The 61,870-nt window shown below is 39.4% G+C and overlaps 2 protein-coding genes and 1 pseudogene across 2 annotated transcripts; 1 reads left to right on the top strand and 2 right to left on the bottom strand.

Moving 5' to 3' along the window:
- The first annotated feature begins 21,283 nt into the window (after positions 1 to 21,283).
- On the top strand, positions 21,284 to 22,005 carry LOC140930339 (uncharacterized; annotated as a pseudogene).
- A 2,724-nt stretch (positions 22,006 to 24,729) lies between these two features.
- On the bottom strand, positions 24,730 to 34,821 carry LOC140930349 (spermine synthase-like). The gene is made up of 9 exons (XM_073380035.1): positions 34,622 to 34,821; positions 34,441 to 34,537; positions 33,876 to 34,018; positions 32,837 to 32,928; positions 30,904 to 31,058; positions 30,237 to 30,326; positions 27,852 to 27,963; positions 26,323 to 26,402; positions 24,730 to 24,879 (listed from the first exon to the last, which is right to left on the bottom strand). Exons 1-9 carry the CDS (start codon positions 34,786 to 34,788, stop codon positions 24,730 to 24,732), a joined length of 1,086 nt encoding a protein of 361 aa, XP_073236136.1. The 5' UTR covers positions 34,789 to 34,821.
- An 8,369-nt stretch (positions 34,822 to 43,190) lies between these two features.
- On the bottom strand, positions 43,191 to 54,513 carry LOC140938817 (spermine synthase-like). Its single transcript, XM_073388349.1, has 10 exons — positions 54,192 to 54,513; positions 54,013 to 54,109; positions 53,459 to 53,601; positions 52,248 to 52,339; positions 51,219 to 51,376; positions 49,857 to 49,943; positions 48,616 to 48,727; positions 46,491 to 46,570; positions 44,754 to 44,872; positions 43,191 to 43,952 (listed from the first exon to the last, which is right to left on the bottom strand). The coding sequence occupies exons 1-10, from the start codon at positions 54,446 to 54,448 to the stop codon at positions 43,922 to 43,924; spliced, it is 1,176 nt and encodes a 391-aa protein (XP_073244450.1). The 5' UTR covers positions 54,449 to 54,513; the 3' UTR covers positions 43,191 to 43,921.
- Between the last annotated feature and the right edge of the window lie 7,357 nt (positions 54,514 to 61,870).

Raw genomic sequence — 61,870 nt, forward strand, 5'->3', positions numbered from 1 at the left:
TAATTAAATTAACTGTTTCTAAGCTAAATTAAGTGCTTTTTAAATCGATAGTACTTGTAAATAGTGTTTTGAATGAATAGTTTTTTCTTTTTTTCCAGCGAATTAATTGTAAATAGGATTTTAATAGTTAGCATTGTTTTCAATTTTATTATTATTATTATTATAATTATTATGATTATGATTATGATTATTATTATTATTTCTCAGGGAAAGGTCCTGAGGATGAGTTTGAGAAGATGGTATCGATCCCTTAAAAAACCACCTAGCCCACCAACGGTTGACCGCACCACCGGGCTCTATGCCCCCTAATCTGTGGGTTGTTAAGCTTAAGAAAATATGGGCTGTGATTTAAACGCGATGTAATTTTCCCAGTCTTTTAAGTCTATTTAGCTGATTTGGATATACTCTGTAGCGGTCCGTTCTCCCACCACATCAAATTTAATACTTTGAACTGTTTATATTCACAAAATTTCCACCAGGGTGGTCTATGTAAATGGTAAGAACCCCCCTGCGTTTATTGTCTTATGGATGTTGGTCCGGCCGGTAGTCTTACCCGAAGTAGGGTACCTGTGGCTTAACCAATAGAGTTACACTAGATCCTCGGTATAACGAAGGGTCGAGGGACTGGCAAGTTTGTTCGCTACAACGAAGTTTCGTCACATCGAGGTCCTTTGCCATATATTTTACTCTTACTGGGGTAAAGAAAACCGTTCGTTATACCGAGGACTTCGTTAGAGGTTCCACGTAATCGGGTAGCGAAAAGCAAAAACGGTTGCCTGGATTGCCGCGATTGCCTGGATTAGTCGTCATTCCAATCCTCATGAATCGTTTTGCAAACGAATTCTGTCCAAGAATGAGAAAATGGGTGAATTAGAACACATTTCTAAAATCTTTTCTTTCAAATTCTTGTGCTCTGTTTGTGTAATCCGCTTTCGAGTACCCAGAAAATGCAAGCGAAATAATGGCAATGGTTGCAGAAAATTCTAACTTATTCCTCAGTTACTTTTATGTAATCAGACCAATGGTGCTTTTATCCTAAGTTCACTTGTGATGAACAACGTTTGGGCGAGAATACGGGGAAGTAAAATTATGGAGGAGACGTGCGGCTCCAGTCTTCCCACCCGCTAAGGCTTGAACTCGTCCTCATTTTAAGTATAAGGGTTTCCTCTAGTAAACGTGACTTGAACATACATAACCCAAATAATATTACTTCACTGCCTCACAATGATCACGTAACACGACAGGCCAGGGTGAAATATGTCAAATATCGATCCTTCTTTTGGCAAAAGGTAAAATCTGATAACAAAGAATTATTTTTGGCGATACACGAAATGATCTTTTAGTACAAAAAAGCACATTCATTCAAACGTTGTCCTGCCCAATCAAGTGCATCTTCTGTAAGGACATAAACCGTTGGTATTTGCAAAGAGGGTGTTTGGGGAAGTAAAGACCAGTGATTTTTCTTGAAACTTGTATCGAAATTTTGGAAAACTAAGGAGACCCTACAACGCATTAGCCGTTTTGAATTTGCACGTGTGGAACTGGGTCGGTGCTATTGTCGAATAGCAGTATCAGACTGTTTGGGGACGCTCTGTCTTCTTTGATTGGTTCCTGCGTGGTTGCGCCGAAAACTGGGACAAAATCCCCCCCCCCTCCCCCCAAACGTTCCTACAGTGAAATTCGGCTCCCTCAAAATGACACATGCCTTTTCACGTTCCGTGTTGCATGTTGTTTCAAGAAACGCTCAGTGTTCCTCGAAAAGAATCAAGTTCTGCTTCTAGCAAGAATTGACGCAAAAAAGATACAATAATTTGTATCGGGTTAGAAGAAAAATTACAGGGGCTATATCGCTACGTAACCTCACAAAATCCCGGAAAACCTTTCAGGAAAAGTTGTCAGCTAAGGCAGGGCCTTAGAAGAGTATGTTTATTTTAAGCTAAATCACGAGATAGTTTCATATTACATATTGTCTTTTTGTTAAACTCTGCAATGCTTTAAGTTACTGAGGAAGTGAAAAGTGAGACTAAACCGTAATAATATCAACAGGAACAGTGTGTTTCCGGTGCGAGTATTTTGAAAGTGCACAAGTACTGATAGCTGGTTTTGCCAACGCGTTGCATTCTTTGAAACGTTTACTCTTACGCCCATGTTGGCAGCGGTGTGCAAACGGATGCAACAACTCTCAACAATATCGGGATTTGTAGTGCACCGCGGGAAGGATACAACCCATAAGACTTTGGAGACCATGTGGGCCCCAACGATGTTGGAAGAGCTGAGCCCGGGGGGGGGGGGGGAACTTTAGGAATTTCGGGGTGGGATGTGCCGCTGGGACCCTGGAACCCTTAACCTATACCAGAGCTAGTTCAGCTGAATTTTGCTGCCCTATATACTAGAGTAAACTCCCCAAATCCCACCTATCCTAGAGTAGCTGTTTCCCTAGTCTAGATAAAATCTTCAACCAACTGATCAGTTTCCTGACAAATGATACCCTATTCTAGATGCAAACTCTCTGATTTATATACCCTATCCCAGAGTACCCTTCACAGCGGCACATACCTATATAGCCCATATATGGCAGTACCCCCCCCCCCCCCCCGCCGGGACCTGAACAAACAGATCCAACATTATTGCGCTACGCTTCGACGATCACTGAACAAAAGAAATGTTGGGAGTTGTTGGCTCAAACGGTTTGATCGGTTTCAAACTTTGCGCAACAACTCCCAACAACACTGAACAACATACAATGGCCAATAATGTTGCGTTCGTTTGCAAGGGGCTTTACTCTCGCAACAATTGGAGGGACTGGAAGCAAATCTGGCCGCAGTTGTTCAAACGCTGGATAGCGATAGCCACTGGATAAATGACTATCCACTCGATAAGTATCTGGTGGGTAGAGACGGATTTATCCGGTGGATAGTGTTATCCACCTTTTGAACATCCGGGGTTTCAACATGGCTGATACCCGTACAATACTGATTACCAAGGCCGGGCACTTGTTCAGTCACAAGAAGTTCCCACAAGGTGGCGGGTTAAAAAAGAACGTGCAGTGAGTTAAGAGGATGGAAAAAACTTACTGAGTGTAAATATAAGTGACATACAATAAAACTAATCAAAACATTCTCACGCAATACAACCAAGTTTTCCTGTCTTAATTTAAATCCGTTATTGATCTCTTCAATCATTGGTGGAGGCAAAATTGGGTTTGATAAAGAGGTAATGAAGAATGTGGAATGAGCAAATATCACAAACTACCAATAGGGTTTCAGTAGTGGCTAGCCCTTTTTGAGCGTTTTAAGTTTCAGGTGTTTAGATCGTTATCTTACATAAAAATTCCAGTATTGACTGAAAATGTATAGAATTTGACGGTGGCTTTTCTGCCGTGATGATATTTTATTAGGGCTTAGTGCTATATTTAGAAAAGCTATCTAAAACTAAATTTATGCCACGCTGGATGTAGCACATTTGAAAAACAATATAGAGATTTACATAAAAACTGAAAATCAAGGGAAAAGTGGTAAGATAAAGCTAATCTGCAACACATTTTAATTGAACTCTTCATTTGACAAGTGAAGGATTATCGCAGTTATGCACGCAACTCAAGTAACTGCGAAAAGATTAAAAAAAAAAGAAAAAATGGTTTGAACGTGATTTCAATCGATGACTTCTGCGATACCGGTGCAGTGCTATTACCTGACTAACCTATCAAGCCAACTGCATCCTAGTGTGCATGTATTTGTGAAAATTTGGCCAAGTTGTGTCCACTCGCCGACTTCCTTCACCTGTTGGTTTTAACAATGTCTCCACTGTTTAGAGTGGCCCAAATGGAACGGAAATTTCCACAAGAAATTTACCGCGCGAAGTAAATATATTAGCCCCAAAAGTTAGCCACGTGGGCAGAACTTACTCGTCCTTCAGCCAACAACCAAACCAGAGAGAAAAAAATCTGTCTAGAGCTATGTTTAAAATGATGAATGTCTTATTGCGACATCGAAATTACAATCACGTACTTTCAAGTAAAGAAAAAAAACTGAAAATTCCACAACATGGAAAATTGATTTTAAATTAAGCCAGTATTAAAAAATACTGCAGCGGAAATAACTTTACCACCCACATCCACACTAAGACAGATTCCATCTTGTCTACACTAAAACTAGCTGCAAAAAGGGCATTCAAATGAACTACAATCATGTAGTTCCAAGTAAACAGAGATAAGAAACACAAAAGGTACTCTTAGCAATAACAAAATACCTTAAAATAAACTAATTTAAATCTGTATTGTCCATTAAGGGATGGAACTACATAACTTAGTTTCGCAACTCTTGCTTGCAACTTCGACAGAAACATTTGGAACGACATATTACAGAACCTTTACGGTTGGAGTTAAACTACTGTTAGATACTGAATAGAGTTGATGATTGCACATCACAAACAAATATGTCTCCCGAGCATTATTTTTGAAGTTGCAAGCGGCAGGGATCAACTTTGAAAAACTGTTAGGTTAAACAGTTTTCAAAAACCCTACTTTCAATCCATTTCAGTCTTCTTCAGTTTTGCCCATCCGTGGCAACTGTTGTTTCTGTTGTGTCATTTTAACTTTCCTTTAATGTATAAAGCGGTTATCAAATTGATCATTCTATGGTTACTAAAACTTTAAAGGAGAAAGGTCTCCGCTGTGTTTATGACCCCATCATGTCTCGTACAAAAAAACACCGTGCTGACAATAGCGGTCAGTGTCATTAACATTACGCCGACACGTCTACCTACGAAATGTATTGACCTGCGCGAGCAAAAACGCGCAACAATCTGGTTACTTTGTTGGTGTAACAGTTATTACATACTGAAATTATGATTACGCGCCTTTAGTACAATCACACATCGCACACAGAAATGAATGCCAACTTTAGGATATAATCAGGGGCACTCAAAGACTTGCATCTGCAAAATAACTGTTTGAGGGGCAAATATTGCCTAGAAAACTCTAAAGGTCAAGGAAGGCTGAAAATTTCTGAATAACCGTTCATTTGTCGAGATTTGTCTACAGTTTCGAGAGAGGTTGTCGGAAAAAGTGCACGCGACAATCTCGAAAATAAAAATACTACATCCGAAGTAACAATTATTAACTGCCAATTAATGATAAACAGCCACACCAAGAGAGCTTCTCTCTTGTCCACACTAGCTTTTGTATGTCAGGAAAAGATAAAACACTCACGCACGCTGAATCCTGCCAGCCACACTAAGGCCGGTTCACACTTCCTTGATACGCGCAAGAGGAATAATTTGACACAACAACACGTATACATGGCAGAAAAATAAATAGAGAATAGGTTTGACATATAACAAAATTAAAACAATAGGAGCCAAGTCCTAGCATAACAAAATCTTGTGCCTAGATCTCTTCGTCAAAAGCAGGTCTGGGCACGAGATTAAGCATAAAAAAATCCAGTGAGAACCGGCTTGACATATGCACAAGAAAAACTCTTAGCATAAGGCTCAAGCAAGAACCAGCGTAAGATAAATACTCATGATCGCTGACAATAGTGAACCAGGCTTTTAAAACTATTCAGTTCTATTGACCTTAACTAAGCTATACAACAACAACATTTTATTCAATTATCAAATAATTATCTAACAGATTTGCATTCAGATTGTGTTTTGGTTTGTCAACTGTAGTCATGCATTCTTTACTGTTCCTTTTTTACTTTCTCCAAACTTCATAAAAAGTCCAGCTAATAAAGATCCGCGTCAAGGAAGAAAACAAATCATAGCAAAAAAGGCAAAGAGAAAAGAAAAGGAAGGGTAGCTTTGTGATTGGCTAATAAATTCCGTGCTATGTTTTTTGACCAATGAGAAGTAGAACCAAAGTGAGATTTTGGAAACATGGCTTTTCCCGCCTTTTTGGCCGTTACACAATTGGCTAATTGGATTGGCTAGACCCATTTTGATTAATAGAGAGGAGAAGTCGTTGCGTCACGTTGCCATCGTAGCAAAACTTTTGGATGACAACAAACCGAAAACGTCTCTTTTAAGTTTACTTTTGAAAAAAGTAAAATTCGCACGGTTTCAAACTTCATCGATGTCATTTAATTTCATTTTTATTTGTCGAATAATGTTGGCGAAATTTTATGGGGTTGAATCTAAAAGGAACGTATCTAAGTTTAGAAAAAGAAAAAATAATCTGTGTTGTGTTCTCCTACTCCATAAAGAGGGCGCGTGAAATTAGGATATAAATGTTCATATCGCAGTCGTGCAACGACGGTAAACAAATGTAGAAAAAAGCATGATGCACTTATGTTTTTCTAATATATACCTATTGCTTTTTTGCTGTTCTCGTTGCTGACGACACACTTCTCCTCTCTATTGAATAAACCTTCGATGCAAAGAAAAAGAAAAAGTTGTTTGTTTTACTACGAGTCAAAGTTTCCAAAGGATACCTTTCCTCGAACGATGGAATAAAAGTAAATTCCCTTTTAAACTCAACTGGGAAGCAAAGGTTCCTGAGGTTGTCTTCATGTTGTTCTATCTCCTTTTTGCACAGAGAACCATTTGTACCCTGAAAAAAGCACTACGTTACTCACGGTTCAATGTATACTGCCGTTAACTCAGATTTCCTCCAGAGTTACGAAAGGAGCAGACAAGCCCATGGGAAGCAACGAGGCAAGAGTTACACCGATTTCAGCTATGCAGCACCTACAGTAGGCCTGTCCTCGTGTGAACCGCGCTAGGGATTGTAGTTTAAATAAATACTCCTACAAACCGTTCAACTTCTGAAAGCTTAATAGTTCCAGATTATATATGGTAGCCTCCCACGCAGGCGTTTTTAGGGGAGCTGACTTCTTTAAAAAATCTAAAATGTGAACGCGTTTCCGAAAGGTGTTTTTTTGCGAAAGTATATGTATCTGTAAGTTTTAAGTCCACGCAAGCTATCATAAATCGAAGAAACCGAAGGAGATCGCAATGAGTTCTTGAAAATTTGGACTAAAAAATTGTATCTCAGATTTTTGTCAAGTGCGTTTGTTCTTTTGTTATAAGCAGATGAAGTTAGGGATAACAATTTAAGTGTACGCTCAATTTGGCCCAATTTTCATTGAGAAGAAGACAGGATTTTTCTTGAAGCAACTTATTAACATACAAAATTTTTTTTGCTTCATAAGATTCTGCAAAAATAATTTTTTGGCTGGAATTTTTTCTTAAAAAGCGAGTTCTCAATGTGTTCTATCTAATCGTCTAAAAGTTGCAAGTTTCGAAAAAAAAAATTATTAGATCAAACCTTTCAAAAATGGGATGACAGTCAGTTACAAAGTTAACCCCACAATTATAGTAAACCTGCTCTAGTTGTAATACCCTCCTGCTCGTTTTTTGAACAGTACATAACGCTATCGATAGCGTAGGATAAAACACTATCCAGTGGATATTGTACGTAGTTTACAACAAAAAGTTTTTTTTCCAAATTTTTTTCTCTGGCGAATATTAAGAGTGAACGGACTATCCACTACGCACGATCTGCCTCAACAAGAAAGCATTCACCCTGCAAGTAGAGGATCCTTTTGTCTTCTTCTTGACTAGTGTCTATTTTTCTGATTTTACACCACTAAACAATGACGTTGATCAATCAACGGACATACCATGCTGAACAGACAAAGAGTCAAACAAATAATTATCTTAAACTTCCGTGAATAATGTGCAAAAAATTCAACAATGCGCAATGCGTGAAGATCTGACAGTAACGTCTGTACAGATGTCCAGCTTTCTCCAGGATCTATTAATATAACGTTTACGTGTTTGGCCTGTTTACTGAGTTTTCGGAGTGACATGTCAAGATCAACGAACAGTTGGTGTCGTTAAAGAGAAACATTAATATTGTACTTACACAGACAATTAAAATTTGCAATGACGCAGCTCTGTAATTCCACTTTCAGTTTCCGTAAACACGAAATAATGGATCATTCAGCAGTCTTCAGAAAATCGCCGAAAATATCTATCTTCCTCTAAAACACGTCCGTTTGAAACGATTTTCACCAAAAAGCGTGCAGTAATCTGACAAACGTAAAATTCGTTGTTGGTAATAATATATAATCCATCATTTGCCTCAATTTTCGAATTCAGTCTTGTTTCAGCACTTTTTGCTTTATAATGTAACATCCAGGAACAAAACTGCGAATATAGTACTGACATGGCTTCATGGATATACTTAGTCTACTTACTAAGGTGTACTAATGTTTCGTATTAGGGGCTCAAGATTTTTAAGTGATTTATCTGATGAATTTTAAAGACCTTGGCCCCATGTAGGAAACTTAACTTTTATAGTTCTGCCATTACAAGAGACTCCTAGGCCGGTGAATTAGTTTGTTGAGAGCCAGCATCACTGGCATCTCGGTTTGCAGCCTCGTTAACCGGCTAGAAACCGATCATGCACTGCTCTGACTTTCCTTCATGTATGTTTACTCAGTATTAAAATAAACCTTTTTTCCAGTTAAGCAATTTCAACAAAATCAGCACTCCAAAGAAAATGAACCCAAAAAGAAACAAAACCGGCACCCATCAGTCATAACGTAATGTAACATTCACTGTCCGGGAATCCGCGCATGTAAGATACGATTTTTATCATGCAATAGTTGTACTAACTTTTCCGCACTTAGTTACGGTCAGTAAACGGGGAAGTAAGGCGTTCATTTGATGGCATGTTTATGTCCTCCTTTTATAACTGCAGAACCTTGAATCAAACCGCACACCAAAGTAAGAATGACGTTGAATTGAAAATAAACGAAATCAAGTAATATGGAGAACAGCTAGCCTGACAGCAAAATCCGTAAGAGTCGTTTTTGAAACTCGAACGCAGGGAGTTTCTCCTTACGCCAAACACCCGCGTTCCTAAAATTCAACGTGGATGATTTATCCGGTGAAGGTTTCAGTATTTTTCCACAGCGATGCCATTTATTTTTTGTTACAGTTGGTATGTTGGACAATGAAGGAAATCATCAAAAACAGACTGAAAATGGCACTTTACACACAAGTATACACTATTGTACAGTAGTTGCGATGACGCAGCTTGATTCCACTTAAGTTTAAGTAATCTCGGAGATTTACACTCAGGGGAATCCGAAAATGACGTTAGAAACTTACAAATATCATGAGGTCCTCTGAGTCTTTAGTACAGTTTAAAACTCGTGCAAGCGCGAAAAGCATACAAGCGAGAATCCAGATGTTCATCGTCGCTTAGTTGCAATGTGGAAAGTAGTAGATACAATGTGCGTTTTGTGGTATGTATATGTGTGTATCAGTCATGTTGGGGGCCCGGGGTTGGGGGCTGAAGCCCGGAGAAGGAGTTATTCTTGAATAAGCTGACATTTAGATTTAAGATTACACAGTTTGAGTTATACCAGTTACACCTGTAATATCAAGTTTACTTTAATAAGGAAACGATTTGGTCATATATTTTTTGAAAGATCGATACTTGACAGCATAAATGACATGGCAGTATGACGGTTCTGGAAAACCTATTTTAAGATATGAAACTGCCCACCATAAAAACGGCCGGAAAAAGCCACTGACGGAATTCTGTTCATGTCCGGCAACCTTGATTTTGACCTTGCTGTTTCAAAAGTCAATTCTTAAAACCCATATTTGTCGATTTCAGGAAAATAGTGGCATAATTTTGTACAACAGCAAACAAAGCCAAAAATTCTAAGAACTGACCAACAACACGACAGCGGAAGTCGGGTGTAGGCTTCTACTGTTAACAGTTGTAGTCACACGGAAATCGAGAGAAGCTAAAAGCACTCAGGAGAATCTGGAAACCAGACTCGTTCATTTTTGACTGAAAAGCCAACTGGTGATGCAGTAATTCTCTTAAGAACGTAAACTAAAAGGGGTCATTGCAATTTTACATCAAATACACTGAAGGAAGTGAGCCAGTTAGTATTGAACTCACGTAATGACGTAGCACAGTTCCTCCGATTTTAAGAGTTGTTTCAGTATTCCTTTTAAGAGGATGGAGTGACGTTAGATAACACGTTCCCTCGATACCAGGTGTTAACAGATGTTCTCTCTCACCGGTTTTTTCTCTTTCGATTCACCATTTTCACATAGATCATAATGCACTTTGTTTTTCCCCCCAAATTTTTCATAACAATTGTCTTTAATTTCTCTTAGGACGCCTGTAATAACAGGAGAAATTGAAAAGAATTGTTATGCAAAAGTTGGTGGGGGGGGGGGAGGAGGGGGGGGGGAAACAAGGTGCACTACTATGGTTCATGTGAAAATGGTGAATAAGAAGAGGAGTGTAGCAGATCTAGATATTTTTATCTTCTCTCATGGTAGATTTTGTGATGTAGCATATAATGCTCACAAACTTTACTGAATTTTTGCTTCTCATTAGTTTACCAAGGATAGGCAGATAGGATTATAACTTAGAAGACTATGTGCATGCAACAACAACAACAACAATAACAACAACAAAACAGTTTTACAGATAGTTTGCAGTTTAATGGTGAGTATCTTGCATTACAGTCAGATTTTTTGAATACAAAGGCCATTCACAGTACCGGGGAGAATTTTTTTAAAAGAAAGACCGGGCAAGAAATGAAAAGGCAGGTTAACTTTATCCAATTTAAATTAAAATTAATTCAAATTTGAATTATGCTTTCATTATTAAATTAAATTATGACATGCTACATCACAAAATCTTCTTCCCAAATGTCAGAAATGTTTCTATGAACAAAGATTAATATCTTCAAAAGATATTTTAAACTATTGAATACGCCACAATGAGTCAATATTGTCAAACTGAGCTCCTCCTAGTCTCTAGAGCGCATTAGATTAATTTAAATGTTATTTTGCACCTTACAAATAATAAGTTATTATTATTTAGAGGCTGATAGTTTTTGTGGAAATGAAATTTTTTTTTAATTAACTGTTTCTAAGCTAAATTAAGTGCTTTTTAAATTGACAGGAATTGTGAATAGTGTTTTGAATGAATAGTTTTTTCTTTTTTTCAAGCGAATTAATTGTAAATAGGATTTTAATAGTTAGCATTGTTTTCAATTTCATTATTATTATTATTTCTGAAGGAAAGGTTCTGAGGACGAGGTTGAGAAGGTGGTATCGATCCCTTAAAAAACCACCTAGCCCGCGAAAGGTTGACCGCACCACCGGGCTCTATGCCCCCTAATCTTTCTGAACAGTAACGTGGGTTGTTATACATCAACAAAAGTCGGCGGTGAAAGTTCTTCGAGCCGATCTTTGTTCCTTTCGAGGCCACTCAAGAGCTTTGTAACCATGGCAACCATTTCCAGATGCAAAGGCACTTACTTTTCCATTTTTTTGAGCCGGTGGGTACCTACCATTTACATGGGATAACCGGAAAACCAAATCATATTAGCGCCATTCCGTTTGGGAAGCTTAAGAAAATATGGGCTATGATTTAAAGGCGATGTAATTTTCCCAGTCTTTTTAGTCTATTTAGCTGATTTGGATATTGTTTGTAGCGGGTCGTTATTCCACCACATCAAATTTAATAGTTTGAGCTGTTTTACATCTACAAAATTTCGACCATGGTGGTCTATGTAAAAGGTGAGAACCCCCTTTGTTTAGTCTTATGGATGTTGGTTCGACCGGAAGTCTTACGCGAAGTAGGGTACCTGTGGCTTAACCAACTGAGTTACACTAGAACCTCTGTATAACGAAGGGTCGAGGGACTGGCAAATTTAGTCGCTCAAACAAAGTTTCGTTACACCGAGGTCCTTTCCCGTATATTTTACTCTTACTGGGGTAAAGAATATTGTTCGTTGTACGGAGGACTTCGTTAGAGGTTCCACTGTAATCGGGTGGCGAAAAACAAAAACGGTTGCGTGATTGCCTGGATTGGTCGTCATTCCAATCCTCGTGAATCGTTTTGCAAACGAATTCTATCCAAGAATGAGAAAATGGGTGGATTAGAACACATTTTTAAAAGCTCTCCTTTCAAATTCTTATGCTCTCTTTGTGTAATCCGCTTTTGATTGAGATATCTGTGATACCTTACGAGTGCCGAGAAAATGTATGCGAAATGATGGCAGTGGTAACAGAAAATTCCAACGTATTCCTCAGTTACTTTATATAATCAGACCAATGGTACTTTTATCTTAACTTCACCTGCGATGAACAACTTCTGGGCGAGAATACGGTGAAGTGAAATTGTGGAGACGTGTCGGCTCCAGTGTTTCTCCCCTTCCCCTCCCTCACTAAGGCTTAAACTCGTCCTCATTTTAAGTGTAAGGGTTTCCTCTAGCAAACGTGACTTGAACATGCATAACCCAAATAATAGTACTTCACTGCCTCACAATGATCACGTAAAATACCAGGCCAGGGTGAAATATGTCAAATATTGATCCTTCTTTTGGCAAAAGGTAAAATCTGATAACAAAGAATTATTTTTGGCGATGGGCACGAAATGATCTTTTAGTAAAAAAAAAGCATTCATTCAAACGTTGTCGTGCCCAATCAAGTGCATCTTCTGTAAGGACATAAACCGTTGGTATTTGCAAAGGGGGTGTTCGGGGAAGTAAAGACCAGTGATTTTTCTTGGAACTTGTGTCGAAATTTTGGAAAACTAAGGAGACCCTACAACCCATTGGCCGTTTCGAAGTTGCACGTGTGGGACTGGGTCGGTGCTGTTATCGAATAGCAGTATGGGACTGTTTGAGGACGCTGTGTCTTTTTTTGATTGGTTCCTGCGTGGTTGCGCCGCCACCCCCCCCCCCCCCCCCCACAAAAAAACGGTCTTACAGTGAAATTCGACTCCCTCAAAATGACACATGCCTTTTCACGTTCCTTGTTGCATGTTGTTTCAAGAAACGATCAGTGTCCCTCCAAAAAGAATCAATTTCTGCTTCTGGCAAGAATTGACGCAAAAAAATGCAATAATTTGTGTTGGGTTAAAAGAAAAATTACAGGGGCCATATCGCTACGTAACTTCACGAAATCCCGGAAAACCTTCCAGGAAAAATTGTCAACTGGGCAGGGCCTTAGAAGAGTATGTTTATTTTAAGCTAAAATACGAGATAGTTTCAAATTACATATTGTCTTTTTGTTAAACTCTGCAATGCTTTAAGTTACTGAGGAAGTGAAAAGTGAGACTAAACCGTAATAATATCAACAGGAAGGAATAGTCAGAAGTGTGTTTCCGGTACGAGTATTTTGAACGCGCAAAACCACTGATAGCTGGTTTTGCCAACGCGTTGCATTCTTTGAAACGTTTACTCTTACGCCCATGTTGGCAGCGGTGTGCAAACGGATGCAACAACTCCCAACAATATTTGGACCTGTAGTGCACCGTGGGAAGGATACAACCCATAAGACTTTGGAGACGATGTGCGCCCCAGCAATGTTGGAAGAGCTGAGCAAACAGATCCAACATTATTGCGCTACGCTTCGGCGATCACGGAACAAAAGAAATGTTGGGAGTTGTTGGCTCAAACGTTTGATCGGTTTCAAACTTTGCGCAACAAGTCCCAACAACACGCAACAACATGCAATGGCCAATAATGTTGCGTTCGTTTGCAAGGGGCTTTACTCTCGCAACAATTGGAGGGACTGGAAGCAAATCTGGCCGCAGTTGTTCAAACGCTGGATAGCGCTAGCCACCAGATAAATCATTATCCACTGGATAAGTACCTGGTGGGTAGAGCCCGATTTGTTCGGTAGATAGTGTTATCCACCTTTTGAACATCCGGGGTTTCAACATGGCTGATACCGGTACAATACTGATTACCAACGCAGGGCACGTGTTCAGTCACAAGAAGTTCCCACAAGTAGCGGGTTAAAAAAAAAACGTGCGGTGAGTTGAGAGGATGGAAAAAACTTACTGAGTGTAAATATAAGTGACATACAATAAAACTAATCAAAACATTCTCACGCAATACAACCAAGTTTTCCTGTCTAAATTTAAATCCGTTATCGATCTCTTCAATCATTGGTGGAGGCAAAATTGGGTTTGATAAAGGGGTAGTGAAGAATGTGGAATGAGCAAATATCACAAACCACCAATTATTACATAGGGTTTCAGTAGTGGCTAGCCCTTTTTGAGCGTTTTAAGTTTCAGGTGTTTAGATCGTTATCTTACATAAAAATTCCAGTATTGGCTGAAAATGTATAGAATTTGACCGTGGCTTTTCTGTGATGATATTTTATTAGGGCTTAGTGCTATATTTAGAAAAGTTGTCTAAAACTAAATTTATGCCACGCTGGATATAGCACATTTGAAAAACAATATAGAGATTTACATAAAAACTGAAAATCTAGGGAAAAGTGGTGAGATAAAGCAAATCTGCAACACATTTTAATTGACCATTTCATTTGACAAGTGAACGATTATCGCAGTTATGCACGCAACTCAGGTAACTGCGAAAAGATTAAAAAGAAAAGAAAAAATGGTTTGAACGTGATTTTAATCGATGACTTCTGCGGTACCGGTGCAGTGCTATTACCTGACTAACCTATCAAGCCAACTGCATCCTTGTGTGCATGTATGTATGAAAATTTGGCCAAGTTGTGTCCACTCGCCGACTTCCTTCACCTGTTGGTTTTAACAATGTCTCCGCTGTTTAGAGTGGCTCAAATGAAACGGAAATTTCCACAAGAAATTTACCGCGCGAAGTAAATATATTAGCCCCAAAAGTTAGCCACGTGGGCAGAACTTACTCGTCTTTCAGCCAACAACCAAACCAGAGAGAAAAAAAATCTGTCTAGAGCTATGTTTAACATGATGAATGTCTTAATGCGACATCGAAATTACAATCGCGTACTTTCAAGCAACCAACAAACTGAAAATTCCCAACATGGAAAATTGATTTTAGTTAGAAGGTGATCTTTAAACCAGTACTAAAAAATACGGCAGCGGAAATAACTTTACCACCCACATCCACACTAAGACAGATTCCATCTTGTCTACACTAAAGCTAGTTGCAAAAAGGGCATTCAAATGAACTACAATCAGTTAGTTCCAAGTAAACAGAGATAAAAAACAGAAAAGGTACTCTTAGCAATAACAAAATACCTTAAAATAAATTAATTTAAATCTCCATTGTCCATTGAAGGATGGAACTACATAACTTAGTTTCGCAACTCTTGCTTGCAACTTGGACAGAAACATTTGGAACAACACATTACAAAACCTTTACAGTTGGAGTTAAACTAATGTTAGATACTGAATAGAGTTGATAGTTGCACATCGATTTACGTTCGCAGAAGAGAAAGAACAAAACAGCCGAGTTATAGGTTAAAGGGGCTTTGTCACGGCGTCCAGTTCATTTTGTTTAATTTTTCCAGTTACTCGCCGTCAATCGCTATGAAACTTAAAGCAAGCAAAGAAATTAGATGAAAATGACAAAGAGATCCGAGACAAACATGTCTCCCGAGCATTATTTTTGAAGTTACAAGCGGCAGGGATCAACTTTGAAAAACTGTACGTTAGGCTAAACAGTTTTCAAAAACCCTAATTTCAATCCATTTCAATCTTCTTCAGTTTGCCCATCCGTGGAATCTGTTGTTTCTGATGTGTTATTTTAACCTTCCTTTATTGTTTTAAGCGCTTATTTTTATGTTTCTCTTAATTTAACGAGCATTTTGTAATTACCTAATTTGTCTGAATTTCGAGACACAGCTCCTTTAAGTGGGACTGGTCTGGAACAAAAGGTGTTTACTGCCCAGGAGAGTACTTTAAAATCAAAATGGTCATTCCCTGGGGCAAGAATGGTTACTACAATGACCCCATCATGTCGCTTACAAAAAAACGCCGTGCCGACAATAGCGGTCAGTGTCATTAATATTACGCCGACACGTCTACCTACAAAATGTATTGACCTGCGCGAGCAAAAACTCGCAACAATCTGGTTACTTTGTTGTTGTAACAGTTATTACATACTGAAATTATGATTACGCGCCATTAGTACAATCGCACATCGCACACAGAAATGAATTCCAAGGTAAGGGTATAATGTAATAGCTATAATCAGGGGCACTCAAAGACTTGCATCTACAAAATAACTGTTTGAGGGGCAAATATTGCCTAGAAAACTCTAAAGGTCAAGGAAGGCTGAAAATTTCTGAATAACCGTTCATTTGTCGAGATTTGTCTACAGCTATTTCGAGAAAGGTTGTCGGAAAATAAAAGATCCCGAAAATAAAAGTACTACATCCGAAGTAACAATTATTAACTACCAATTAATAATAAACAGCCACAACTAGAGAGATTCTCTCTTGTCCACACTAGCATTTGTATGTAGAGAAAAGATAAAACCCTCACGCACGCTGAATCCTGCCAGCCACACTAAGGCTGGTTCACACTTCCTTAATACGCGAGCAAGAAGGATAATTGGACACAACAACACGTATACATAAAAGAAAAAGCGATAGAGAACAGATTTGACATAACGGAATTAAGTGTCATTGTCACTAAGGACCAGGCAGGGTCCGCGGATCGAGGTCGGCCGATTACTTCCAAATTTTCAGCATTTTTTCTCTATCAGATAAGATTACGATCGGTGGTATTTTTAGTAAAATAAAATCAATTTCTTAGAATTTTGACCACCCCCCTAGTTTTTGGTGCTATTTTGCCCACGTGAGACGGAAAATTTGGGTAAACTTCCACGACACATTTTACTTACTTGGCATTAGCCTTATTCATTTATACGAACTGTACATACTTTCCAGCCTATAACCAGCTCATGTCTCCAATATAAACGAATTTGGTTAAAAATAACTTACTTTGGAACGGTTCCAAATATCATCACTTCGTGGCTATCGCAAGTAAGAAGAATTTTGGCAATTTTCCAATCTGGTTTTCTCTAAAGTGCGGCAGTTTATATCCAGATCAAAACTATTTTTTATTAGCCTGTCATAAAGTCTTTACAAATACGCAAACTCTTATTTGGCAAGTTAAAATACCTTCGCGTGAGCTTTGTCACAACTTTAACCTAATTTCCTAATTTGCATAATTGTCGTTTTTCCCGGAAATATTTCACGCTTGATTAATTTGCGACATATTCCCGGTGTTTGTGACTAAGAGCAACACATTACTTATTCAGATAGGTGGCCTGCATATTATACTATACTTCACTGTCAAACTCTTTGAAATATTGAGCGGTTCTGTTATTTGGTAGAAGTACACTTCAGGGAAAGATAATTTTCCATCCCTTATCTGATTATCTGCAGACAGCTGTCCTGTTCAGCTGATTTTGCTGTTTTCAATATGGATGTTAGTTTAACTTGTTCGTTCAGTTCTCCTGATTCTGCCTGTAGTTTGGAGGGCACGGGGTCGCAGGTTGTACCCCTGTTGGCGTGCAAGCTAGACATCACTGCACATCTACTAAGCCTGGGAGTCAGCTCAGGGCAACTGCGAACCGGAGACGAAAACGTTAATGAGGTTGACCTGATCCTGAATAGAGCTGGATACCTTGTTACAAACGATAACAAGAAAATGTCAATGACAATATGCCCGAGACACAGAAAAAAACTAACTACAGACTGGGCTGGCAGAAAGAGCAACACATGCTCGTATCCAAGTCATCGAGGACCTCGGAAAACTATAAAGAAACCGCGCCGCGTAAACGCCACCTTGTCGGAAGAAATTTATCAATTTCACCAAGCCACAGTTCCCATTGGCTCGGGTAAGTACAAATCGGGTGCAGCCAGACCGCAGCCTTAATACTTAGAGTTGTAGTATGGACTTCACTGGTAAATACAAACGAAACCTTTATTTCGAAGGTACTTGTTTTACTTTGTGCTTATGGATATGGTTAGTACATAAATTTTATTTCTTTATCGGAATATGCTAAGGGAATGAAGCAAAACGTAATCCGATGCCATTGCTTTTTGTATTTGAATGAGCTTTTCTCTTTTAGTCGACTCGTTTAAATATACAAAGGCATTGCCTAATTCTGTTGCATTGTCTGATATCCTTCTGACTTTTTCGGAAAAGGGGAGGGAGAGGGGACGTTGGGGTAGTGTTTCGAGGTGGATTGAAGTGGTAATTTGCTAATCAAGCACCCCGCCTGCAAAATGACGCCAAATGGGAGAGGACGGGGGAAGAGGAGAACTAGGAGGGGGAGTAGAGGGAATGGGAAGTTGGGTGGGGCTGCAAGGGACGCCCAAACACTCCTTATTTCACTCACCTTCCTTTCTTTAGCTGTTAAGAAAGCAAATTACCGCACTTTAATTTGGTCTTACGTGAGTGACACAAACTACAGTCAATGGACATAAGTATTCGTCACTTTCAAAAATAACGCGCGAAATTCTTACCCGCGTTGTGCACACTACGCGGGGGAAAACTAGGTGCGGAGCGCGACATCGGTCAATAACTGTATATTGATGATGGGTATGATAACGATAACCATAAAGACGATGGTGACGGTATAAAGGGTCAATCACGTTGATGGTGATCGTGTTGGTTATTGTTGTTAGCATTGTTAATCTATTTATCATTATCATTTTTTATGATAGCTGTGTGTTCCACCTGCCGTGGAGCACACTACAAATCCCGTAAGGCTCACGGTTTCATGTCTGGAGAGCAGGTAAGCTAGTACACATTAGCCATTCACAGCTTAGTGTAACTAAGCATAGTGTAACTGACCATATAATCAGAGGATGTTTTGATACCGCCAACAGGTGCACTGATATCTATAACAACTGACAACATGAATAACACGTACCTTTGTTGGTTTTCCTGTCTTTTCTTCAATGGGTAGCCATTTGGAATCGTTAAGGTGTGGTCGATTTCCAAGAGGCTTGGGACCTAGTTATAATGATAGCCATGTCTAGAGTTTTCAGATCGCGCGTCGAGAACAATTACTCGACTACATCTGAATGTTTTCTGAATGATAAATTGGTCTTGACCAGTGCTTGAAGAGACCAGCAACAACAAAGATGCGAGGGCACCCTTTGGCAGCGGCTAGGAAACACATATAGAGTTTCCACAGTTACATGTATTGGAGATCTTTGTGGAATTGTTGACGATCTTGTCCATAATTTGCTAATCTATTTTATTACGCTTCAGGATCCTTACTCAGACACCTTGGTGATTGGAGACGAGATCGAGGAGTCTGATTCTGCCACTGTCTCTGTCATTACTGTTTGTGAGGAGAGCACATTGCCAGCCACGGTGTGTGCAGCGGTCTCAAGCACTGTTGAGGGGTCAGAAACAGTCTCTTTGCAGTCCCATTCGTCCCAAGCCTCGATACCAGACGAAGAGATTAGTTTATGGGTTGACGAGATGGAGGAACAAAACAGCAAACGGCAGAAATTAAACGAAGCTGTCCACAGCATCTCAGGTGGCCGCTACAGCCCCGTAATGTCCAGCCTGAACACGACCTGGGACGACGTCTCCGACACCCAGCAGCGATATTACATCCGCAAAGCTAAGGAGACTATAGTGACTTCATTGTCTGTCATCACTCCCGGTCAAGAGGAACTGGTTTGGAAGGCGTTACAAACGGAGGTACTTTTGGATCCAAACAGAGACAACCAAGGAAAGCGCAAGCGTTTTGATCCCAACTCTGGTCTTGTCGACATTTTAGTCAAGGCCTATGAGCAAGCAGGTCATTGGCAAACAAAGCGACAGATCCTTTCCCTCTTTGCAGACGACTTTTCAAGAGCTGAGCTTCAAGAGATGATCCCTGGGCTTTCCAAATGGCGCATCGACCAAGCTCGCCAACATGCAACAGAAGCAGGGAAAGGCCAGCCTCTCCCTGAAATTCCTAGTTTCCGTAGAAGAATTGAGCATGAAAAGGTGGATCATTTCATTGAATATATCTCCAGACCAGAATTTGTCCAAGACGTGGCGTTCGGGGCAAAGACTCTCAAGCTTGACTCGGGGCAGAAAATTGTCATACCAGCAGTCATTAGGACCGTCATTCCTTCACGCATCATCAGACAATATTTAGACTATTGTAAAGAACAAGAGTTCGAGCCGGCGAGCCAGCGTTCTCTCTACCGAATGATTGAAGTGTGTTCGGCCTCTATGCAGAAATCCCTTCAGGGACTTGACAACACCACTGCAGAGGGTACAGAGGCTTTTGATCAACTCTTTTCTATGTTGGAGGCCTTAGCAGATCAGGGCATCAACGTTACTGCCACTCAGAAATTTCTAAAGGATGCAAAAAGGTACTTAAAGAATGATTTCAAGACACACATCGGACGAGGAGAACATTGCAGTGATCACTGCACGGTCCACGCACTAAGTGACAGTAGTGCATGGGAGTTCAGGGGCGAATGTGATCATGAACATTGCTACGAATGTGAGCGCTGTGAGAGTCTAGAAGGAGTACTGAAACAGGTGGCAGAGATGCAAAGCGAGATGCAAAGCGGACATGACGGAAGAGGAGAGGGTTAGGTGGAGGTTTGAGTACACTGAGAGTGTGCGCAACATACAAGCGTGGAAGGCTCACTTGCTACGGTCAAGTAACCAGGACGAAGCCAAGCAGGATATTCTCGAGAAGCTAGACTACAACTCGTGTCTTGTCGTAATTGACTGGGCAATGAAGTTTCTGCCTGTGCGATACAGAGAACACATGAGTGATTTTTTTGGCAAGAGAGGAAGAAGCTGGCATATCAGTGCAGTAATCACTAGAGCAACAGTGGAGAGCAAGCATGAAGTCGAGTGTTTTGTACACATTTTCAACAACTGCACCCAAAATAGCTTTGCAGTTCTTTCAATAATAGAGGACTTGCTGCAAAAAGTCAAACTGGAGTATCCAGGGGTGACAACAGCCTACCTCCGATCGGATAACGCTGGATGTTACCACAATGGGCCTCTGTTGTTAAGTCTTAGAGAAGTAGGGGTGAGAACCGGTGTCAGGCCAGTGCGATATGATTTCTCAGAACCTCAGGCTGGCAAGGACATTTGTGATAGGAAGACTGCTGCTATGAAGGCACACATAAAGCGCTGGGTCAACGAAAAGCACGACGTCGTCACTGCTGAAGATATGAAAGCAGCACTAGAATCCCATGGAGGTATCAAAGGGTGCAGAGCAGCGGTCGTTGAGGTGGACACGACCAGGGAAAGAAACAAAGATAGCAAGATACCAGGCATTAGTGTGTTGAACAATTTCCAGTATGAGGAGTGTGGCATCCGTGTGTGGAAAGCGTACAACATCGGCCCTGGACGCCTCATCCCTTATAGCGGTCTTGGAGTTACACCACAAGGAGATACTGGAGTAAGGGTGGTAAAGCCATTTGGTCAAGCTACACACAGGGGAAACGTGGGTGAGAGCGTCAGGCACCAGTCCGAGATCTACTCTTGCCAAGAGACTGGATGCGTCCTCACGTTCAAGACCCAAGCAGAGGCAGACAACCATATGGACACGGGCAAGCACCGTCTTGAGGTGGACTGTGAGTCCATGTATGACCGCGTTAGGAGGAAATGGGCGGGAATTGTGACAGGGGTGACGTTCGCTCCGGATGTGCCAACAACCTCACCGCAAGGTGAGAATAGTGGCAGCGCTTTCAGAGAACATGACCCTAGACCATTGGGGTGGGCTCTGAAGGTAACAAAACGACCCACTAGAATGACTGATAACGTCAAGACCTTCTTGATGAAGAAATTCGAAGAGGGTACAAGAACTGGAAACAAGGCCGATCCTGTACGGGTAGCGAGGGAGATGAAGACCCTCAGAAATGAGGACGGAGAGCCCACGTTTAAGCCTGAAGAGTGGAGGACTGCGCAGCAGATCAGTAGCCTGTTTTCACGTCAGACAGCGGCGCTGCGTCATGGGGGTATTGATGCGGAGGAAATCTCGGAGGAAGACATCGAGGCTGCCGAGTCGGAAATAGCGTTTGACACCCTTAGAAGTTTGGTGATGGATGATATGGGCAAACCAAGCCATCCAATCATCGTGGGCATATATTAGCAATATCTGCGAACTTGTAAAAAACAAGAAGCTTGACTCACTCAAACTGGCAGCTCTGAAAGAAATCTGCAATCAGCTACACCTGACGACAAGCGGACCACTGTCAAGAAAAAAAAACTTTCTTTGAGGCCATTCAAAAATTCTCTGAGAGTTGCACGTGTTTTCAAAAATAACGTTGCATGGTTTTAGTAGGGAGGATCTCTATGCTCCTACCCCAATCTTCTCCATTGGGGCCTTTTAGATAGGTACAGGGAGACCCTTCGATAACAGGGTTTATAAATACTTGTAAATTAAAAAATCGTGAGCAATATAAGACTGCAAACTGAATGAATGCTATGGTAAACACAGTAAAACAAAAAACTGCAAGGATTTTTACATACTGCTAAACACCAGCTGTCCGTCGCTATGCTTGAATGCTATCATGGATGAAACCAATTCGGTTTTCTTCCTAGACAAAAGAGCAGTGCCGGAAGATTTCAGCAGCAATGCACACGGATTGATCAACTTTAGTAACGTTGTGTCAAATCTGTTACGTTATAATGCATTAAGTTTCGACTCACTAATTTGCGCATCTGTTCGAATTGTATTTCCTCTGCCACGAATTGACTGTCATTTCGGCAGCCTGTTTGCCTTCCATCACACGTGGAGAAAACATTAACTCTGTTAGTCTCCAAAACTATTCACTACTTTACAAAACACAATCTTCAGCCTGTCTGGCATATTAATTTGCATGTCCATGTTTAGTGAAATGACAGAATTGTTATGTTCGCCCCAAATTTGTGGACTGTCAACGTCTGCAAGATCGAAACAACAATTAGTTTCAAAAACAAGAACCTCATAAAAATTAATAATTAATTACGTGCAGGGTTATCATCGCTTGTATATAATATCAACAGACAGGTGAAGTTTTCCCGGGGAAATTCGACAACATGCAAATTAGTTAAATTTGAAGAAAGCTTACGGGAGGGGATTTTGACCTACCAAATGACAAAATAGGCCCGATGAACTATGGCCACTTATCTGAAAAAGTAATGTTTTTCTCTTAGTGATAGTATAGAAGCCAATAAACGCCTGCAACAAGTCGCAAATCCAGCGTGAAATTTTTCCCGGAAAAACTACAACTACGCAAATTAGGAAATTAGGTTAAAGTTGTGACAAAGCTCACGCGACGAGATTTTAACTTGCCAAATAAGAGTTTGCGTATTTGTAAAGACTTTATGACAGGCTAATAAAAAATAGTTTTGATCTGGATATAAACTGCCGCACTTTAGAGAAAACCAGATTGGAAAATTGCCAAAATTCTTCTTACTTGCGATAGCCACGAAGTGATGATATTTGGAACCGCTCCAAAGTAAGTTATTTTTAACCAAATTCGTTTATATTGGAGACATGAGCTGGTTATAGGCTGGAAAGTATGAACAGTTCGTATAATTGAATAAGGCTAATGCCAAGTAAGTAAAATGCGTCGTGGAAGTTTACCCAAATTTTCCGTCTCACGTGGGCAAAATAGCACCAAAAACTAGGGGGGTGGTCAAAATTCTAAGAAATTAATTTTATTTTACTAAAAATACCACCGATCGTAATCTTATCTGATAGAGAAAAAATGCTGAAAATTTGGAAGTAATCGGCCGACCTCGATCCGCGGACCCTGCCTGGTCCTTAGTGACAATGACACTTAAAACGATAGGAACCAAGTCCTAGCCATAACAAAATCTCGTACCCAGATCTCCTCGTCAAAAGGAGGTCTGGGCACGAGATTAAGCATAAAAATATCCAGTGAGAACCGGCTTGACATATGCACAAGCACAACTCTTAGCATAATGGTCAAGCAAGAACCAGCGTAAGATAAATACTTATCATACAATAGTGAACCAGGCTGAACTATTCAGTTCTATTGACCTTAACTAAGCTATATAACAACAACAACAACAACAACAACAACAACAACAACGTCAACAGTTTATTCAATTATCAAATAATTATCTAACAGATTTGCATCCAGATTGTGTTTTGGTTTGTCAACTGTAGTCATGAATTCTTTACTGTTCCTTTTTTACTTTGTCCAAACTTCATAAAAAGTCCAGCTGATACAGATCCGCGTCAAGGAAGAAAACAAATTATAACAAAAAAAGCAAAGAGAAAAGAAAAGAAAGGACAGCCTTGTGATTGGCTAATAAATCCCGCGCTATATTTTTTGGCCAATCAGAAGTAGAAGCAAAGTGTGATTTTGGACACATGGCTTTTCCAGCATTGTTTGGCCGCTACACAATTGGCTAATTGGATTGGCTAGACCCATTCAGATTGGACAGCGTGACTACTCCGGTTTCGCAAGGTTATGACACTCGAACAAAAAAACACCTTTTTATCAAATGCTACCCAACAAACTACTTTAATAGACAGGAGAAGTCGTTACGTCACGTTGCATCGTAGCAAAACTTTTGGATGACAACAAACCGAAAACTTCACTTTTAAGTTTACTTTTAAAAAAGGTAAATTCGCACGGTTTCAAATTTCATCGATCTTATTTAATTTCATATTTATTTGTCGAATAATGTTGGCGAAATTTTCTGGGGTTGAATCTAAAAGGACCGTATCTAAGTTTAGGAAAAGAAAAAATAATTTTTGTGTTCACGTACTCCATAAAGCGGGCGCGTGAAATTAGGATATAAATGTTCATGTCGCAGTCGTGCAACGACGGTAAACAAATGTAGAAAAAAGCATGATGCAATTGCAAAGTTATTGTTTTTCTAATAAATACCTGTTGCTTTTTTGCTGTTCTAGTTGCTGACGACACACTTCTCCTTTCTATTGAATAAACCGTCGATGTAAAGAAAAAGAAAAAGTTGTTTGTTTAACTACGAGACAAAGTTTCCAAAGGATACCTTTCCTCGAACGATGGAACATGAGTAAATTCTCTTTTAAACTCAACTGGGAAGCAAAGGTTCCTGAGGTTGTCTTCATATTGTTCTATCTCCTTTTTACACAGAGAACCATTTGTACCCTGAAGAAAAAGCATTACGTTACCCATGGTTAAATGTAGACTGCCGTTAACTCAGATTTCCTCGAGAGTTACGAAAGGAGCAAACGAGCCCATGGGAAGCAACGAGGCAGGAGTTACACCGATTTCAGTAGTGCAACACCTGCAGAAGGCCTGTCCTCGTGTGAACCGCGCTAGGGATTGTAGTCTAAACAAATACTCCTACAAACCCTTCAATTTCTGAAAGCTTAATAGTTCCAGATTATGGTAGCCTCCCACGCAGGCGTTTTAAGGGGAGCTCGTTTTTCATCCCTCCCCACGAGCTCCCCTAAAAACGCCCTCGTGGGAGGCTAAGATTACGGCTGATTTCTTTAAAAAATCCAAAATGTGAATGCGTTTCAGAAAGGTGTTTTTTTGCGAAAGTATATATTTATCTGTAAGTTTTAAGTCCACGCAAGCCGTCATAAATGGAAGAAACTGATGGAGATCGCATTGAGTTCTTGAAAATTTTGACTATAAAATTATATCTCAGATTTTTGTCAAGTGCGTTTGTGCTTTTGTTATAAGCAGATGAAGTTAGGGATCGGATAACAAGTCAGGAGCTTAAAGTGTTCGCTCAATTTGACCCAATTTTCATTGCGAGATCAAGAAAACAGGGGAGAATAGATTTTTCTTGACACAACTTATTAGCATACAAATTTTTATTGCTTCATAAGATTCTGCAGAAATAATTTTTTGGCTGGAATTTTTTCTTAAAAAGCAAGTTCTCAATGGGTTCTATCTAATAGTCTAAAAATTGCAAGTTTCGAGGAAAAAATTATCGGATGATACCTTTTAAAAATGGGATTGCAGTCAGTTACAAAGTTAACCCCACAATTATTATAGTAAACCTGCTCTAGTTGTAATACCCTCCTGCTCCTTTTTTGAACAGTACATAGAGTACATAACGCTGTCGATAGCATAGCATAAATCACTATCCCGTGGATACTGTAGTTTACGACAAAATTTTTTTTTTTGGCGAATTTTTTTCTCTGGCCACTATTTAGAGTAAACGAACTATCCACTACGCACGATCTACCTCAACAGAAAAACATTCACCCTGCGAGCAGAGGCTCCTTTTGTCTTCTTGATCGAGGATGAGAGCCAAAAGGACGCTCTGCCTCCATCCCGTCAAGTTTTAAACTGGCTACAGCCCGAACTTCTGGAATAGGCAGTCTCGTTTTCCCTCGTGAAAGCAGTTTTTCGAGTGAGAGTATCCGTTTATTGATGGTCATACCAGGCGAAAGGCTATTAGGCCTAGGTTCGAAACTGTATCCTAGCATCATGCCCCGCATACTCAAGAAAGATCTTACTCCATTCCTGCAGAGTCTTTCTCGCGTGCGGCAAAATCGAACAAGTGAAAGAAAGGCTCTATTAGCAGGGTGAGCGACATTGAGCAAACTATTGTTACCTCGTTTTCCATCTTACCTGGGCGAAAAATTTTCCTCCCGGTTTTAAGACTTGAAGTGTGAGGTTTGATACTTCCCGAACAAAATCCCAGTTAGAATCTAAAAGAAATGGTAAGGTACGTTTTTTCATGAAAATATTGTTTCACTACTCACCTAGATTTCCTTTCACCTAATCCCAAACTTTTCCCACCAAAATGAAGCCTACTAAGGCGCCGAAATGCCCAGCGAGAGAAAGAAGAGGAGAGAAAGCGCCAGAAAAAGTCAAGAATGCAGTGTCACTTTTAAACTTTTATCTTTATCTATTTTATTTACGTTCGTTGTGTTACTTATCTATTCGATGTCCGTTGATAATAGCTGAGCACCATGGGTAAGTAAATCTACCCATCCCAGAAAATTGCGTAACTACGTGATCGTACACCGAGCGCCTGTCCGTCCGCACCACAGGGAAACCAATGTTTAATCTCGCGCTTTCTAGCTAGTTTGGGAGCCCAGGAGCAAACTGATATTGCACACATATTGCGCATCAATGTTCCATCAATGTTGTGATCAGTTGGCATCTGTCAAAACAGAGTATCCGCTGACAAGTATAACCTGATTGTCTCGCGGGCTCAGGTATAGATTGAATGAGTGCGATATTTGTCTTGCATTGCAAAATTGAGAAATATTGTATTGCAAAATATTGTGAATTATTTTTCTTTATTTTATTATTTTGCCACACAGAATAAATTACAAGTAGAATAAAAAGGATAACAAATAGGTTAATTAATATGAAATTTAAAATGAGCATACAACTTGGAAGGGGTGACTGTGGCGGGGAAATCCCCGAGAAGCCGAGCTTATGAGGAATACAGATTTCCCCCTGGCGAGCAGATAAATTATTCGCCTAAACAGAAGGCTAAGGCAAATAGTTGATAACCAAGTTTGTTTTTAATGACTTACGAAGCGATCTGCCATTTTCGCGCAAGAGCGACCGCAAGAGAGAGAGAGAAGCGTGGTTTCATTTAAGCATGAGGAGTATATTATTTGCAGCCAAACGCAGTTGGACGACATTGCGCATGAGTAGACCATTATTTGTAGGCAGTTATTTGCAGGTCACGTGGTGGGCTCTCGGCCAATAAAAAAGAGGAAAAATTTTTATCGAATGATAATTGACTTTAATTGACAGGTCGGGGGCGTGGCTTGGGAGCCCTTTACCCCCTTACCCTTTCTTTTGTCAGGAGGGCGGGTATTCCTTTCGCAGAAACCATCGTTTAAAGGCTCACTTTGTTGAATATTTTTTCGTATCAAAGTATTTTCGTCAGCAGTCCTTGTATAAACAACATATTCGGTTCTTCTCGCTTTGAAAGTCGTCTATGCAGCTATGACGCAAATGCAAGCTCTCCTTCCTTTTCCGCCCCGTCGCCACAACGCCCCGGAGAGCTTGCTCGCAGGCTAAAATACCCCATCCCATATAGCTTCTCCACTCGCCGAAAACCAACTGTGGTCTGTTTGAAATCGTTTGGTATCAATGCAAGCATCGTTCTTGTCTAGCTTAACTGTTGCACTCACCTTGTAAAGAGACATTTATGGGTATGTCTGTAAGATCATTGATCACATAATCAAATGTCTTTCCCAGTTCCACGTACTCCTTGAGTGCCTTTATACAATCATCAATCCTGACCTGTATCATAAGTAGTATAAGATTGTGTTGTGAGTTCAAAATCAAACGAGGTTTTTTGAGAGAGCTCTTGAAAGCTCCACGTTCCACAAACTCGAGGCACCTCCCCTATAGTTGCGTTCGATGTTAGGAGAGCGCAATTCCTTTTCTTGGCAATCCTGTAATTACACTGCAAGGTAACCATTTCAGCACAATAGTAATGTTTCATGGTAAATCGAAGAAAACGCGAACGCATACATTGATCTATGATTACTACTAGCTATTGCCGGTGACAAGAGGAGCCCGCAATCCTAATCTCCAGGTTGTTATTAGGCATGCGTCGCATCTATGTAGCCAGCAGTCGTTTGGATTTCAACTAAGAATGAATGGAATGCACAAAACGCATTTTGATCACGTGAGGATCGACCTTCTACCCCTCGTACTCAGATCACGAGTGTTTTGACCATCTGTCACGTGAAACTTACGCAAAGCACAGCGTTGGAGCAAAAGCTTTTGGACCTCCGATCGTTGTCGCCTGCACTTCCTAACCTTTGGTTATTACTAGTTTAATATTCTAACATCCTTTATACGAAACTGCAATGCTCCCACGAATATTCACGTAAATGTACACTGCTCACACTAGATATGACTAAGACTGTGAGGAGAAAGATTATACTTACAGTGTACAGGTACAAAAATCTGTACGTATATCAAGACGATTTTTAAAAAACGAACCCAGCGAAATTTGCAGCTATTTGACTGAAAAGGGGCCAAAAGGCAGGGTTTTTTTGGGCATTATATTTTCGAAAACCATACAAGCAAAGGAAAAGGAAAGGGAAAAAAAGAGAGCGAGGAGGAAGAAAGGAAGAGAAGAAGAAAAAAGCAATGGTCATACTATTAATTTTCATATTGGCTTCTTTGGAGAAAAAAAAAGTTTGAACAAAAAACTGCTTGACGGAAGAGGTCTGGTTGGAGATAACGTTCATTAAAAAATTCGGTTGATACATCTATTCCCATATTTTGGCGTTCTTTGATCCCGTGTAACGGTATGCAGTCATTACTGGTACTTTTGACTACCAGTTAAGATGGCTGAACACAGTTTTGCAGGCGGTCTGCGGTAACTCGCGTGACGGCGCGTGTTTTAAATTAGACAAACAAACATGGCGGCGAAAAAGCGATGGTACGCAGAAGACGATTTGTCAAAATCTATTCATTAAATTTTGTGATATTTGGCAGAATTTTTACTTTTATGGTATTTTAGATAATGACAACTTTAAAATGGCAGTTAAACAGACGTATTTTTTGACACAATTAATAATTACAGAACAATTATATTATTGATTAGTAAAATCCAACTAGTGGTCTATTATCAATGCTGCATTCTGATTGGTTGAGCTACTACTAGGCTATATGTTATAGCCCACTAGTAGCAAAAAGCGCTGGCTTTGAAAACCAAAACAATGGCGGCAGAATCGCGTTTTGCTAGCTAAAGCTGTTTTGTCTCGATATCTTTGACCAACTAATTGGATTTTATTAAAACAATTATTCCTCTCGCTCTCACGGCCTCTGATTCAATAGCCCATTCGGCCTTCGGCCTCATGGGCTATTGACTCAGAGCCCATTCGGGCTCGAGGAATAATTGTTAATTATCTAAAAACCCGTCTGTTAAAATTTGATCAAATAAGTTTCAAATGGTGACTATTATAGTAAGCTGTATGCAAGTTTATAGGAAAATCTAATGAGCGACTTTTTTGTTGAGCAACAGTGAAATTTGAAGGTTGTATTCAATCGTTCATTTTGCCATGGAAACTATGAAAACGTCAAATTTTACCTGTTCACCAAATATTACATCAGTATATTTTCACTTGCCAAGTTTCAGCTTGTGAGCTGCAACGTTCCTCTTGCCATGATTTGGCAAATGACATATACTCACAAACTGCCAAAACTGTGTTCAGCCACTTTAAAGGGTTGTGTCGTCAATTACACATCCTTGTTTGCTTAAAATCACAGCTTCGCGCCAAACAAATATGTCTCCCAAGCATTATATCAAACGTTACAAACAACAAAAATGAACTCTGAAAAACTGTTAGGCTAACAAGTTTTCAAAAAACCACAATTGCAACCCGTTTTAATCTCCTTCAAGTTTGTTTTTTTCGCGCCTCCTTTTCTATTTTGCTGTGTTATTTATACTTTCTTTTAATGGTTTTGTTCTGTTCATTGGCCAGTTGGTTTTTAATGTAGGTTTACAACATCCAATCAGAGACACTTTAAATTCAGTAAGTTTAGTTAATACTTACTTCATAGTTAGGTCCTGTATACGAATCTAACGTGTCGCCGCAAACCCCTCGCAAATGCTTCGCTGCAGCTTCGACAACAATTTTATCTATGTAATGTTACGTCAAGGAAAATCAGGAACACGAATAATTACGCTAATCGGTAATTGTCATTCATTCATTCATTCATTCATTCACAAATACACCAACAGTATACAGAAATTTATAATACATTAAAGATGATATTCACTATTCTAACTGAACTATTTACAGAATCAAATGTTTAAAGTGGTAATGGCAAGGAAGACTATACAGAAGCCGGGGGCTCATAAACTATAGGCTTCCTGGAACTAGGGCGTAAACCATGCAAGTTAAGGGTACTGAATGAAAATTTGGATTAATTTTTTAGAAATAAAGAAAATAAAAGAAAAAAGGAAAGAGAAAAAAGAAAAAGAAATTGTCAGCAAGAATTAAACACTTTCCGCTTAAATAACCGGCCCTTCGTTAGTGCTTGGATGTCCTTTTTGACTAAATGCAAAGAAGGCTAATAATTAATATCGAAAGATGGTGGGATATCGGGATGTTTGAGTGTATACATTTTTGCATCAGAACTTAGTGATAATTTACGTATCAGATATTGTCTTAACCTTTTTGGATGCACTTCTAACTTGCAACAGCTTTTCAAGGATATCTCGACCATGGTGACAAATTTTGGTGATTCCTTCAGTAGCTCATGCAGTACCCCACCATCTCCTCCTCCTAAAATGAGTATTTCTTTGTCTTTGTAGTTTTCTCTGCCATTTCCAAGCAGTGCTTTTGTGTAAACAATATCTCCTTCTGCTATCACTGTGAAGACAAGCAATGGTGTCTAAAGCTGGCAGGCGGGCCGGTCTGTTAGGACATGTTCGCCGTTATATCACCACACATTGTGCAAATGCCATTTGTTTTTGTTTTGTTTTGTTTTGTTTTTTTTTTTGCTATGATTAGACCGACTCTAGAGTTCTGTGCTGGGGTCTGGGGGTGTTGTGGGCAAGTAAATAGTGGAACTAGAAACTCTGCAGAAGCGCGTTGGAAGAATTGTCATTAAAACATCTAGTAGTGACACTGCGATGAAAGCTTTGAAGTGGCCAAGTCTTGGGTTCAGGCGCGATGAACACATCCTAAAACTTGTAGATTTTTTTGTCCTTTGTTTTTAACAAGGACATTGTGCTCGTTCAACCCGCCAGAGCAATCTCTTACATCTGCCTGCTATAAGAAGAGAAGTGGCTAAGAGATCCTTGGAAGTATGGTTTTTAATAGTTATTGTAAATGTCCTTAATCTTGAAAGATCTTGTGGTTATTTTCATTTGTTATATTACCTTGTATATATTTTATTATTATAATTACAATTATTATTATTATTATTATTATTATTATTATTATTTATAGTCTAGTTAGTGAACTCAGGGCTCTTATTGATAGCAGGTATGCTTTTCAAGCCCCCTGAAGGGACTACCCTGGGAAATTACTTTTTGATTTTAAATAAAGGCGTCTATCTTTCTTTCTTTTCTTTTTTGTTTAATGCACGTCAATATTGTTACTTTAGCACCTTTTCTCTTTGTATAATTTTTTTTCACTGCGCTTATTGTCTATGCCAGCTAGCTTAACGTGGTAGTGACCAACCCGAAAGCATTAGCTACTTTGGTCACTGCGCACATCTTAATGGGCCACTTCCGAGTCGTAAAAACCCTCACTTTCAAAATGAGGCTAGGTGCACCACCTTTCTTTTGAAAATGAGTTTTATTTGCATGAGAATTAAAAATGATTTTCATATCAAAGGCTGAGCACCTACCTTCGTTTTGAAACAAAGGCCCGGGAGAACTCGGTAATGGCCTATTTCTTAATATCTTGTTATCTTTATTTCTGACATTGTTCCGTAAGGTACTCATACAAATTAAAATTCTGATGTAAGCCATATGTAAATAGTACAAAAACAATAGAATCTAAAATCTGAAATATTGAATGCCCCAGCTTGGGCTTAAAAAATTAAATAGACGCCCCTAGCGTTTATTAGACTATTTACAATATCCTGCAGCCTGCCCTGCACCTTGCAAAAACATCTAATGCAGCATACAGAATAAAATTAGAAAGGACTTGTTAATAGCCTACAATCAATTCTCTTGGTTCATACTGTCCTTGTTTCTCTCATCAATTTACAGCCAAAGGGTAAGATCTGAATTAACAGTAGGTATATATACCTTATAATACTGCTGATTAGAAGTAAAGTGCATTCACCGAGATCATGGGTTAGAGTGCATCAAAGGAACTGATAAATCCAATCTGGGAAAGGATTTAATGGTTTATTTGATGTACACGTACATGTACCATGATCTAAGTGATCTTGGATCACTGATCCTAATCCCGATCATCCTAAAGGAACGCAACCATTGAAAGGAAAACAATACTCCAGACAATTGCATATGCTCAATATATATTGCAGTAAGGTATAAATAGTATTCTTCCTTCCTTTAAGCAACTGCTCAGTCAGAGCACAAAATTAAACTTTGTTCATGGTCCAAGATTTTGTCAATTGAAAAAAAAAAAAAGACGAATGTCTACTTACTGCAAAGCTCAATTCCACTTACTCTCAACAAGATCCAGAAATAGCATGTTTCCAAAACGATTAGAATGCACTATCCAGATATCTTGATATTGTGATTTGTGTCTGAACACTTCCCTGTAATTACAAGAAAAGGGAGGGAAAAATAAGGTTATAAGCACCTACATGTACCGTAAATCCTCTATAACTATTGCACGTAAATTAATTCCCCCACTTATTTAACCCCTCCCCTTTTCTGGGGAAGAAAGTTATCATAAGCCCCCTTCCCCTCGACATCCGCATGCAACATTCTTTGCTCAGCAAATGAAGCAAATATGTTGAACTGAGAGTACATTAAATTGCTAAGCTTCTGCATGATGCAGCATTTAAATGGTGGCCGAGAAGGCTGTCATGTATACATCATTTGATACATTTTTCGGCTTAGTATGTGAACAGTCCTTGTGTTAGAAAAAGTATTTTTTAACGTACATAACCTTTAAGTCTCAAAAGTGACCAACATAGACATAACGTACATTTGGAGTATCAATATAAGGTAACATAATCGTGTACAAAGATTACAAGAATTAATAAAATGATCACCGAAGAGGAAATAATTTGATCTTTGACATAAAATCTGTATTCACTTAACTTAAATATTTTTTCAAGAAAATGAATGGAGATCAATCAGCTCTTGAGAATTTGTATGTGGATCTTGGGGTTAGTTTGGGGCTTAATTAGAGTTACACTTTAAGAGATAAACTCATGCTTTCACACATGTAGCAAGACTAAATGACATACTTCTGTTGGTTTACAGGTGATGAATCGATGGCCCTTAAACAGACACGAATTTCAAAAATGGCATCTCCAAACAAAGGTCTTAATATTTGGGCAGAACATCTGATTTCTCTGAGTATCTTGCAGATGAAAATTTGCAGGGACCTTAATCTTGGCTTTACTGTACGTTGTTTGCATAATTATTATTATTATAATCTTCTTTTATTAAAATCCCAGATTATTGGCTTTTCCTATTGAATGGTTTTTATTTGATTTTTGATGGCATGACTGTGAAAGCCAGCAATACTTACTTGTCAAAATCATATTCCTTAAATTGGCCATCTGATGTGTCATGATAGCATAGAATGTCCCGTCCTCTACAAATGGTAGGAATAATATCTGCTTTCACACAAGACAAGGCTGCATCAACCTTGTCTCTAAGGTCAGTGTAATCCTGTGAAAATAAATTCACTCAACTGTGAGTAATGAAACAATGAAATAAAAATTCATGTAACTTGTATTCTTAATGGTATTGATAAGAATACTGTGTGTTTTATAACTTCTAGTAGCCTGTGACATTTGATCTTTCAAGTCATTCAAGTTGACTTCGGGGGCCCGGGTGTAATTATTGCACTGGTATTTTGTGCTTCATGCATTGGAATTTTTAAAAAGGCTTGTAAGGCGGGGGGGGGGGGGGGGGGGGGGGCGGGAGGAGGAAAAGACGTTGACCTTATAGGGGTATCATTATTTAACTGGTGATCTGTTAGTTTCCATCGTGGCTATGGACAGAAAAGAAAAAGAACACACTGACAGGCAAGAATTCCAGTTGTAGACTGTTTGACAGTTAAATTGCTGAGAAATGTACCAAAGAGTTACCTGTCGACAGAGTAATTTTTCTTCACTGACATCTTTGATGTACTGAACAATATCTAATGTTATGAGACCATCTGGAAATAATCGAAGGGTACACTCTCTGTGATTAAAGAAAACGATAAAAGTAAGAAATTTCTATGCAGTTTTAATGGTAGGGTAACAGTGTGTAGAAGTAATCACTCACACGCCATTTACACCAGTAAACAGTGTAACAGAAGAAGTACTAAAGCAACTATTGGCTTGGAAGGTAGCTTTGATAATTTCACTGATTTTGTCCCGTGCTGGTTTCATCCATTTTCCAGAGGCATCTGGTGTGACACGGAAATCCAAGAATGATTGTTTCACGGACATGATAGAGCTTAATGCTACAACAGTTACTGCAATACAACAAAACTGGTGATTAGATAAAAGAATACAAAGAATAATGATTTTAAAAACGTAAACAAAAACAGTACGGCTACACAAGGCTTAAACTTCGGATAAATATGGGTGGATCCAAGAAATTAATTCTTTTTTATTGGATTGAACGGGACATTTGTCAATGCCAAATGCAGTACATCAAGGAAAATGCGGTGGCCGCAGTCGTCACGGCCCCACCCCTAAATCCGCCCATGATAAACCTAACGAACGGTTTACTATTATTTTGCACCTACATGTATACCCAATAAAGAAGGCTTTAGTGATTTTGTTACAAATAGTTATGGGCCGGGTCGTTCAAACCTGGATTAAGATAACCCAGGGTAAGTGCAAAATTTGAATTCAGATTTGAAAGCTTAAAAGTACATTCAGTTTAATTCTTTCTGTCAACATGGTTGATGATTGGATGCTCTTAAAAATAACAGAGAAAGTTTTCCGAGAAAATGCTTTAAACAAAAGATAAAGAAACCCCGGGTTAGATTTAACCCTGGGTTAAGGTGGCCCGAACCTATTTGTATGGGTGTTGGTTATGTTTTTGATTTGAGTTTTTCAGAATGAAAGATTCAACCGATTTCTATGATGTTTGGCATCCTTAATAAATAATAATGGAACTTTAAGAAAATGTTATTTACTTTCTTGTAGGTATAAAAACCTTTGAGATAGCGGCATATATTTAAAACAGCATTTTTACGAAAAATGTAAATAACTTCGAAATCCCACGACAGATTTTTCCCTAACTTCAGCAAATAAGCCTCAGAGCCCTCTTGTTTAACATCTGCAAGTTTGAAGGCAATCGTGACCGTAGAACTCGCTGCACAAAATGCTGGTCAAATTTAACCTTAAAATGCTACGCTAACACATTTATGAAAGTTGACGCACAAATAGAGGAAGACTGCCGACAGACTATCTCCTATCTGAAAGGATATTCCTACCTAAAGCTTTGTTGCAAGGAACAGAGTAATCAGAAACTTACGGGGAATACAGTTAGCACTTTACGAAGAACAATTTTAAGCTGAGTGCGCGGTGATATTAAAGACCTTCTATTCATCAGACTCACTTTGTAATTGTCCCTCTCTTTTGGAAACAAATCTTAACAAAGCAAAATATGGTTTCTACGAAAAACTCTCAAGAGTTTTTAGCGTCGCAGGTTCCCGTTTTGAAGAGAAATAAAAATAAGGCCACCAACTTCAGTACTTCTAACCATCCATTTTTCAGCTGCAATGAAAACCCTTGTATTTGGTAGTTTATTCACGCTTTTAAGACTTACCATCACATTCGCATGGGCAGTTTGCTGTTGGGGATAATGAGGAGAATAAGACAATTGTCACATTTGTCTTCATCTTTATTCCCAAGTGGTAAACTTCCCATGCGAATGTGATGGCAAGTCTAAAGAGCTTGAATTAAATTACCAAATACAAGGATTTTTATTGCAGCTGAAAAATGGGTGGTTAGAATTAGTGGAGTTGGTGGCCTTATTTCTCTTCAAAACGGGAACCTGTGACGCTAAAATCTCTTGCGAGTTTTTCGTAGAAGCTATATTTTGCTTTGTTAAGATTTGTTTCCAAAAGAGAGGGACATATACAACGTTGTGACTTTTGAATCAAAAGTCGAACCAAAGTCAGTCGAATCTTCGACTGTTTGGATACGGCAAACGTCGCATTAAATTGAACAGTCGAATTTTATTGATTCAAACGTCGCACATCACAAGCATTTAACTCTCGCGTTAAGTTTGGCACATGTGAAATTCGACGTTTGAACCGAGTCTATGTCAACTATGCTTGGCCTCCGCAGGCAAGTTACTCCGAACCTGTACCTCAGGCATTTTACAACTTTAGCCACCCAGCTAAGCGAAGTGTTCTCGGCCGAGTTTTACTCCCTTAGCGTCCGTCAGTTATGAAACGTTTTCCCACCGATAATCCGCCAATTTATCTAGGGTAATGCCGCCCGTTAACGGAGAGTCAGCATCAAAGACAACCCTGAAACCCTAACATAACTCACTAGAAGCAAGTAAACTAAAGCAAAAACAGACGGTCAAAGGAAGGGGAAAGGCCCTCAGTGAATGTCAAGGAAACATAGCGAGCTACAATCCCGAGTAAGGATCAAGAGAGGTTTCATTCAGTGTTGATATGGTTAATCCAAGAAAAAAACAGTGTGACATTTAACACTAATGATGCTTTTTAGTACAGCTTAGATCAGATCAGCTTAGTATAACAAAATCACGTTGGATAGGAAAAAGTTATAGGTGATAAACTTAAGGGCAACAACTTATGGTATACTGATTTTACTTACCCGAAACAGCTCACTTCAGTACGTTGATCGAACTGATAGGAAAGTAAACAGAATCTTCAATTTATTAACCTGTGTGAATAATTTATTCCGCCCATTTGAACCTAAAATGGAAGATCATTAAAATATTTTATGACAATAAAAGTTAAAGTTTTTATTACATTCCCAGAATATTTTATACTTCTATTACAAACCAAAACAGGAAGACATGATGGGGCTTTTGTTTGGCTCCCGTCAGGCGTTACGTCAGTTGGTGCAAATACTTTCGTGGTTGGTTCATCAGTGGCCGAGTGGCTAGGCATCCGACTAGTAATCTGGAGACCGGGGTTCAATTCCCAGCTGAGCCACATCTTCACTAGCCCGCGAACGGCAGACATATTTCCGGTCGTCGAGAGAAGCGACGACCGGAAATACATCTTCACTCATTTCCTTTAGTTGTGTTTATTTCTGTTCCCAATTAACGGCAAATGTGTTTGGTAATCGGTCAGCTTTAGTAACAATTGTAGTACATGACTGACAAGATTGTTTAGACCTGTTTCACTTATTTCTGCGAGCCCCCAAGCGAGCAGCACACTAATTTTTCGTGAGTCTGTGGTTTCTTGGGTCCCCTGCCTTATCTTATGTGAGCAGTCTCAATTTCAGTTTGTCCCGATGATTTTGAGCAAGCGTACGTCCAGCGGTGTCATTGGTTTGAGAAAGGCGAAGCATGTCAATCAATCTTAATTGTGTTGCGTGGGAAAATAGCCTTAAGTTAACCTGAAGTAAAACAGATAGGTTGCGTGTGAAGCTTCCTTTTACTTGAAGAATTTAAAATTTACTTGTCTTGAAATATTTCTTAGCTCATTTAGGCTTTAGTGTAAAGGCTGATTGTAACTTAGATGCATGCGGATCTAGATGCGTCTTTTGCCGCCCATAGCACGTGCTCCCTTCTCTCACTTCGCTTCTTCGATGGCAAGGTGAGTGTGTTTCCGATTTGCAGATGTATCATGCAAAATTCAACCTTTTTTGTTGCTGGAAGCATTCATCAAGGTCACGAACGATTTCATGGGAAAGACATCAATGTTGTCCATTTGGTTTAGGTCTATCTTCTTTGAACAGATCTTTTCGTAAAAGACCGGAACACAGTAATATAAAGTGAAGAACATGAGAAAACACGCATGTTATAGCCTTAGCTTCAAAACGAACATTGTGCCGTCCTCTTCGTTTCACCGTCCAGTTGCGCAAGCTCTCTCATAAAAATTATTGCCTCATCTATGCAAACTATTAATTCTCTCGTATTCAGTAAATTATTGTATTGTTCATCAGTATGGGCTAATACCACCAAGAAAAACATCGAGCTATTATAGACAGTGCAAAATTTTGCAGCCCGGATAGTTTGTGGAACGAGGAAATTTGATCATGTTACACCTATTCTTAAGCAGTTACAGTGGCTGCCAATTCTTAAACAACTTGAGGTTAGGGATGCTACCATGGTGTTTAAATGCTTAAATGGACTTGCACCTCCATATCTTTGTCAGAAGTTTAAAACCAGATCGGAAGTGCACAACTGCAACACTAGGAATAGGGACCGCCTACATATAGCACTCTGTAGGACGGCTGCAGGTCAGCGCGCGTTCACCTTCAGAGGCCAAAGGCAGTGGAGTAGTCTCCAAGACGAGTTTCAGTCTATCACTAATTTAGATGTATTTAAAGTTAAAATCAAACGGCATTTTTTAAGGGTATTTTTGGAAAACTAAGTTTTAGATATTTGACATTGCAAATTAAGCTGAAAAGCCTTTTTGAGGAGATTAATAAAGTTATTATTATTAATGCAAGGCGCATACTGAAGCTAAATGATAGCCTGTTTCCAGGCGTTCACGTCGTTGGGACAGGCGTAAAGGGATGAAGAAAAAAACAACGAGGGGTGGGGTAGGGGTGAGAGCGAGGGAACGCCCGTAAGACTTTTTAACAAAAGCTCGTTCCGGTATACCAGATTCTGGTATACCCTATGATTGGTCTATTTTGACAGCCCTTGTCAGCACTAAGAGGTTTATTAGGATTACTGGAAATTTAATGCGGTAGCAATGAGATTACAAAGCGTGAGTTTACGGCCGCCATTTTGAATCAGCAGCCATGAATGGCACTTGTTTCCAAGATCCAATAGGATTTATCAAATTTAGCATTTCGCCCGAATTTGTGCCTCTGTTAATGGATAAAGTCTTGCTCCACAAGATTTTTGTATCATTACGTGAGATAAAACAAGAATTATACGCTAAAAGCTTTTAGGTAAATGACCTACGTGAAAACCTACCTCTCCACGTTGAAAACGCACGTTATAAACCTCAAACGTGACGCGAAAGACTTGTCACGTGACCTCCAGCGGTTAGAGGTTCGCGGTAAACTCGGATCTAAAACTCTCTATCATCCTTGAAGCGGGACTCGAAATATTTTCTGGATAGTCTTCAGACACGTGAACCGGCCGAATTCATTTTAGCTCGGTCACGTATCGTTTCTGGCCGGTAAAATTAATAAGATAAAGGACTCTTAAAACAGGGGCCCATGAACCAAAAATGGCGTTTTTTATTTCCAAAAAAGTCGTTGTTTAGAGTCGATAGCACTTCAAAGCACTCATTGTCAACAATAAAAATAAATTACGTATCGTACACATTAAATTAATTTTGTCCGGCACCTCCAAATAAAATGATTTCTGGCGTACGTATCTTGACCGGCAAGACGAACGGTTGATCGGTCAACTTCTCAGTCAGTCCAGACATTGTCCGTTGACCGGCCCGTTATTTCGAGCTCCTGCTGAAGAACAGGAGAAATCGGTCTGAAGTAGGATCTCGTCAACGGAAAGTAGGGTCAGTGTCGTTATAGGTCATTTGCATGGTGGCGTCATTTTACTACTACCACCAGAATCCGTCGGGTTTTTGCTTTCTTGTACAAATTAGCGTCGTGGTTATTTAAACCTCGCTGGGATTACCAAATTTAAATGTGAAAGGAAAAACAAAAAGAATTCCGGTCGCAGTAGTAAAATGACGCCTTCGCGCAAATGGCCTGTTGACTTTTAAAGGAGCTTTTTTTTCAGTTTTCTTTAGGAATATTAAATACGAGCATGAACCTTCCATTTTGATACGAGTCTTTGTTTAGCCTGCAAATACAGCCGTTTTACTTTGGCCGTTCCTCGCCGCTAAGGATGTTTCGCCTTGGCGCTACTCAAGTACAACAGTTTAGCAGAGTTGGAGTCGCTACAGCAGTAGAGAAGCGTGGACGACTTGGCTGTAAATGTTATAGATGAGAAAAAATGTAGCTTTTTTAGCCCTGAAATTCCTGAAAGCTGGCTGGCAAAACATTCACCTGGATATTTCGAAAGCCGATTTTGTGAAAAAGAACAAATGCGGCATTCACGGGAGGTGCTTTTGAGATCTCTATTCGCTTAACACGTCTTCCAAAGCTACACGTTGAAGCTTTGACAACAAAAAAATCAACGACAGAGGAAGTGGAACGAGTAATGCTTGCCAGTTCTTTCATTTTTGGAGGTAAGGGATATATTCGTTTGCAGAAAACAAATATAAAAGATGAATACAGGCCTTTTTTTTGCGCGGCACTCCACTATGATCTATCCGAACGCAGCTAAATGGCTACCAAGTGTACGAAGGAATTTGGCGATATTACATTTTCAGTGTAATAAAAAAATGTTAATTAACCTTACCGTTAGTAGATAGTGGTCTTCAACAGGAACTTCTAAATATATTTTCCGTTTTACCGCCGTAAGGCTGGAAAGCAATGAGGCTCGTGCAATATGGCGTGCAACTCTAACCGGCGAGAGCTGGCACGAGTTCGGGATAGAAAGTTCCACGTCACGCAATCCTCCCCATACGTTCGTGGGGAACGAACGCGTGACGAAGCCCTAAAAACAACGTCCACGAGGAGGGAGGCTAGGACGAACATGGCAGAAAACCAGCTATCCAGTTGTTGAAATATGGGCTCTGGCACACAGAGTGTGTTAGAGGATATCTGTCTGAATTCTTTAAAACGTGGCTGCATGCAGGCGTCAAAAATTTGTAGGGGGCTGGCGGCTTGCCGTCCTGATCGGCCGCTACAGGCAGATAGCCCAGAGAAAGCCCTAACAGTGGGTGGGGTAGGACCGGATGGTATTTTTTGACACCACCATAACACTACAAAGCAGCACCCATCAGTACCCCAATCAGCTCAATCAATCTGCCCCTGTAGGGACCCATTTGTATTTATATTCTACGGCAGTTTTCACGGTTTTCTCCATGCTATATTACATACCATTAATAATCAATAAGTACCGTATTGGTAGTTAATTTCGCCATTTCGGCCAGTATTTCGCGGAGTTTTATTTTCGCGATTTAAATAGGAAAATCAATATATGGATTAAAGATGTAGATAACCCAGGGGGTTGGGGTGGGGGGTTACTTCCTAGTGACAGGCTAATAGGGATGGGGTGCGGGATGGAGTCACATTTTCACGACTGGATTGACTATAATGGGGCTGCAATTTCATTAAGTTACTAGAATGGGATCGCACATTTTCGGGATTTGGGGGATCAGAAAATTCAGGTAGGAAGGGATGCAAAAATGCGATGATTGGTAATTCATTTAGTTTAACCAATGTATAAGAACACTTGAAGGAAGAGTGATAGGAAAAGTAAATAAAGAAAACAGAAATAAAATGGTGAATTATCATTTGCCCGATTTTTCTGTTTGCAATACAAATCTTCAACGGGGGCTATAAGACCAATGCGTCAATTCTTTTCACGATGATCTAGTTAAAAGGATTTAGAAGGTAGATGCATGAACAAAAAGTTACTAAGTTTGGATCGCAAAAATACCATTTTCCCAAAAGTTACTAAGGGGTCTACATTTGGCCACAGAATAGACTATAATGGGGTAGGGGTTCTGAGAGAACAGCGGCCCCCCGGGGGGGTACTCCCTTATATAAGCCATATAGGTATGTGCCGCCCCAAAGGGTAGGGATTTTGCGCCGTTTTGGTATCGAAAACTGTGTCTAGATTTTGCCCATTTTAGTCTAGAATCGAGTATGGTTTACGAAGGAACTACGTTTGTGTATCAGTTTGTTTGTCGTTTTAGTCCTTAATGAATAAGAAAGAAGGTGTAATATTCGAATTCGAAATGGATTTTAAGAAATCTTTTTGTTGCGGTTTTAATCTCGGTAATAGTGACATAATTTAAGTTTTATGTAAACTTGCCAGCTTTTTTAGGAGGCAGCGTGGCCGAGTGGTCAGCGCGTCGGACTCGCAATCCGGCGGTCCCGGGTTCGAGTCCCGCTCTGGCCACTTGCTGGATTTGTGCTCGGTCGTCCCAAGTTCAAATTCTCGGCCACGCTTGTAAATAGCCAACTGGTCGCCTTCTGCCAGTTGGGGTTTTTAATCCTGTTATGTTGTATTTGAATTATTTGTTTCTAAATATTTGAGTGGAGTGCCTGTAAATTAGCTGGACAAGCTAAGTGCAATTTCCACTATAAACAAGCCTTTAACCTTCATTTTACTTAACACTTTTTAACAATGATACAAATTGTTGACTCGCTACTCTAGAAAATAACGAACCAGGCCCATAGCCAGGTTTCTCTGCGGGGAGGTGCGATCCAAGGACGAGGTGGACCAAAGGAGACCGGACATAGGTAGGAGTGGTGGGGGGGGGGGGGGGGGGAGCTGCTAGGTTGTGTGAGGCTGTATTACGAACGTTTTGAAACGGATATTTCTCACATTTTGGAACTTCAAAATTTTTTTTTTTGCAGAGACAACTTGATTATTATCTGTTAGACAGTGGATGTGCATAAGAACCAGTGAACAGAGCCTCTCCCTCTCTCTCTCTCTCTCACCTGTGCCGCGAGTATGACTTTTCTGCTACAGAAAACACCTGAAAACCAGCAGGCCCCGGTTGTTCAAACGCTGGATAGCGCTATCCACCGGATAAATCACTATCCAGCGGATAAGTATCACGGAAATCAATTACGCTATCCGCTGGATAGTGATTTATCCGGTGGATAGCACTATCCGACGTTTGAATAACCGGGCCCAGATGTTTAAGTTATCCTCAAAGACAGGGTTACACAAAAAACGAACAATGCATATCTTCATCTCCTTCATGCACAAGTGGATCCGAAATCTACCCTTTGTAATTGGCTGCTTAACAGCCAATTCGAAAACAGGAGTTCCCAATCTCTGAAACGGCCTTATACATGCGTTCTTGACAAAAAACGAGAAAAATTTTTAAAAGTAATGTTGCTCCCTGTCTAGCAACTGTCACAGCAATAACTACTAGGAATAACATCATCGCGCTCTAGGCTCACTGGTAAGATTCGCATTATTGCAATTTAAATGAAGGTCTTGGAGTTGACTGATGCATGCAACACTACAAGAGTAGAGTAGCTGTGATAGAAACTGAACTGAACTGAACGGTGATTCATGAAAGAAAAATCGATAGAGAATAGGCTTGACATAACAGGATTAAAACGATAAAAACCAAGTCCAAGCATAACAAAATCTCGTACCCAGATCTCTTCGTCAAAAAGAGGTCTGGCCACGAGATTAAGCCTAAAAAAATCCAGTGAGAGCCGGCTTGACATATGCACAAGAAAAACTCTTAGCATAAGGCTCAAGCAAGAACCAGCGTAAGATAAATACTTTTCGTACAATAGTGAACCAGGCTTAACTATTCAGTTCTATTGACACTAACTAAGTAATCTAAAAGATTTTCCTCCAGATTGTGTTTTGGTTTGTTAACTGTAGTCACGCATTCTTTGCTGCTCCTGTTTACTTTCTCCAAACTTCATAGAAAGTCCAGCTGATAAACACCCGTGTCAAGGATGAAAACAGAATATAGCAAAAAAAGCAAAGAGAAAAGAAGAGAAGAAAGGACAGCCTCGTGATTGGCTAATAAATCCCGAGCTATATTTTTTGACCAATCAGAAGTAGAACCAAAGTGTGGTCATTTAGGAAACATAACTTTTCCCGCCTTCCTTGGCCGCTACACAATTGGCTAATTGGATTGGCTAGACCCATTCTGATTGGACAGCGTGACTACTCCGGTTTCGCAAGGTTATGACACTTGAACAAAAAACACCTTTTCATCAAATGCTACCAAACAAACTACTTTAATAGACAGGAGAAGTCGTTAAGTCACTTTGCCATGGTAGCAAAATGTTCGGATGACAACAAACCGAAAACGTCACTTAAAAAGTGAATTCGCACGGTTTCAAACTTCATCGATATTATTCAATTTCATTTTTATTTGTCAAATAATAGTGGCCAAATTTTTGGGGGGGTTGAATCTGAAAGGACCGTATCTAAGTTTAGAAAAAGAAAAAGAAAATTTTTGTGTTGTGTTCACCTACTCCATAAAGCGGCATAAAGCGGGCGCGTGAAATTAGAAATTTTCATGTCGTAGTCGTGCAACGACGGCAAAGAAATGTAGAGAAAAGAATGATGCACGTGCAAAGTTGTTGTTTTTCTAATATAAACCTATTGCTTTTTTGCTGTTCTCATTGCTGACGACACACTTCTTCTCTCTATTGAATAAACCTTTGATGTAAAGAAAAAGAAAAAGTTGTTTGTTCTACTACGAGACAAAGTTTCCAAAGGATACCTTTCCTGGAACGATGGAACAAAAATAAATTCCCTTCTAAACTCAACTGGGAAGCAAAGGTTCCTGAGGTTGTCTTCATATTGTTCTATCTCCTTTTTGCACAGAGAACCATTGGTACCCTGAAAAAAAAGCACTACGTTACCCACGGTTAAATGAAGACTGCCGTTAACTCAGATTTCCTCGCCACTTAAGAAAGGAGAAAACGAACCCAAAAGGCGGGTGGGGGGTGGGAGAGGGTATACAATGAGGCCGGAGTTTAACCGATTTCAGCTATGCAGCACCTACAGTAGGCCTGTCCTCGCGTGGACCGCGCTAGAGTTTGTAGTTTTAATAAATACCCCTACAAACCGTTCAATTTCTGAAAGCTTAATAGTTCCACATTACGGATGGTTTCTCTTAGAAAATCTAAAATATAAACGCGTTTCATTTTATGTAACTGCAAGTTTAAGTCCACGCCAGCCGAAACTAAATGGAAGAAACCGACGGAGATCGTATTGACCGTTTTCACGCGTCAAAATTGACGGAAAAAGAGATGGCTAAGACAGGCGGATTGTTCATCCAAAACTAAGACCGTCCCATTTTCAAATTAAGACGTACTATCTGTCTGACCCGAATTATCCAACGGAAGGTTCAAGTGGTGTTTAGTTTAAATGTAACTGGTTCTTTTGCAGATGACATTATTCGTGTAGTCTGTGTAAGGCATCGCCTCTATGGCTGATTATTAACAAAGAACGTCCTTGAGATTATTAGACACCATATTAACATGAATGAAAATATATATTTTTTCATTTTATCCCAGGATAAATTATAATATCGTGCAACAACATTTTTGACTTAAATATTCTTTCCAGAGGGTACCCAACCAAGCTGAAAAATTACAGGAATTCCAAGCAGCCCCTGGAATGGAGATTCCAGGGGGGTGGGGGTCTAAAGCAAAAAAACAAGTTCTCGATGGGCTCTATCTAAACGTCTAAAAATTGCAAATTTCGAAAATAAAATAGATTATTGGATGATACCTTTTAAAAATGGGATGGCATTCAATAAAGTTAACTCCACAATTATGGTATACACCTGGCTCTAGTTGTAATACACTCCTGCTCGTTTTTTAAACAGTACATGGCGCTATCCACCGCAAAGGATAAGTCACTGTCCAGAGGATATTGTAGTTTACAACAAGAATTGTTTCGCGAATTTTCTTCTGTGGCCACTATTAAGAGTGAACGGACTGTCCACTAGGCAAGATTTACCTCAACAGTTCGGCATTCACCTAGCCTGCGTAGCCGACGTTTTAAAAGGGAAGGGAAAGGGAGTTTTGGGAAAGGGAGTTTTATGCCACGCAGGCTAGCATTCACCCAGTGAGCAGAGGCTACTTTTGTCTTCTTCTTGATCGAGGAGGAGAGAAAAGGAGGCTCTTCCTTAATCGCGTCAAGCCTTTGAACTGGCTGCAGCCTGAACTTCTGGACTAGGTCAAGCTCGTTTTCTCTCGTGAAACTGGTTTTTCGAGTAAGAGCATCCGTTTATTGATGGTCATAACTGATGATCATACCAAGCGCAAGGCTATTAGGCCTAGGTTCGAAACTGTGTCCTAGCAACATGCCGCGCACGCTCAAGAAAGATCTTACTCGATTGATGCAGAGTCTTTCTCGAGTACGGCAAAATCGAGCAAGCGAAAGAAATACTCTGCTGGCAGGGTGAGCGACATTGAGCAAACTATTGTTATCTCGTATTCCATCTTACCTGGGAGTAAAATTTTCCTCCTGGTTCTAAGACTTGAAGTGCCAGGTTTGATATTTCCCGAACAAAATCCCAGTTAGAATCTAAAAGAAATTGCAAGAACGCTTACGAGAGCTTCATAAACTCAAAATATCCATAAAGGAAAAAAGAAAAGAAAATTTTTAAAATGTTTAATGAGTGTCTTTATATCTGATACACACAAGGCTGAACTTTACGTCCAATTTTTTAGACCAAAGTAAACCCAAATCACAGCATTAGAACCATTAGCTTAGTGTGCAGTTTAATTAAAGTGTTGATTTATATGGATAAAAATCTGAGCGGTCGCTTACGAGAGCTTAAAAACAAAGGAAAAGTCCAGTTGGGTAATACCAAAAGTGGTCGCGGTCATTTACTAGAGCTTTTCATAATAAGTTGAAGTCAAAGTTCAAACGGGGTTTCACAAAGGTGGTGGTAACTAGCTAGAGCTGGTCGCTTACGAGATTGGTCGCAAGGAGAGCTTCGACTATAGTCTAGATTGTTATTGTTGTTGTTTTTGCTGACCCGAAAGTTCGTGACATGCTCCAAAAATAAATAATTGGAGGTAAATTTCAAGCGCACATTTGATATGACTTGTGCTTTGAAGTGCGTTCTGGCTGACTGTGATGGGTTAAAAAAACACAATCTACAGCCACGCTTTGAATATTAAGCTTCATTCATCCTGTTCTCCTTGGCAAATATCGGCAAAAACGTGTGTTCTTTTGCACATCGTGGTAGAGATTAGGGACAAGTGCCCCTGGACGGGAAAGTACATCGTGCAAGAATATATCCCAGACGCTCTGACTATGGGATATTATTTCTAAGAATTTAGCAGCAGAAGGCCGAGGCAAATAGTTGATCATCGAGTTTGTTTTTGATTACTTGTGACGCGATCTGCCATTTTCACGCAACAGCGATCGCAAGATAGAGAAAAGTGTGGTTTCATTTACGTATGAGCAGAGTATGACTTGCAGTCACACAGAGTTGGACGACATTGCGCATGAGCAGACCATTATTTGTAGGCAGTTATTTGCAGGTCACGTGGTGGGCTCTCGGCTAATGAAAAGGAAGATATATTTGCATCGAATGATAATTGACTTTAATTGACAGGTCAGGGGCGTGGCTTGGGAGCCCTTTACCCCCTTACCCTTTCTGTTGTCAGGAGGGGTATCCCTTTCGCAGAAACCATCGTTTGAAGGCTCACTTTGTTGAATATTTTTTCGTATCAAAGTACTTTCGTCAGCAGTCCTAGTATAAACAACATCTTCGGTCCTTCTCGCTCCGAAAGTCATCTATGCAGCTAACCCGTAGGCTTTTCCCTCCTCTCATGCTCGCTGCTCATCCGAAAAAATGTCACTTTTTTACAAACACTGCATGGACTTCGGCAAGACAATACGATGAGTACCCTGGATGTGTCACAATGTTACATCCCCCCCCCTCCCTCTTTGAAAAGTCTTAGCTACGCCCCTACACATGAGCGATTGGTTCATGTTCTGAACTTTTTGACAAACGTACAAAAACAGCAACAAGAACAAAAACAACAATGACAACGGAACTGTTGAAGAATTATTTTTTTAAGCGAATGGCTTTCGCGATGGAGATGCGCGCCTTCAGCGCGAAAATGAATCCGTGTTTTGACGTCATGCTAATTTTTCTAAATTAATGCTCACCATACATTCCTCCATGATTTGTTTATTTCAGTGTGAATATTGTCAATGTTTTACATTCAAAAGATGCAATAAAATTCAAACTGAAATGTACTAGTCATGGAGGTATGTATGGTGCGCATTAATTTGGAAAAATTAGCATAAAGTCAAAACGCGGATTTGAATCAATCTTAATGAAAGGTACAGACATTAATATATACACCGTGAAGATTACGTAATACGGTCTAAAAACAATTCTGTCTAGAGACCTACAGAAAAGCGCTAAAAGTAGAGATTTAGAATATAGTTGCACTTAGACAGGTGGTGAGCAGCATTCTGACTAGAGCTTGTTCGCAGGCCCCATTCCCTATAACTTCTCCACCTACCGAAAACCAACTGTGGCCTGTTTGAAAGCGTTTTGTTTAAATGCGAGCGTCGTTCTTCTCTAGCTTAACTGTTGCACTCACCTTGTAAAGAGACGTTTATTGGTATGTCTGTAAGATCATTGATCACATAATCAAATGTCTTTCCCAGTTCCACGTACTCCTTGAGTGCCTTTATACAATCATCAATCCTGACCTGTACCATAAGTAGTATATAAGATTGCGCTGTAAGTTCAAAATCAAATGAGGTTTGTGAGAGAGCTCTTGAAAGCTCTACGTTACACAAACGCGAGGCACTTCCCCTAGTTGCGTTCGACGTTAGGAGAACGCAATTCCTTTTCTTGGTAATCCTGTGGTACACTGTATAGATTTCCTCTCAGGGTGATTACACTGTAAGGTGACCATTTCAGCACGATAATGTTTCATGGTAAATCGAAGAAAACGTGAACGCATACATTGATCTATGATTACTACTAGTTACTGCGGGCGATGTCCAAGAGGAGCCTGCAATCCTAATCGGCAGGGTGTTATTACGCATGCGTCGCATGTATGTAGCCAGCATTCGTTTGGACTTCCACTAAGAATGTATGTAATGCACGAAACGCAATTTGATCACGTGCGGATCGACCTTGTACATCTCGTCTTCTGATCACAGCGTTGAAACAAAAGCGTTTGGACCTCCTATCGTTGTCGCCCGCACTTCCTAACCTTTGTTTATTACTAGTTTAATAGTCTAATATCCTTAATACGAAACTGCAATGTTCCCACGAATATTCACGTTAATGTACGCTTCTCTCACGAGCTATGACTGAGCTACGTTGGAGAAAAGAAAACTTTGAAGAAAAACTGCTTGACAGAAGAGGCGGTCTATTTGGCGGTAACGTTCATTAAAAAATCCAGTTAATAGATACATCTATTCCCATATTTTGGTTTTCTTTGATCCGTTGTAACGGTACGCAGTTTTCACTGGTACTTTGACTACCACTTCAGTAAAGGGTCTTTCATCAACTACACGTCCTTGTTTGCTTAAAATTACAGCTTCGCGCCAAACAAATATGCCTCCCAAGAATTATATCAAACGTTACAAACAACAAAAATGAACTTTGAAAAACTGTTAGGCTAACAAGTTTTTAAAAAACCACAATTGCAATCCGTTTTAATCTTCTTCAAGTTTGTTCTATCGCGCCTCCTTTTGTATTTTGCTGTGTTATTTATACTTTCTCTTAATGTTTTTTTTTCTGTTAATTGGCCAGTTGGTTTTTACTGCAGCTTTACAACACTAGATCAGAGACACTTTAAATTCAGTAAGTTTAGTTAATACTTACTTCATAGTTAGTTCCTGTATACGAATCTAACGTGTCGCCGCAAACCCCTCGCAAGTGCTTCGCTGAAGCTTCGACAACAATTTTATCTATGTAATGGCACGTTAAGGGAAATCAGAAACACGAGTTAATCGGTAATTGTCGGCAAGAATTAAACATTTTCTTAGCAAAAAATGGGGCTTTATCGACTGAGATACTTAAATACTGAATATTTTAATTTAATATTCATTATTTCATCTTCACCTTTCCCAGGTATATTATGCAGTTGTCTTGTTAGCTCATTTGGTTAGAACGCTGCACCAGTCAGTATCACAGAAGTCAGGGTTCGAATCCCGGCACGCCTAAAGTTTTTCAGGCCTTCTTTTCGCAACTGCATGGACCAAATGCCAAAATGGCTGCTGGATTAATATTCTTTGTTTAAATTAAGATCAGCCTGACAAGACTCGCTTTGAGACAAGGTATTCTTTTTTTTTGAGGCTAATTTGAATATGAACAAAAGAATATGAATTACTGTGGCCATTTTTGCATTGGATCTATAACCTGCGACCTTAACTACGAGGATCTTGATACATTTATTTATGAGATTACAAAGTAACTTTCCCACAGTATAAAGACTGACCATTTCGAAAATTGTGAGTAATGTGTTCAATTCGACTATAAGTCTCTCACGTGGTCTGAACTTCTAAGGCATTAATTTTTTGGATCAATTTAGATTTCTGAGAAACTGCCCACCTAACCCTCCCCTGGCCCAACATTTTGCCCTAAGTGAGAAGTAAGTGTTAATGTTAACTTAGGGGAGGGGTAGGTGGTGAGTTTTATAGAAACCTTAATTGATCGGCATTTTTTCGTTTTTGTTTTATTGGCTAGGATTTCAGGTCATAAGTGGAAACATGGACAAGGGTGTAGTTTCAATTTTCTCTAATTGCTGAGCTTCTTTTCATTGCGAACGCTTAGTGTCGGTTATTTACACAAAGTCTAACTTAGACCGCGGTTTAAGAAATCTTTGGACCTTCAGATCTCTTTCTTAGTGAGTTAATTTTAGAAGAGTAAATGCTTTGCTAGTCTACACTATATGCTTTAATAAAAATGTTCATGGCAAATGTATTTAGATAGAAGCGTTGGGAAACTGAAAGTGACTTACAGTTGTAGGACGCGGTTTTGTTAAACACTCGTCAAACTCCGCTTAAATAACCGGTGATTAGTGTTTGGATGTCCTATTTAACTAAATATATGACCCCTATTTTAATTAATATCGGAGTGTTTGAGTGTATTCATTTTTAAATCAAAACTTAATGATAATTTACGTGTCAGATGTTGTCTTAACCTTTTTGCATGCACTTCTAACTTGCAACAGTTTTTCAAGGATATCTCGACCATGGTGACAAATTTTGGTGATTCCTTCAGTAGCTCATGCAGTACCCCACCATCTCCTCCTCCTAAAATGAGTATTTCTTTATCTTTGTAGTTTTCTCTGCCATTTCCAAGTAGTGTTTTTGTGTAAATTATATCTCCTTCTGCTATCACTGTGAAGACAAGTAACGTCAGTCACTAAAAGCACAGGACAAGTAAAGGTACAAATGGGAAAACAATACAAGAAAGAGACATTTCTTTAACCATAATGATCACTCTTGCTCCAAAATACTACGACATAGCGAAATAGTTCATAGTAAGATTCTGACATCGAAGTCAAGCTTTAAAAAATGTTATGGATCTCCAAACGGCCTAAACATATCAATGGACGGACTACATAAAGTGTTGTTAGGTGGAAGTTCATTCTGTTTGTTGTAATATAGTTTTCAAAGCAAATTATTTTTGAGATTTTTTCTACAATTATTAGAACAACTGCTTCTATTTTTTAAATGCCTCCTATCTTCATGTATTGAATGCCCCAGCGTAGGCTCAAAAAATTAAATAGACGCCCCTGGTGTTTACTAGACTACATGTATTTACAACAATTTTTATCCGCAGCTTGCCCTGCACCTTGCAAAAACATCCAATGCACCTTTGCAGAATAAAATTAGTAAGGGCTTAATAATAGCCTTGAATTCTCTTGGCTCATACTGTCCCTGTTTCTCCCATCAATTTACAGCCAAAGAGTAAGATCTGAATTAACAGTAGGTACATATTTGATGTATATGTAAATGTACCATGATCTACGAGATCTTGGATCACAGATCCTTATCCCGATCATCCTAAAGGAACACAACCATAGAGAGGAAAATAATACTCCAGACAATTGCATATGCTCAATATAAATTGTAACAAGATATAAATAGCATTCTTCCTTCTTTTAAGCAGCTGTTTCAGAGCAGAAAACTTTGTTCACAGTGCAAGATTTTGTTATTTAAAAAAACAGACGAATATCTACTTACTGCAAGGCTCAATTCCACTTACTCTCATTGAGATCCAGAAATAGCATGTTTCCAAAACGATTAGAATGCACTATCCAGATATCCTGATATTGTGATTTGTGTCTGAACACTTCCCTGTAATTACAAGACAAGGGAGGGAAAAATAAGGTTATAAGCACCTACATGTACAATTAATCCTCTATTGCACCTTAATTCCCCCTCTAATTTAACCCCTCTCCTTTTCTGGAGAAGAAACGTATTGTAAGCCCCCTTCCCCTTGACATCTGCACGCGACATTCGTTGCTCAGCAAATAAAACAAATATGTTGCATGATGGGATCTTTAAAAATTTTTAGTTCAAATGGGTTCTTCATTTTGTGAACTGAAAGTATGCTTAAATTCCTAAGCTTCTTCATGATGCAGCATATTAGATATAAATGGTGGCAAAGAAAGCTGTCATGTATACATGATTCTTTTGATATAATTATTTTTCTTAGTATGTGAACAGCCCTTGTGTTAGAAAATGTATTTTTCAACATACTTAACCTTTAAGTCCCAAGAATGACCAACATGTACATGATGTACATTGTAATATCAATGTAATGTATGTAACATAATCACGTAGAAAGATTACAAGAATTAATAAAATGATCATCAAAGAGAACATAATTTGATCTTTCGACCCACACTTGTATGAAATGAACGGAGATCAATCCAGTGGCAGATCCAGACCTTCCGATGAGGGGGTGGGGGGAGGGGGAGGGGGTGCGGTCATCCAGACCCTGAGATAGGGGGGGCGGTCTCAAAAAAAATTTTTTTTGGCCTCAGTTTGGTCTGAAATTAAGGGGGGGCGGGCCCGCTGGGCCCTTCCCGTGGATCCGCCACTGCAAACAGTCTGGAGATTTTGTATGTAGATCTTCAAGGGGCTTAATTAGAGTTACACTATAAGAGATGAACTAATGCTTCCACACATGTAGCAAAACTAAATGACATGCTTCTGTTGGTTTACAGATGGTGTATCGATGGCCCTTAAATAGATACAAAAATGGCATCTCCAAACAAAGGCCTAAAAATTTGGGCAGAACATTTGATTTCTCAGAGTATCTTGCAGATGAAAATTTGCGGGGACCTTAATTTTGGCTTTACTGTACGCTGTTTGCATAATTATTAATCTTCCCAGACTCTTAGCCTTACCTATTGAACGATTTAGATTTTGATTTTTGATGGTATGACTGTGAAAACCAGCAATACTAACTTGTCAAAATCATACTCCTTAAATTGGCCATCTGATGTGTCATGATAGCATAGAATGTCCCGTCCTCTACAAATGGTAGGAATAAAATCTGCTTTCACACAAGACAAGGCTTCATCAACCTTGTCTTTAAGGTCAGTGTAATCCTGTGAAAATAAATTTACTCAACTGTGAGCAATGAAAAAATGAAACAAAAATTCCTGTAGTTGTATTCTTAATGGCATTGATAAGAATACTGTGTGTTTTATAACTTCTATAAGTAGCCTGTGACATTTAATCTTTAGTCAAGTTGACTTTGGGGGTCCAGGTGATATTATTGCACTGCTATTTTGTGTTTCATACATGTATTGGATTTTTTAAAAAGGCATTGTAAGGTGGGTGAAGGGAGGAAGAAATGTTGACCTTATAGGGGTATCATGGTTTAACTGGTGATCTGTTAGTTTCCATTGTGGCTATGGACAGAAACAAATATTTAAAAACACACACTGTAACAAGCAAGAATTCCAACTGCAGACTGTTTGACAGTTAAGTCGCCAAGAAATGTAACAAAGAATTACCTGTCGACAGAGTAATTTTTCTTCACTGACATCTTTGATGTACTGAACAATATCTAACGTTATGAGACCATCTGGAAATAATCGAAGGGTACACTCTCTGTGATTAAAGAAACAATTAATAGTAAGAAACGTCTATGCAATTGTAATGGTAGGGTAAATGTATAGAAATAATCACTCACACATCATTTACACCAGTAAACAGGGTGACAGAAGAAGTACTAAAGCAACTATTGGCTTGGAAGGTAGCTTTGATAATTTCACTGATTTTTTCCTGTGCTGGTTTCATCCATTTTCCAGAGGCATCTGGTGTGACACGGAAATCCAAGAATGATTGTTTCACTGACATGATAGAGCTTAATGTTACAAAAGTTGCTGCAATAAAGCAAAACTGGTGATTAGATAAAAGAAAACAAGGAATAATGATTTTAAAAGACATAAACAAAAAACAATAAGGCTACCACAGTAGGCTAAATTTTATCTTAAGATAAATATGGGTGGATCCAAAAAATTAAAATTGCTTTGGCCAGGACATTTGCCAATACTTTTTATTTTACTGAGAATTTTCTAAAAATAAATAGAAAATGCACTGCATCAAGGAAAATGCGATGGCTGCAGTCCCCTTGGCCCCACCCCTAAATCTACCCATGATAAACCTAAAGAACAGTTTACAATTTGCACCTGCATGTATACCTAATAAAGATGTACTGTGTGTGTACGTGAGTGTTTATACCCCATGGGTGGGTATGTGGCAGGACAAAATTGAATGATAGGTGAAGATTTTTTAACATAGTTAATCATTAATTTACTAGGAATTTAATTTATTATTTATGTCTTTAGGGCTAGGAGATAGGAAATAGGAGATAGGAGACAAAAGAAATTAAGCATCAACCTAGGCTAGAAAAATTTAATGTCAGTATAATTTTGACCAGCTGTAGGTACTCTTACACTACCCTGCATGTTTAAATGCTAAGAACTGATATCAGAAAACCTAATGACTAATTGATGGCTCTTAATTATGTTAGCGATTTTATCGATCACTCAATAGAAATAAGTTGTAATAATTTGGTTGATTTTGATCCATGTTGGTTTTTTTGTTTCATGGTAATATCAATAAGTTCAACATTTTTTGATAAAAATGATAATTAGCAATTAATGAATGAGGCTGAGTATCTTATGAAGAATTACATGTATGGAGATCAAGGAGGGTGTTATCCATCAAGGCCGTAGGCCAAGGCTGATTACACCCTGTGAGATCTCCATAATTCTTCATTTGATATGAAAGCCGAATTCAATAATTGTTTTATTATTCATTCAAAATAATTCCTAGTTTAAAAACATAGCTGAAACATGCTTACCTCCATCAATGTTAAGTTCATCTTTGATAGGGCACGTTTAGGGTTGTCAAGCTATGCAAATATTCTCCAAATAGCAGACGTCACCCTTGGAGTTGTCTTCTTGCTGTTCTTTCCATGTTTTTAGATATTATTTCACCTAGTTCTTACTCTAGAAATGAGTCAAATGTCCACCATTTTTGTTTTCAAAACCAAAACAACTCAACCTCATCCCCAGGTCTTCTCGGTTAATGGCGCATTAACCTGCAAGGAAGCTGCACTTTTGACGTCATTGATATCGAATGATTAATCGCAAAATTCTTCCAAATTTGGTCATCAGTAGCTGGTTATGGTGAATTATGCATGTACTTTTAGCCAATCAGAATCGTGGAAATGTTTTGAATGAATAATCATAGTAAATAAAAAATAAATAATAATAATTTATTATTATTATTATTTTTATTTTTATTATATAATCAAGAAAATGATAAATATTGCCATTAGAGCAACATATTACACATATTGCCTTTTTTTTATTTGATGTCGTTAAACAAATGGTTAAATAATAACTGATGAAGAAGACTTGGTAAGCGTTTGTTGTTTACAACATCCAATCAAAAAGAGGAAATCAGTGGGACGGTTTCTGGCTGGCACGTATGAATCTTGCTACGCATTCCAGTCGCTCGAATACTGTGGGATTTTGATTTTCTTCCAGGGCTAGCTACGGGCCGTTTGGATGGATTTTCGATTGGAAGGTACGAGAAAAATCGTGAATCTTTTGACCTTTATGCTGCGAAGTTTGAAAGCGGAGCGATGCGATTTTGGGGGAAAAATCGCTCCGGCGCTGGAACCCTTTCAAAACAAGGATTCCTCCCTTGTCCCTCTATTATATGGAACAGTCAACGGCGAACTCAAATTCATTCAAAATCGCTCAAAAAACCGCTTTTGAGGCAAAAAGAGGACTATACACCACAGGCAAGGTAATTCAACGTTTATTTATCATTAATTTATATACATAGCTAGCGATATATCGCTATAGGTGAAGCAAACGGTAAATCCAGTACATTTACTATAAAATAATAATCGGCTACACAAACAGATTGTGTGGGCGCCCTCTGGTGTACCAATTATTTTCTCGTTGCCTGCACGTGTTGGAGAACGACAAACAAACGTGGCACTTGCCACGCCGGCCTCTAACGTTTGGCTGATGATTTGAAATGCACGAGTTTAGAAGCTTCAGTTAGTCTAAAGCATTGTTATTTAGAACTCTGATCGCCTCATCGCATCGTGCAAATGCAAGACGCCTGCTTAAGCTAAATGGTTACTAAGCACTCAGCAAACGAAGGAATCTTTGGCTATATAGCAACATTTTCAGTGAAATAAAAATATTAATCAACCATACCGTTAGTAGATGGTGAGTCTTCAACAAGAACTTCTAAACCTTTCCGTTTTACCGCTGTAAGGCAAGAAAGCAATAAGGCGGTACAATGGCGTCCAACTCTGACCGGCGAGAGCTGGCACGAGTTGCATTCCTCCCTAGTTATCTTTACGGCAAACTCAATCACAGGCAGCCCAAGCTCACGTCACGTGAAAGGATTAGATTAATTATTAGCGGTGTGCGAGCCGGCACGTGACTGTTCAACGAAAGCGGTATTGGGTTACATGGCGGCCGTGAATTTATAAAGGATTTGTATGGGAATCCACGTTATAGATTTAGGAAGATAAATACTCGTAGAAATTCTCAATAAAAAACGTCTTACCTTATTTACATGGTGCGTTCTTGCTTGCTGTGTGGTTATTTTCCCGATCCGGTGCGATTTTAGCGATTTTTTTCATTTCTGAGTTTCCACTACTAAAAACTCAGAAATGAAAAAAATCGCTAAAATCGCACCGGATCGGGAAAATAACCACACAGCAAGCAAGAACGCACCATGTAAATAAGGTAAGACGTTTTTTATTGAGAATTTCTACGAGTATTTATCTTCCTAAATCTATAACGTGGATTCCCATACAAATCCTTTATAAATTCACGGCCGCCATGTAACCCAACACCGCTTTCGTTGAACAGTCACGTCCCGGCTCGCACACCGCTAATAATTAATCTAATCCTTTCACGTGACGTGAGCTTGGGCTGCCTGTGACTCAATGAGAACATTCTCGAAATTGAAAACAAGAAGGTAAAAACTGTCCGGAACAACACTTATGGATAAAACTGGCGTGAAGCTATTTATTTTTTCGTAGAAGTAATAAACAGTAAACGACTATTGAGGTTGGAGTTGACCTTGTTTTTATACAACTCTTTCTGCTTTGTTATGTAAATCAGTATTTAACTAGTATTTTAAAGCATAATTTCCTTAAGAAAAGGAAGGAGGTTTGTATCAAAACAAGTCAACTTCAGCCTCAAGTTCACTCAAAGGTTAGGATAGTAAGCCCACAACTGTAAAATGGCTATTAGCAAAAAAGCAACTTTGCAAGAACGTCCACGAGGAGGGAGGCTAGGACTAACATGGCAGAAAACCGGCTATCCAGTTGTTGAAATGTTAACCTGTGCGAGGCTCTCAGATAGTATAGTGGGAACGTATTAAAACGAGCAAAGCGAAAATAAGACGCGCGTTTTTCGCATTTCTTATTACTAAAAGACTTTCCACCACCATCTCGGAGCCTGGAACAGGCTATTGAAATGTGGGCTCTGGTATGCAGAGTGTGTTGGGGTATATCTGTCTGAATTCTTTAAAACGTGGTTGCATCGCAGGGACAACAACAACAACAACGCGCTTTATTAAGTTAATACAGTGTTGCAAAAGCTATTTTAAGAATCAAAATTACATCATAGGGCAATTACGTTACTTTGGCAAAAATTTGTCACGAACATCAAAACGAGCTGAAATATATTTTATGAATTGTATATTGATAAAATAATTACAGGAGTTCATCAGCTCATTGATCAAAACGTTTACAGGTAACTGGGTAATATTTGGAATCAGAGTCTTGATTTTATTGTAAAAATTATTCCTAATCATAGAGTATGTAGGACAGCGAAAAAGAAATTGAGCTTCGTCTTCTATCAGAGTGGATCCGCAAAAGGGGTTTATCCTTCGTAGTTTGATTACAAGTATCTACCCAATTCTATCATTAGTTTCTTCGTTAACTTTAATAGCGATTGGCGCTTTGAAAGAGGGCTTAGCCGGTGCAGTCTGGTTTAGCAGCTTTCAGTGTATTGTACAGCGCGAATTTAACTTATTTCTTTAGACACGGTAATATGATTATGAGGGTCTCAATGGGGTGGTGGCTTTTACGGTTATCGGCTAAAATTTTGGCTCTTTTACGGCTATCGGTTAATTTTTTTCAGTTACGGTTAACGAAAAAGTTAAAAATAAACTTCTTTTGTTTCAAAAAGTTAAATATTAATTAACCTGTATTTTTTTGTATCTTTAAATCAAAATAAAGGTCTTCGGATCATCTCGGGATGAAATAAGCTATTCTTTTGAAAAATTTTAACATTTGATAGATCATACTTTTTATAAAGTATTGCACTTCTGATATTATTTTACACATAGAAATGTCAATAGTCAATTTAAAAATAATCTTTGTGAAAAAGCAAAAGCAGACACGCGAACGCCCAACTCAAGGCCGGGGCGCGACATTCATTATAACAGAATGACCGTTTTCACACTAGAGAAGGATTAATTCGTGTGAGACGGGTTATCCGTTTGATGATTCGCGTCAGACAGGTGATACGTCTTAATTTGGCAATGGAATAGTTTTAATTTTGAATAAACAATCCGCCTGACTTTTGAAGACAGGATTATCCGTTCCAGATAGCCTGTGTACAGCCGCCCCCTCCCCTCAGAAAAAAATCGGAGAAGGGGTGTCTGTGGGGAGGGCGCGACTGTACACAGGCTAGTCTCAGACGGATAATCCATTTCTAGGTCTAGTGTGAAAACGGCCAATAACAAAATTCCCGTGTCCAGTGTTTTTAATGATAGCGAAGGACTGTACGGAACGACTGTCTTGCCGTTACCTCGTCCGTAGGCCACATTATTCCGCGCGGCTGATGCCTTTCGGGTCATGTGGTCCGAGCGAGTTCGCCACTGAAACGCCTTGACCGAGATTGCGTTGGAAGACGCCAAACAGGGACTAGGCATGGCGATGTCTACCGTAGCGTCCGAGAAAAACAGGGAAATGTTGTTTATCGGCAACGTGTTTTACAAACAGTGACATCTCTGCGTGTTGTTTCACTAGTGTTTTGAGGGCACGGGCTCCTGAAAATTGCAAATATTAATCCCCAGCAAGAAGCCACACTTTCGCTATGGAAAAAATTAGTTCCACAAGAAAGCGCCGGAAGTGGAGCCTAGGTCTTGGTTAACACCTAAAAGGCGCTTCGCCTAACGTGGGTACGGAGTCACACTAGCCGGGAAATAAAAAACGCAATCATAAGTGAGTTTAGTACCTTCCTTAAAAGTAGCAAATCTACTGAACACTTTCTTTTACGGTTAACTCTTTTTTACGCTATTTACGGCTAACGGTTAAATTGTTTTAATTTTTACGGCTATCGGCTAAATTTTTGGCCGTTTTACGCCTATCGGTTAACCCCATTGAGACCCTCGATTATGCTTTTTATGATAAAACTGTAATTTTTGACGAGTAACATGACCATGTTTTGCGTAAAAGTTGTTGCCACTAGGCTAAGACCGGAATAAAACACAACGATGCAACTGGTCTGTTAATTAGCATGCACTTACCTCACTCTGCCACCACTGCATGTTTCGTCCTGACTAGTGTAACTCCTACTCTCCCCCTAGGTTGAAATTACTCCTTACTTCGGTCGCGCCGAAAATTCAGACGTCATCGGAGAGAAGTTAGGGACCGGTCATTATTTATCGCCTGGGGGGGGTCGGAGGATTTTGGGCTAAACACGATGAAATTTAGCCGATCCCCCCTTTAAATGTTATTTTATTGAAGTGATCCCCCCTCATAACTATATATAACTTTCGTGATCCCCCCCCCCCATGTCTTTGTACCCATATTCACCTTTCGACGTGTATATTTAGTGTTTTAAACGTTCATATACAGGTAGTATTTCTAACTATGATGTACTTACAGCATAATAAAGCCGTTATCGCGCAGTCTTTTTTTATAAGTGTCTCTTGATCCGTGTCTTTTTCTAGTCTGGATCCAGACATCTGAATTCAGTTGACATACAAGCAATCTTGCTTAAAACTGCAAAGTGCTTGAAACTGCAATCAGTGCTTGAAACTGCAAAGTTACTTTTTTTAGAGTGCCAAATAGCAGTCCGCCAAGTCCCTATCAGCAGGTCGTTTGCATCTAGACCCTTTGCTATGGCTACTAGAAAAGGGTATTTTTAGCACGACCCTAGAAAAAAATCTATAGCAAGTAGCGGCCATTTTAAGGGCACAAAGTCCAGGGTCAACCTGTCGAAGGTGACTAAATGTTGCTGTTGAATCGGATGACGAGGCTCAAGAGGCAGATGAAGTTGTTGAATGGATGATGAGGCTCAAGATGAGGCAGATGAAGCAGTTGAATCGAATTTAGTATAGAGCTGACACAGGACGCCCATTCCTGGAGAGGCGATAAATGGTTTATGTTTTTTTAAACACGCTTTTTACAATGTTTCAGTTATCAGAAGTTTATATAGTTCACAATTTAGAATTCACCTGTCATGTTTAAGGATGAATATTAGCTGAGTCATGAGCACGTTATAAAAGGAAAAATATAAAAGCGTTAAAACAAAGCTTTCTCGATATAAATTGAAATGCACACATTCGCCAGTGTGACAGACTTCCGTTTTTTAAATAAAGTTGTGTTAGTAGAACAAATTGAGATTGCAAATGCCATCATCTCCCAGCAGAATGGGCACATTTATGTTGCATGCTTTCAAACTGGCATTGTTCAAGCAGATTTGATTGGTCCCCCCTCTGAATCCTTCCAAAATTTTCAGTGATCCCCCCCTTTTGGGCTCTCAGTTACGACTGATCCCCCCCTCTGTTCTCCTAAAAATCAAGTGATCCCCCCCAAAATCCTCCGACCCCCCCCAGGTGATAAATAATGACCGGTCCCTTATTTGAAATGTTGAAATTTCCCGCGCCTGAAAGTTACTGTTTCACGTTGATGTCGTCCGGTACAAGGCAAGAAATAATAAAAAATAACAATACAGAATAATACCTATTGTTCTCATATTCAGGCCGCTTTTCTTGATACGAACGTGATCTGTTCGTTGCCCAATCAAAATCAAATTGCTGTAGTATTAGTTTTAGTGGTACATTTACCGATTACTCAACAAGAAGAGCTAACTAAAAGAAGTAGCATCCAAACCAGGGCCAGGTTGCATAAAACGCCCGTAACAATTACGGGTATTCGTTCGTGTACTCCTAACTTAAGTGAGTTGCATTAAATCAATTAAGTGGTCCACTTAAAGATTTCACTTAAAAATGACTGCACTTACGATTTTCGTAAGTATCCACTTAAGTGTCATTTATGCAACAGAAAATGCGGGTGTTGCATAAAAC

This window comes from Porites lutea, chromosome 1 (genome assembly GCF_958299795.1).
Source record: "Porites lutea chromosome 1, jaPorLute2.1, whole genome shotgun sequence".
In the NCBI taxonomy this organism is placed as follows: Eukaryota; Metazoa; Cnidaria; class Anthozoa; order Scleractinia; family Poritidae; genus Porites; species Porites lutea.

Excerpts from the sequence above, each read along its gene's own strand:
- LOC140938817 (XM_073388349.1), bottom strand. The coding sequence starts at position 54,448 with ATGTCTTTTAAAATCATTATTCCTTGTTTTCTTTTATCTAATCACCAG. Across the intron at positions 54,110-54,191 it reads TTTACTGGTGTAAATGATGT|AGAGTGTACCCTTCGATTAT; the intron begins GTGAGTGATTAT and ends CTTTAATCACAG. Across the intron at positions 44,873-46,490 it reads GAGGAAAATTTTACTCCCAG|GGTACCAATGGTTCTCTGTG; the intron begins GTAAGATGGAAT and ends CTTTTTTTTCAG.
- LOC140930349 (XM_073380035.1), bottom strand. The coding sequence starts at position 34,788 with ATGTCCGTGAAACAATCATTCTTGGATTTCCGTGTCACACCAGATGCC. Across the intron at positions 30,327-30,903 it reads AATTTGTCACCATGGTCGAG|ATAGATAAAATTGTTGTCGA; the intron begins ATATCCTTGAAA and ends ACGTAACATTAC. Across the intron at positions 24,880-26,322 it reads GAGGAAAATTTTTCGCCCAG|GGTACAAATGGTTCTCTGTG; the intron begins GTAAGATGGAAA and ends CTTTTTCTTCAG.